Below are 72,089 nucleotides of genomic sequence, written 5' to 3' on the forward strand. Positions count from 1 at the left end.
GGAATCCAGCGACGTCTGGAAAATAACCACCAAGGCATCCACTATCACCTCCGCCATTTCTTTCAGAACCCTCGGATGCATTCCATCCGGTCCTGGGGACTTGTCCACAATCAGCCCCTCCAGTCTGTCGAGCACCACCTCTCTAGTAACAGTAATGTCATTAAGACCCTCCATTCCTACCACCTTTCCATCGCTAACACCCGGCAAATTATTCACGTCCTCCTCCGTGAAGACAGAAACAAAAAAGTTATTCAAGACCTTCGCCATATCCCCATCCCCTACCACTAGCTCCCCTTTCTCATCCTCTAAAGGACCAACGTTCACCCTAGCCAGCCTCTTCCTTTTTATATATTTATAAAAACTCTTGCTATCCTTTTTTATATTAAGTGCTAGCCCAGCCTCATAGCTTCTCCTACCCTCCTTTATCAACTTCTTTGTCAATCTTTGTTGACATTTAAACCTTTCCCAATCCTCATCTCGCCCACTGCTCTTAGCTACTCTAAATTCCTCCGCTTTTAATTTAACACTTTCCTTCACCTCCTTCGTTATCCACGGCTTATTACCTCTCTTCCTACTGTCCTTTTTAACCATCGGAATAAATTTCTGCTGAGCACCAAGAAAGATCTCCTTAAAGATCCTCCACTGCTCCTCAGCAGACCTACCTTCCAACACATTCCCCCAGTCCACATTCGCCAATTCTTCTCTCATCCTACCATACTCCCCTCTATTCAAACAAAGGACGCGTGTCCGGGAACCCACTTTCTCCTCCTCCATCTGCACCAGAAACTCCACCATACAATGATCACTCTCTCCAAGAGGATCCTTCACCGCAAGGTCCCTAATTCTACCCGCCTCATTACATAGCACCAGATCCAAGATAGCTCGCTCCCTCGTCGGCTCCAACACACACTGTTCAAGGAAATTATCCCGGCAGCATTCCAAGAACTCCTCCTCGAGCCCACCTCGTCCAACATGGGTCGACCAATCAATATGCAGATTGAAATCTCCCATAACTACTGCCGTCCCATTCCTGCACGCCGCACTTATTTGCGTGTTAACAGCCCGCCCCACCTCCAGATCATTATTCGGGGGCCTATAGACGACACCCACCAGCGTCTTCCTCCCTTTGCTGTTCCTAATCTCCACCCACAACGATTCCACGTTCTGCTCTTTGGCTCCGATATCATCCCTTGCTACCACCTTGATACTATCCTTAATCAGCAGAGCTACGCCACCCCCTCTTTCCTCCTGCCTATCCTTCCTAAACACTTGATAGCCCTGTACATTCATCTCCCAGTCCCTGTCACCTTGCAGCCACGTCTCTGTAATGGCCACCAGATCGTATCCATTTGTGTCGATCTGCGCCACCAGCTCATCCACTTTATTCCGAATGCTTCGTGCATTCAGATAAAGCGCTTTCATCCCAGCCTTCACCTGGACCCTATGAGGAAAATGTGAGAATGAAAACTGCTCAATTTTTATATACACCAAACTGGTTCACGAATGTCCCTCAGGGAGTGACCCACCTGAACCTACCCAAACATTTGGCATCTATGAGAGTTGAGAGAGAGTGAGCTAGCACTGGCAGGTATGAGGAAAACAGATTGCATACATCTACAGCACAACCAGAAATTTGACAGAACCTCCTGAACCCTCAACCTTCACCACCTAAAAGGTTTATGTGAACACCATTACCTCCAAGGCACACACCATCTCAACTTGTCTGACATTCAGCAGGGGGTCAGCAGAAAATTCCTCCATTCAAATACTGGGCAGACTGAAGCCATTGACACAGCTACAAACTCCACTCCCAAGATAGAGGGACAGACTCTCCCAAGAGAGAGTTACAGAACAAAGATCTAGGGGTACATGTTCATAGCTCCTTCAAAGTGGAGTCACAAGTGGACAGCGTGGCGAAGACAACATTCGGCATGCTTGGTTTCATCGGTCAGAACACTGAATACAGGAGTTGGGACGTCTTGAAGTTGTACAAGACATTGGTCAGGCCACACTTGGAATACTGTGTGCAATTCTGGTCACCCTACTATAGAAAGGATATTATTAAACTCGAAAAACAGTGCAGAAAAGATTTACTAGGATGCTACCAGGACTTGATGGATTGAGTTATAAAGAGAGGGTGGATAGACTGGGAGTTTTTTCTCTGGAGCGTAGGAGGCTGAGAGGTGATCTTACAGAGCTCTATAAAATAAAGAGGGCATAGACAAGGGAGATAGTCATTATCTTTTCCCAAAGGTAGGGAAGTCTAAAACTAGAGGGCATAGGTGTAAGGTGGGAGGGGAGAGATAGAAAAGGTATCCAGAGGGGCAATTTTTTCACACTGAGGGTGTTGACTGTCTGGAACAAGCTGCCAGAGGTAGTAGTAGAGGCAGGTGCAATTTTGTCTTTCTAAAAGCATTTAGATAGTTACATGCATCAATGGGTATAGAGGGATATGGGCCAAATGCAGGTAATTGGGATTAGCTTAGGGGTCTTAAAAAAAAAGGGTGGATTGGACAAGTTGGGCCAAAGGGCCTGTTTCCATGCTGTAAACCTCTATGACCCTATGACAGTGACACAATCTCTCTAACATGGAACCAAACAATCATATTTGATCCCAAGATGTGCTTCCATCCACCTATCGACATCATCACTAAGATGGCCAATTTCCACCTCAGGAACATTAACCGACTCAACCCCAGTCTCAGTTCAACTGCTGCTGAAACTCTCATCCATCCCTTTGTTACTTATAGACTTAAATTATCCTAACACACTCCTTACCGGCCTCCCACATTCAACCTCGCTGCAATCTTGAGGTCATCCTAAATGCTGCTGCCTGTGTGATTACTCACATCAAGTCTTGTTTACTGTCATCCCTGTGCACACCAACCTGCAATTTATTCTGGTTAACAACCACCAAAATCTTAAATATCACATCCTTCTTTTCAAATCCCTGTACAATCTCACTCCTTTATCGCTGTAATCTCTTCCAGCCACATACCCTCTGAGATCTCTACACTCATTTAATTCTTGAACATTGCTGATTTTAATCAGTCCGCCATTGGATCTTTCATTTCTCTTGCTCACAAGCTCAGCAGGATCCTTCAACTTGTCCTCCTTTAGTAATTTCCTTAAAACTTTCCTCCTTGACCAAGCTTTTGGTCACCTGCCTAATATCTCCTTATGTGGCTCAGTGAGAAATGTCACTCTCTCACATTTCTGTGAAATGATTTGTGAAGTTTTATGACGTTAAACGCACAATATGATAAATATGATAGTCACTACCTTGGACATACAGGGTTGTTTTGCCTCATCAATCAGATATTCTAACTCAAAATGTGAAACAAAAAACATTGCCCCCAATAAGTATGGCGGCCGCGCATGTGTAGTACGAAATCTTGCCCCTCAAAAAGATGGCCGTGACGCATGCGGCCTTCTGCTCATTGCTCGCTGCCGACATGGGGCCATTAACAGGCAGCAACGAAACTGGGAGAAATGAGCGGCGGCGCTCGGTGAAAACGGAAGACCTGGAAGTTTAGTTTAGGGTTTTCCGGTCCACACAAAACGTTTACGAAGCGTCTCCACCCACCTGCCGGATTAATTACTCCCTCTGACTCGACCTTTTTCCATTTAATCATTCCACATCCCAAGAAAACTTCTCTCCACCGCCATTATAGGGATGGCGCATGCTCCACTTCCAGCCCCCTCATTCACTCCGCCCCGCTCTTTCTATTGGTCAAAGCCGCCGTCAATCAGCTGGGTATTGTGACGTAGCGGGTGTTTCCAGGTCGGTTGTGGACCACAAAGATTCCCTACTCTGACCATGCGCCGCTTCTCTCCGGCCCCGACCTCAAAGAGAGCCGGAGACCCCGGGTATGCGGGGTCCAGCTACACAATAGGGATAGCTAGAGCACTTTCTGAGACGCATGGCATTGTGGGCATTCCGGCCGCCATTAGAGGTCCGTCTCAGTTATAGTTTCCCTCAATCTGGAGGATAGTGATTGAGTAGTTTTGGTCACCTGCCTAATATATCCTCATGTGTCTCAGTGTGAAATGTCAGTAGACAATGAAAAAACAAAACTCCTATCCTTTGCACCAGGTGACAATCGTTCTTGGCCAAGATGAAGGTAAGCATGCAGGTGCAATAAGCAGTAACAAAGGCACATGGTATCAAATCCCTATAGTGCAGAAGGAGGCCTTTGTGCCCATCGAGTCTGCACTGACTCTCGAACAGAGCGTTTTACCCAGGCCCACCACCTGCCCTATCCCCCTAACCTACACATCTTGAGATGCAAAGAGGCATGGCCAACCTACCTAACCTGCACAGGACTGTGGGAGACAGCCAGACCATCTGTTGCCCTTCATAGCAAAAGGATTTGAGTACAGAAGCAGGGATGCCTTGATGCAATTCTACAGGGCATTGTTGAAGCCATATCTGGGAATATTGTTTTCCGTTTTGGTCTCCCTATTTAAGCAAGGATGTTACACAAGAACATAACATAAGAACTAGGAGCAGGAGTAGTACATCTGGCCCCTCGAGCCTGCTCTGCCATTAAATAAGATCATGGCTGATCTTTTTGTGGACTCAGCTCCACTTACCCACCTGTTCACCTTAACCCATAATTCATTTACTGTTCAAAAAATTATCTATCATTGCCTTAGTGATATTCAGTGAAGTAGCCTCAACTGCTTCACTGGCCAGGGAATTCCACAGATTCACAACCCTTTGGGTGAAGAAGTTCCTCCTCAACTCAGTCCTAAATCTGCTCCTCCTTATTTTGAGGCCATACCTCCTAGTTCTAATTTCACCTGGTAGTGGAAACAACTTTCCTGCTTCTATCTTATCTTTTCCCTTCATAATCTTATGTGTCTATAAGATCTCCCCTCATTCTTCTGAATTCCAATGAGTATAGTCCCACTCTAGTCAGTCTCTCCTGGTAAACCAACCCCCTCAACTCCAGAATCAAAGAGCAAAGAACAACCCAGCACGGGAAACAGGCCCTTTGGCCCAACGAGCCCGCGCCGCCGCATCACCCTACACCTATTCTACCCTGCATGTCTATGAATGGAACCCCTAACTTAGCCAGATTCAGGGGAGAATAGTGTCAATTTGGTAAAACCAATCAGCCTAAGAGCACATCTTTGGGGTGTGGGAGGAAACTGGAGTGCCCGGAGGAAACCCACGCAACCACAGGGAGAATGCGCAAACTCCCACAGACACAGGCCCAAATCCATGTATCTGCACAGCTAGCAGTGCTAGTCACCGAGCTGTTGCGGCGCCCATCTACCGGTCCAGGATCAAGCACACACACCGACACGAAGTACTAGGCCACTCCCGGAACCTCCAAGAGCAGCCCACGCACGACCCACCGTGTGCATGCCCCTCGTTTGACACGAGGTGGACCTCCACCTGCGGAATAAAAAGACCTAGTGAATTTCCTCTGCGTTCCCTCCAGTGCCAGTATATGTATTGGCACAGTGGTTAGCCTCCTGCCTCACAGCGTGAGTTCAATTCCAGCCTCCGGTGACTATCTGTGTGGAGTTTACACATTCTCCACTTTTCTGTGTGGGTTTCCTCCCACCGTCAAAGAAGTGCATGTTATGAGGATAAGGCGAGTGTTATCACAGCAGATCACTCATGATCTCATTAAATGTGGCAACTTAAGCATGGCCAATGAACCTAACCCGCACATCTTTGGACTGTGGGAGGAAACTGGAGTACCCGGAGGAAACCCGCGCAGACACAGGGAGAATGTGCAATCTCCATACAGACAGTGACCCGAGCCAGGAATCAAACCCAGATCCCTAGAGCTGTGAAGCAGCAGTGCTAACCCACTGTGCTACCATGCCACCCAGTATGTGTAAGGTACTCGGTACTCTGAGGAAGCCACCTGATGTGGAAAGTATCAAGAGGGTCAGTGGACACCGCATGACCCCTCTCCAGGGGCAGCAGGGCATGGGCATGAACTCCGAGGAGAGGCTGGCAGGCAGGATGACTCATGCATTCGTCCCCTGTGCTCAGAATTTCTCCGCCCACCCCAACCCTAAGCCACATGTTCCCCACGGTCTGTCTCCATCAGCCGCACTGTGAGCATGCTCAGAGCACAGTTCAACATAGCGATGACAGATTGGGTTCCTGGAGTGATTGATGGAGCACAGTTTATCCCCTGGAGCATTCTGGGTAATCAATCCGCCATTACTCGTTGGATTCATGTGGCTGTTTACAGGGACAAATCTGTTCTCCTCCCATTGAGATTGGGTCGAATGGCCTCTGTTCAGCAAGAGTGAATTAATCCTCTTGTTCAGGGGCTGGATTCTTTATTAAATTCGGACCCCTCTGAAGCAACTCCTGTCCTGGCCACATTCTGAGCCTGACCCGAAGTGTTTGTCAACTCTTTGCCTTATTTGACTCTCTACAAAGTTGCTGACCACATATTCGCTCGGCAACATATTGCATTTATATAGCGCTGTTAAATTAGTAAATTATCCCCAGGAGCTTCACATGAACATTATCAGTTGTGGCACAGAGCTGCATCAGTCGATATTAGGACAGGTGGCAGAGCTCTGAGCAAAGCAGCAGATTGAAGGAGCTTATGAAAGGAGAAAGGAGAGCAGGGAAGGTGGAGACGAGGGAAAGGATTCCAGAGCTTGGCGGGAAGGCAGCGGGAGAAACAATCACCAAGATAAAGCTGGGATGCAGAAAGCTGGGAAGAGCTCAGAGATTGTGATAATAGTTGCCAGTGAGTATCCAGTACTTAATGATTTAAGATGAGAGGGGAGAAACAGTTTGACCGGTTATTTGAACATTTGTCATCGGGGAATTACTGGAGTCTATAATTAATGGTTGAGTCTACAATTAACATTCAAGCCTATAATTAATGGGAGCATCTATAATTAAGGACTGAGTGACTAAGCAGGTTGAAAAAAATCAGCTTCTCAGAGATCCAGCATGGATTTGTAAAGAGTGGGTCATCCTGGACAAACCTGATTGAATCTGTTGATGTGGTGACCAAAATAGTGAATGTTATTCATATGGACCTTCAGAAAGAATTTGACATAATTCCACCCTGTTAGCTGGACGTGAAATCACGGGATTGAAGGCAAACGATTGATCCGTTTAAGAAATTGGCTGAATGAAAGGACTCAGAGTGTGCTGATAATGTGCAGATATTCTAATTTACAGGAAGTAACTAATAAGAAGGATCAGTGTCCCGGGTCAAACTATTTATGAACAACTTAGGTTACTGACACAAAGTCATATTTTTAAATGTATTCACATGTGGGATGTAAGCATCACTGTCTAGGTTTTCTTGTGCATCCTGATTTTCCCTGATAACAAAGAACAAAGAACAAAAACAGCCCGGGAAACAGGCCCAACGATCCCGCGCCGCCATTTTAACATTACCAGTCCCCCCCCTCCACCCATGACCCTTATCTATGCTTATGGCATTCCACATTGAGGGAAACTAATTTAGGGACAATTTATTACCTCCAATCAGCCTAATAGCACATCTTTGGGGTGTGGGAGGAAACCGGAGCACCCGGAGAAAACCCACGCAAGCACGGGGAGAATGCGCAAACTCCCACAGACACCGGCCCAAATCCATGTGTCTGCACAGCAATCAGTGATAGTCACTGAGCTGTCGTGGTGCCCAGCATCTGGTCCAGTTTAAGCACACACTAACGACATGAAGCACTAGGCTTTTCTCGAACATCCAAGAGCAGCCCTAGTACGACCCATCGCGTGTATGCCCCTCGTTGGACAACAAGGCGGACCGACTTAAAACCTGTGAATTAAAAGAGAAAAACATTATTATCATACCACATCCTTTTACATTACCAGGGACGTCCCAATGCTAATGAACCTTACTTAAGGTGGTGGTGAGCTGCCGCCTTGAAACGCTGCAGTCCCCGAGGTGCAGATACACCCGGAGTGCTGTTAGGGATGGAATTTCTGGATTTTGACCCAGTGACATTGAAGGAACAGTGATATATTTCCAATTGTGGATGGTGGGTCATTTTCATAATCCTTGAGGCCTCAATCAAGTTGAAACTCACTCTCTATCTCGGAGAAAGTCATATTTGCCGTGTTCAATCTTTCTTTCTAAATATAACCTTCCAGTTCTAGCATTATTGCAGTAAATCTCCGTGCAGTAGAGGCAGCATCTGTTCTTCCACTACCTCCCTTCACATACTCCAGAGCCGCAGTGGTTAGCACTACTTTCTCGCAATGCCAGGGATTCAATGTTGGTGTTTCTGTGTGGAGTCTGCACGCATTGGTTTCCACCAATTTCCTCCAGCAGTCCAAAAAATGTCCAGATTAAATTGGCTGGCCATGCTAAATTGCAGTTGGAGGGACTGGCGAGGTAAATATGTGGGGTTACAGGGATAGGGTTTGTGTAAGATGCTGTGTCGGAGAATCAGTGCAGACTTAATGGACCAAGTAGTCTGGATCTGCACTGTAGGGATCCAAAACTACTTGATACAGGATATACTTGTACTTCTTATAATTTAATATTGTTTATTTGAAGCTTCCAGAGTGATCTTGAAACCAAGGGAACTTAATCCAGATTGGGCGACTGTTTTATGAAACATTGCCATTCAGTCTGCAACAGTGACCCTGATCTTCCAGTCATTTGTCTTTCTGGTTATCTATCACGGTCCAGTTTCTTTATAAGTTTATTTATTAGTGCCACAAGTAGGTGTACATTAACACCACAATGAAGTTTCTGTGAAAATCCCCTAGTCACCACACTCCCGTGTTCGGGTACACTGAGGGAAAATTTAGCATGGCCAATCCACCCTAACTTGCACATATTTGGACTGTGGAGGGAGGGGGGAGAGGAGGGAAGGGGACAGAAGGGAAGGAAGGACTGTGAGGGAGGGGAGGTGGAGGGGAGTGGGGAGTGAAGAGGGAGATGGGTGGAGTGGAAGGGGAGGGGGAGGAGATTGAGGAGAGGAGAGGGAGGAGAGGGGTGGAGTGGAAGGGGAGGGGGAGGAGATTGAGGAGGGGAGAGGGATGGAGTGGAAGGGAAGGGGGAGGAGATTGAGGAGGGGAGAGGGAGGAGAGGGAAGGGGGGAGGAGGAGGGGGGGAAGAGGAGGGGAGGGGAGGAGAAGGGAGGTGGGAGAGGAGGGAAGGGGAGGGGAGGGAGGGGGAGGGGATGAGGGGGGAAGTGCACCAGAGCACCCAGAGGAAACCCACGCAGACATGGGGAGAACGTGTAGACTCCGCACAGACAGCACCCCTATTTTTGGCGCACTTCTGCATGTTTGAGAATATTTGCTCTGTCCTTCTGCAAACAAGCAGGTAAATTAACCCTTTCTACTGACAGCATGGTGACAATTCAAAGTGAAACATTTGGTTTTTAAAGGTTTTCCTTTGTCCTGTTTGCTATGGTTGAAGCAAAAGTGCCCAAGGACAGAAGATATGGGAGTTACCTCCCAACTGATTGAAGTATGCAGACTTGTCTCTGATCTGCAAATACAATATTATGTGAATATTAAATTGGATAGTAAAGTTTCTCCAGCCTCCTGAATGGAATCGACTTGTAATGAACATGATGTTCCATTTAGAGTGAATGTTAGAGAAAATCACACCATGAATTAGAGACTTCAATAACTCATTCTAGTATTGTTCAACGCAATGGTTCAATCTGAAAGCTTTCTCTTGGGGATTTTGTATCCTTGCCCCTATTCTTAAGTATATATATTTAATAGTATTGCCACCATATTAGACTGGAATTGAACCCAAGTCCCTGGCAATGTGAAAAAAAATCAAACTGCTTCCCCCACATCCTGTATTAATACAGAAGCAGTTTGATTTCTTTTCAACTCATTCATGGGACATGGGCGTCATGTCTGGGTCAGCATTTATTGTGGAGATGCCAGCGTTGGACTGGGGTAAAACAGAAAGAAATCCCATAATGCCACTTTAAAGTCCAAACCTGTTGCTGTGGCTCTGGATTCACATGTAGGCCAGACAAAGTAAGAATGGCAGATTTCCTTCCGTAAAGGATAATAATGAACTTAGACGGGTTTTTTTCAACAATCAACAACGGTTTCACGGTCATCGCTTCTGAATTCACTCACTTCAGGAGCGGAGCTGAGCAGGAGTGAGCCGGAGAGCAAGTTGGGAAGGTAAAGGATTCTGATTCTCAATGTTTGGACTGGGGAGAGGGGGTGGGGGTCGCTGAAAAGCAATGCCACAGGATGGTTCTGATTTGACTGGCTATAGGGAATCTGATAAATTTGAATGAGTGTTAAATTTGACTCTATTTTACATTATTGGTTGTAAGTTGCGTTCAGATTGAGATAATAAGCAGAGATATAAAAAGTTAAATTTTAAAAATTCAATGCAAAACAAATTCAATGAAATAAGGATGGAGGGTCAGGAGATGTGATGTTCCTACATGACGTGGGAGCTATGACCTAATTGAGGCACACAAGATGATCAGAGGGTTAGATAGGGTGGATAGTGAGGGCCTTTTTCCTCGGATGGTGATGGCTAACACGAGGGGACATAGCTTTAAATTGAGGGGTGGTAATTATAGGACGGATGTCAGAGGTAGGTTCTTTACTCAGAGGGTAGTAAGGGCGTGGAATGCCCTGCCTGCAGCAGTTGTGGACTCGCCAACTTTAAGGGCGTTCAAATGGTCAGTGGATAGGCATATGGATAACATTGGAATAGTTTAGGTTAGAGGGTCATTAGATTGGTTCCACTGGTCGGCGCAACATCGAGGGCCGAAGGGCCTGTACTGCGCTGTAATGTTCTATGTTCTATGGTGGACCCCATTGTTGTTTCCAGTGACCACATCTGTAGTAAATGTTGGTTGCTCGAGGAACTCTGGCTCAGAGTTGATGAGCTAGATTCTGAGCTTCGGACACTGCGACACATCAGGGAGGGGGAGAGTTACCTGGTTACTGTGTTTCGGGGGCAGTCACACCCCTTAGACTAAGTAACTTGAATTCGGCCAGTGGTCGGGACAGGAGGGTGTGGCTGCGAGTGAAGGTTTCATACAGGAGAGTGCAGAATGTAGTGTTGCAGTCATAGCTCGGGTGTAGAGAAAGATCAACTTAATGCAAGGTAGGTCCATTCAAAAGTCTGACAGCAGCAGGGAAAAAGCTGTTCTTGAGTCAGTTGGTACGTGACCTCAGACTTTTGTATCTGTTTCCCAACGGAAGGAGGTGGAAGAGAGAATGTCTGGGGTGTGGGGGGTCCTTGATTATGCTGGCTGCTTTTCCGAGGCAGCAGGAAGTGTAGATGGAGTCAATGGATGGGAGGCTGGTTTGCGTGATGGATTGGGCTACATTCACGATTTGCTACATTCTGATTTGCTGTGAATGTTGGGTAAGATAGCCACCATTGAAACCTCACATGATTGAATAGAAAATTATATCTTGGAACCATGTGATTTGATTTTGATTTGATTTACTACTGTCACATATGTTAGCATACAGTGAAAAACATTGTTTCTTGCGTACTATACAAAGAAGGTGGAAGAGAATGTCTGGAGTACGTGGGGATCCTTAATTATGTCGGCTGTTTTTCCCGAGGCAGCAGGACTTGTGGACAGTCAATGGATGGAGGCTGGTTTGCATATTGGACTGGGCTACATTCACAATGTTTTGCAGTTTCTGGCAATCTTGGGCAGAGAATAAGCCATACCAAACTGTGGTACAACCAGAAAGAATGCTTTCTATGAGCAAGCGATAAAATTAATCAAACAACGGGAAAAGCAAACAAAATGCACAGGTATGATAATCCTATCCTGGATGTAATAAACAGCAGAAATAGAATAATAGAATACCTACAGTGCAAAAGGCTGCACTGACAACAATCCCATCCCCAACAGTTAAATACAAACTCCTCGGGGTCTCAGCTGATGTATTTAGCAAGTGTCTTTTTCCATCCACGGGAAAATGCTTCAGTGTAGGGATGATGGTGCAAAATGTGAGTGTGAATGGGGTAGAGAAGGAGAAACTGTTCCCATTGATGAGATCTGTAGAAGCAGCGGTGGCACAGTGGTTAGCACTGCTGCCTCATAATGCTCAGGGATCCAGATTCGATTCCTGTGTTAGGTGACTGTATGGAGTCTGCATGTTCTCACTGTGTCTGTATGGCTTCCTCCGGGTATTCCACTTTCCTCCCAGTCCAAAAAAACGTGGTTAGGTGCATTGGGCTGTTAAATTCTCCCTGTGTATCCGAACAAGTGCTGGAGTGTGGCAACTAGGGGATTTTCACAGTGAATTCATTAACGTAAGCCTACTTGTGACACTAATAAATAAACTATAAGTGAAATAGAACCCGAAGACTGGGATTGACAATAATTAAAGACAGATTTGCATTTATATAGCACCTTTCATGAATAACAAGAAACTTGACTCTGGTGAAGAAAAATAAGAGGAAAGGTTTCATGACAATCCCACATTATTTGGTACCTACTTGATTAGAATGAATAACAAATCCCTACAGTGCAAAAGGTGGCCATTCAGCCCACTGGGCCTGCACCGACAAGAATCCAACCAGGCCCTATTTCCGTAACCACACATATTTACCTTGTTAATCCCCCTGACACTAAAGAGTCAATCTAACATGGCCAATCAACCTAACCCGCACATCTTTGGAGTGGATGGGAAGTGCACATCACAGTATTTGAACTTTAGTTAGAAAATCATAATCCATCACCTTGGCCGTGAATACAGGTTTAATGTTTGCAAGTCTGTTGTTTATGTAGGCAGACTGCAATTCACCCACTCACACTGAGGCACTTCTCAAACAAGAAGACAGGAAATAGAAGCAAGAGTAGGCTGCCATGCCCTTCAAGCTTGCCCTGCCATTTAATATGATGGTGACTGATCAATGCAGGCCACAATTCCTTTTCTGTGCAATTTCACAGCCCTCTATTCCTCGATCTATCAAATATTTATCCATCTCTTCAAGATCCAGCCTCCAATACTCTTTGGGGTAGAGATTCACCACCCTCTGCAAGAAGAATTTTCTATGCAACTGTTTTAAATGACCAGCCCTTTATCTTGTAGCTATATCCCCTTGTTCCAGACTCTCCCACTAGTGAAAACATCTCACCATCTACCCTGTCAAGCCCCCTGAGGATCTTGCATGTTTGAATAAGGTCATCCTTCACTCTTCTAAACTCCAAGGAATACACAGCCAGACTATTTATTCTCTCTTGATAGGACAACCCTCTCATAGAATCCCTACAGTGCAGATGGAGGCCATTTGGCCCATCAAGCCTGCGCCAACAACATCCAGATCCCACCCCAGCAACCCCAAACATTTACCCTGCTAATCCCCCCTGACACTCAGGGGCAATTTAACATAGCCAATCCACCTAACCTGCACATCATTGACACTAAGGGGCAAATTCGCATGGCCAATCCACCTAACCTACACATCTTTGGACACTAAGGGACAATTTAGCATGGCCAATCCACCTAACCTGCGCATCTTTGATACTAAGGGGCAATTTAGCATGGCCAATCCACCTAACCTGCACATCTTTGATACTAAGGGGCAATTTAGCATGGCCAATCCACCTAACCCGCACATCTTTGACACTAAGGGGCAATTTAACATGGCCAATCCACCTAATCTGCACATCTTTGACACTAAGGGACAATTTAGCATGGCCAATCCACCTAACCTGCACATCTTTGACACTAAGGGACAATTTAGCATGGCCGATCCACCTAACCTACACATCTTTGATACTAAGGGGCAATTTAGCATGGCCAATCCACCTAACCTACACATCTTTGATACTAAGGGGCAATTTAGCATGGCCAATCCACCTAACCTACACATCTTTGACACTAAGGGGCAATTTAGCATGGCCGATCCACCTAACCCACACATCTTTGGAGAGTGGGAAGAAACCGGAGAACCTGGAGGAAACCCACGCAGACACAGGGAAAACATGCAGAATCTGCACAGATAGTGACCTGTGGCAGAAAAGAACCCGGGTCCCTGGCGCTGTGAGGCAGCAGTGCTAACCACTGCGCCATCGTGTCACCTCATCCCAGGAATTAGCCTGATGCGTCTCCTTTGGACTGCCTCCAGTGTTGCTGTATAATTTTTATTGTAAGGAGACCAAAATTGCATGGAGTATTCCAGGCAAGGCCTCAACAGCACAGCACAGCATTGCATTTGGTGCACCAAAATCTCCCTATTTTTAAAGTCCACTTCGTTTGCAATTGAGGCCAAAAATGCCATTTGCTTTCTTAATTACTTGTGGACCTGCCTGCTACCTTGTGATTCATGTACCAAAACACCGAGGTCCCTCTGTACGTCACCAACCTGCAGTCTCTCTCCACTGAGATAATAATGTGCCTTTTGATTCCTCCTACCAAAGTGCATGACGTTATAGTTCCCCACATCAAAGTCCATTTGCCAGGTTTATGCCCAGTCATCCAATCTATCCATATCCCGTTGCAGTCTTTCCCCCTACCTTCGTGTCGTCAGCAAATTTGGAAAGCTTACGTTCTGTTCGTTCCTGTAAATCGTGAATTGAGTGCCGAGGCAATGTCGCGAAAGCTTAACTTGAATAACTGATCAGACTTCTCTCAACTCCTTCAGTGGATCAAACCGAAAAGCCGAGGTGACAGTCCCAAAACGTGGATAACATGTTAACAGAAACAACTTATTGAAACCTTTATTTTATCTTTAAAGGATGTCATAAGCACTCCTTAAACAAGCTGTTGGAAATAACAAATCATTCTAAAATTTGTCAAGAATGAGCTAAGGGCTAACTCATTGATTTTAGATAATTATGCACATTTTCTAAACCTTAAAGCCACGCTGTCTCTGAGGTTAACTCAAGATAATAGCTAAAGTGTCAAACAATACTTGCTTAATATATCTGTCTACCGATTTATAATTGGTTCTTGACACCTGATAGCATCTCCTGATGTTTCAATGCACAGTCTTACTAAAAGATCAGATGGGTCAAATAAAGGTTTATTCATTATCCAACTGAATGTAGCTTGCCAAGGCCATAAAGGTTCCAGACCTACACTGTATCTTCCAGACGGGCTGCAAATACATCATTTTACAATTTGTATTATTTACGAACAGTGTGCTTAATTATAGGATAGAATACAGTGCAGAAAGATACCATTCAGCCTATCGAACCTGCACTGACAATAATCCTACCCAGGCTCTATCCCTATAACTCCACACATCTACCTTTCTAATCTCCCTAATACTAAGGGACAATCGAGCATGGCAACAAACTTGATACCCACATCTTCGGACTGTGGAAACCGGAGTATCTGGAGGACACGGGGAGAATGTGCAAACTCCACATAGCCGGTTACCCGAGGCCAGAATTGAATCCAGGTTAACCACTGTTAACCTGGTGTTAACCACAGTGTTAACCACTGTGCAACCATGCCATCTTATGCGTCATTATAAAACACAAAAGATTACGGATTTTGTTTGAAAGTTATATTACCTGTCTTACTAGTATATCTATTGATTAATTATTTAACATAAAAGATTACAGATTTTAATGTTGGAAATTATATTATTAATCTTGCTAATATATCTATCGATTAAATGTTGAATCTTTAAATGTTTCACAATTAAGGCTGTTTATTTAGCTAAATCGGCTGCTTACTGATAAGGCAGCAATGGGATTTGTTTTAAAATGTCTTCTAGTTTAGTTCAAAGTGGCTTGAGACCAAGTTAGTTTACTGTACAAAATAACAGATTCAGGTTACAAAATAGCCATCATAATAAAATTAGTGATTTGGAAACTATCGACATTCAGTAACTTGTGAACTCGCTGGTGTTTCAGCAATTGGGATGATTCAGTCAGTCGCTTCTCACACAGCGTAGGGGGCACAGCCTCTCTCCAGTGTGAAATCACTGGTGTTTCAGTTGAATGAGTGAATCAGAAACTCCCTTTATACACACAGTGCAGGAGAACGGTCTCTCCCCAATGTGAACCCGCTGTTTGTCCGCAACGTGGATAACTGAGTGAATCTCTTTGCACACTCGGATCAGGTGAACGCCTCTCCCCAGTGTGACTGTGCCGATGTATTTCCAGTGGGGATGGATAATTAAATCCTTTCCCAGTCTCCACATTTCCACTGTTTCTCCTCAGTGTGACCGCACTTCTGGTTGGACAGGTCAGATGATTAGCTGAATTCTCGTCTACACACCCAAGACGTATACACTGTCTCCTCACTGTCAACGGTGCTTTTTCCTTCCGTGTTCAAAATTTGATGATATTCAGGTTACAATAAATTTAGAAACCCCAGCAGATCCTGAGGTGATGATAGGTCTGAGCTTTCTGACTGCAAATCCTCCCTTTCAGATATCCTGTGAAATTGATTTAAAACAGAAAGAAGGAAGTCAGAAAGAACCCACAAAAGCACAAAGGCAGCTTGTGAAATTGAGCTGAATGAATCTGGTCATTTGTGGGATCTGTACAAGAACAAAGTGACCATTAAAGCTGCTGGACTGCTGTAAAAAACCGGCTGTGTCACTAATGTGCTCCAGAGAACCCGACAACTGGTTTAAAGATAGGAACAAGAGTAAACCATTCAGCCCACCGAGCCTGTTCCACCATTTAATACGATCGCAGCTGATCAGACACTTCAATGCTATTTACATGCATTAACCCCTTAAGCCTTTACATTATTGTTAATCAGAAATCGGTCAATCTCTGCTTTAAACATACTCAGTGACTGAGTTTCCACACCTCTCTGGCATAAAGAATTCCAAAGAGTCACTGCTGTCTGAGTAATGATAGTTCTCCTCATCTCCACCCTAAGTGGCTCCCCCCTTTTTTTGAAATTGTGTCCCTGCTTCTAGTCTTCCCAAGCAATGGAAATGTCTGCACCTACCCTGTTAACTCCTTTAAATATTTTGTCGGTTTCAATAAGATAGCCTCTCATTCTTCGTTTGTCCAATCTCCTTCCACCGACCTGCCATCTCCTGAACTTGGAAATACTACATTTGGTCCCCACATCCAAATCGTTGATATGTATTGTGAACATATGGTCCCAAGTCCTGATCTTTGTGGTACCCCACTAGTCACAGCTTGTAATGCAAGAATAACCTGTTTATTCCAACTCTCTGTTTTCTGCCAATTAACCAATCCACAATCTGTGACAATGTGTCGCCTCCGTTCCCATGTATTTTTATTTTGCTCATCAACTTCCTGCGGGGAACTTTGTCAAAAGCCTGCTGAAAGTCCAAACATACCACGTCCATTGATCCTCCTTTATCAGTTTTGTTAGCAGCACCTTCAATAAAGTCCAACAAGTTTGCCCAACATGATTTCTCATTTGTAAATCCATACTGACTCTGCCCAATCAGATCCAAGTGTCTATTTATCATACCCTTGATAGTAGATTCCAACATTTTCCCTGCCACTGATGTAAGGCTAACAGGTCGGTGTTTCCCTGTTTTCTCTCTCCCTCCCTTCTTAAATAGGGGTGTGACATTTGCTGCCTTCAGGAAGCATCCCAGAATCAATAGAATTTTGGAAGATGATCACCAAAATATACAGCAACCTCTTGCAACACTCCGGGATATAGAATATCAGGTCCCGAGGACTTTTTAGCTTTCAGTCCCATTAATTTCTCCAAAACAACCTTCTCACTTATAATAATTGCCTTCAATTTCACATTCCCCCTATTCCTTGGATTTCCACATCTGGGAGATTTCCTGTATCTTCCTTAGTGAAAACACACACAAAGTAATCATTTGGCTTTTCTGCCATTTCTCTATTCCCCATTCTGAATTCTCTGAACCCACTTTTGTCTTATCCAAACACTTTCTTTTTTACATACTTATAGAAACTTTACAGTCCGTGTTCATGGTTTTGCTAGATTGCATTCGTAGTCTATTCTCCCTCTCTTCATCAGTTTCTTGGCCTCCCTTGCTGATTTATAAAAACCTCCCAGCTTTCACGTTTATTTCTGGCAACTTTATAACTCTTTTCATCTGATATAATCCTTAACTTCCTTTCTCAGCCATGGCTGACTGTATTTTTGGGGGGGGTTTTGCACCCTGAGGGAATGTATAGATGCTGCATACTATGTAATTGTTCTTTTGCCTCTGCACAGTCATTCCTTTTGATGTACTTTCCCCAATCCACCTCAACCAATTTGTCCCTCATGTCTTCACAATTTCCTTTATTCAACTTTAACACCCTGGCTTCAGACTGAGCTTCCTCACTTTCAAACATAATGTAACATTCTATCATGTTGTGATCACTCTTTCCTAAAGGTTCTGTTCCAACTGGATTATTGATTAGCTCCTTTTCATTAGATAATACTAGTTCTACAATAGCCTGTTTTCTAGTTGGCTCCTGGGCAAACTGCTTGAGAAACCCATCATGGCACACTCCAGAAACTCGTCTTCCTCAGTGTTAGTGCTCACTCGGTTTAACCAGCCTCTGTGCAGATTGAAGTTATTTATGATCACTGTATTACCCATGCTATGTTTCCCTCATTTACACGTTGCCATTTCTATGTACGACTCTAACCAATGTGTGCTGCCCTTTGTTGTTTCTTAGCTCCATCCAAACAGATTCCACACATTGTTCTTCTGATCTGAGATCCTCCCTTACTGATCCCATTCCTTATTATCAGCACAGCTCCACCTCCTTTCCCTTCTTGTCTGTCCTTCTGAAACATAAAATATCCACGAATATTCAGATCCCAGACTTGGTCATCATGCAGCCATGTTTCTGTACTGAGAATTATATTAAACCCATTTACCTCTATTTGTGTCTTTAGATCGTCTACTTTGTTCTGAATGTTGCTCGCACCGCAGGTAGAATTCCCTTAATTTTATCTCTTTGACACCATTCCGCACTCGACACATACTCAATGCTTTGCTTTGTTCCTCCTGCCGTCTAGTCCCATTATCACTTCCTGTGACCAACATTACTTCCTTCCAATTCGGGGCACCCTTCAGATTCTCGTTCTAGTTCTAGATTCTAGTTTCAATCCACCCCTCTTCAACCTCTTAATATCTCTGGGAGAAGAGAGAGGCAAGGATGAAGATGTGGGACCTTATAGATTTACAAGTTAACAAGAGCACTGATAGAATCTTCCAAACCCTCAAACTTCACCACCTAAAAGGACCAGAGTAGCAGGTGTATGTGAACACTATCAACAAACAGTATTGGATCAACAGAAATTTCCATTTAAATATTGGAAAGATCTTCAGACCCCACTACAAACTCCACTCCCTAACCATCTATACCATCTTACATCTTACCAATACTCTCTTACAGCTTTGAGCTGAACCAGATTGTTCACAATCTTGGTGTCAGATTTCACCCCAGGCTGAGACTCTGACTACATATCACTCAGACCACCTATTTCCACCTCAGTAACTTTGTCTAACTTCACTCTTGCCTCATCTGCCACTGAAACCCATCCATTTCTTTGTTCCCTCAGAAACCCATTCTCAGCCACCCACATAAAGGTGAGATCATACAAAACTCAATATAAAGCTAATTTATGTTTTTTTAGACAGGATTTAACATTTAAAACAGTGCTGGAGATTTTTAACATCAGCAGAAACAGACCTTAATAAACATGACTCAATTCTGGAAGTGATTAGTATCCTAATCCAACCACCGTACTTACTTTTGTACTTGCTGATGTGTCTGCTGGATGGATGAGGTAGTGAATCCCTTCCCAAACTTGGGGGGAACGAACGGTCTCTCCCCAGTGTGAACTCGCTGGTGGTGGTTCACCAGGGCAGATGACTGAGTGAATCCCATCCCACATTTGGAGCAGATGTATGGTCTCTCCCCAGTGTGAGTTCGCCGGTGTACAGTGAGATCAGAGGATCGCTTGAACCCAGTCCCGCAGTCTGAGCACCTGAACGGTTTCTCATCAGTATGAACACGTTGATGTAACAGGAGTTGTCCGGAACTTTTAAAGCACTTCTCGCAGTCCGGGCATTTAAAAGATCTCTCGTCAGTGTGAATCCGCTGATGCCTCAGGCGAGCAGAGGTGGAAGCAAATTCCTTTCCACACTTGGAGCAGGTGTAGGGCTTCTCGCCCGTGTGAGTGCGCTGGTGTGTCACCAACCTGGATCGGACAATGAATCCCTTCCCACATGTGCAGCAGATGAATGGTTTCTCTCCTGTGTGAATTCGCTCGTGTATCAAACAGCTCGACAGCAGAGTGAATCCTTTCCCACACGTGGAGCAGGTGAACGGCCTCTCCCCAGTGTGAATCCGGTGGTGTATCAGCAGGTCAGATGACCGAGTGAATCCCTTCCCGCACTGAGAGCAGGTGAACGGTCGTTCCCCAGTGTGACACCATCGATGAATTTCCAGCGCAGATGGGGATCTGCATCCCTTCCCACAATCCCCGCATTCCCACGGTTTCTCCCTTTTGTGACTGTGTTCGTGTTTTGACAGGTCAGATGATTGGCTGAAACTTTGTCCGCACACAGAACACATGTACGGTTTCTCCCCACTGTGAACGGAGCTTTTTCCTTCCATGTTCCAAATCCAATGATATTCAGCTTGCAATAAATTGGGCGACTCTGTCAGATCCTGACGTGACGTTTAGTTTCTGTTTTCCGACTGCAAATCTTCCCCTTCTGATACCCTGTGAAATTGATTTAAAACAGAAAAAGGGAGGGAGAGAGCACCCACAAAAACACAAAAGAGTGAACTGAATGAATCTGTGGAGCCGGTTCAAGAAAAAGATGACCGTGAAAACTGCTGGATTGTTGTAAGATTACAACTGATCTGGACGGTCCACAAGACATTGGCTTTGATGGGAGGAGGCAGCTAACAGAGTTCAGAGCAGAATGGATAAACGAGATGGATTTTATATATCTAAAGCCCAGCCAGAAATTTGACAGAATCTCCCAAACACTCAACCTCCAGCAGCTGGAAGGATAAGGGTGACAAGTCTATGTGAACACCCTCACTTCCAATTTCCCCTCCAAGTCACACACTCTTCATGTGTCTAACATTCAGTACTGGATGAACAGAAATATCCTCCTTTTAAGGGCGGCACGGTAGCACAGTGGTTAGCACTGCTGCTTCACAGCTCCAGGGTCCTGGGTTCGATTCCCAGCTTGGGTCACTGTCTGTGTGGAGTTTGCACATTCTCCTCGTATCTGTGTGGGTTTGCTCCAGTTTCCTCCCACAGTCCAAAGATGTGCGGGTTGGGTTGGTTGGCCATGCTAAAAAATTGTCCTGAGATGCGTAAATTAGAGGGATTAGTGGGTAAATATGTAGGGATGTGGGAATAGGGCCTGGGTGGGACTGTGGTCGGTGCAGACTCGATGGGCTGAATGGCCTTTTCTGTACTGTAGGGTTTCTAAATACTGGGACGACTGAAGTCATTGTCTTCATAGAATCCCTACAGTGCAGAAGGAGGCTATTCAGCCCATCGAGTCTGCACCGGCAACAATTCCATCTAGGTCCTATCCCCACAATTCCACATATTTACCCTGCTAGACAGTGAGAGGCAATTTAGCATAGCCAATCAACCTAACTTGCACATCTTTGGAGTGTGGGAGGAAACCCGGACACCCCGAGGAGACCCACGCAGACAATATGAGAGTACGTGCAAACTCCACACAGATACTGACCCGAGGCTGGAACTGAACCCGGGTACCTGGCACTGCAAAGCAGCAGTGCTAATCGCTGTGCCACTCCAGTCCCTGTGACAAACCTCACTCCATCCCTCTCCCTGATAAATGTCTGAAACTGAACCAGGTGACACGCAACAATGATTTAAATACTGCACAAAGCTTCTGTCCACATACTTGTGTCATCTCCAGGAACCCAATACTATCTGATTTAAATGGCTTGACTTCACTCTGTTGCATCCTTTCTTTGGTTGCCTCTAGAATTGACAATTCCAACCCACTTCTAACCAGCCTCCCACATTGATAAATTCGTGTTTTTCCAAATCCCCGTCCCCTGCACTGAGTGCCATTCACTCACCCATCACTCTGTCTTCACTGACCTACACAGTTAAACAGCAACTCAATTTAAAAGTCTCATCCTTCTTTTCAAATCCCTCCATAATATTGCTCTTCCCTATTTCTAGTCACAGAGGTTTGATCTTTTTTTCCCCACAGACACACTTACATTCAGGTTCTGATGAATCCAGTGACTCTGAGAGGTTTTGATCTGATGTTTGGGTTGAGTTTCCCACTGTCAAATTCTGCTTTTCCCATATCCTGCAAACAAAATCATCACTGTCAGTCCGGGACAGAATTTGAGAAGAAACAAACATTTTATCTTGCTTTGAGTTTTGTGTGTGCAAATGCTCCCCTTCTATTTCCCTGTAAAAGGAGGTTCCAAAATCCTTCAGTATGAGTCCAGGATAGAAACTCACAACATTCTCTACTCCTGAGTTGGATTAGCCAGGTTAAATTGACCCCTAGTGTTCAAAGATGTGTAAGTTAGAGAATTAGCGGGAGAAATATGTGGAGTTACAGGGATCGGGTCTGAGTCAGTGCAGAGTCGATGAGCCGGATGGCCTGCTTCTGCACTCTCAAAATTCTGATACCTGTCTGCTGGCACAGCAACCTGATCAGTTACACATCATATAAAATGCAATCAGAACTATGAGAGAATCTCCAAAATCCTCAACTTCCACTAACTAGAGGACCAGTCAGACATGGACGGCATAGTGGTTAGCACTGCTGCCTCACATCACCAGGGACCCAGGTTTGATTCCTAGCTTGCTCACTGTCTGTGTGCAGTTTGCACGTTCGCCCCATGTCTGTGTCGGTTTCCTCTGGGTGCTCCAGTTTCCTCCCACAGTCCAAAGATGTGTCAGTTAGGTGGATTGGCCATGATAAATTGCCCCTCGGTGCTAGTAGGGGACTTCCTAGGGTAAATGCGTGGCGTTATGAGGATAGGGCCTGGGTAGGATTGTCGTTGGAATAGACTCTACGGGTCGAATAGCCTTCTTCTGCACTAAAGGATTCTATGAACTGACTTGTCTCGTATCCAGAACTAGGTGAGCAGAAATGTATTAAATTTCAATTTTGGGAAGCCTGAGGTCTTCAGTTCCCATGCAAACTCCACTCCCTGACCGTTGCCTCCATCCCTCCCCCTGACAACTGTCCAAGGCGGAACCAGCCTATTCACATATTGATGAAGCAGTTTGATTGACAGGTGGTTCCCATTGAAGATGTCAACTTTCCCCTGACAAACATGGCGGCCATGCATGCACCGAATCGCATATTGCCCTGCACAAAGATGGCAGCGATACATGCTCTCTGTCGCGCGTTGCATTCCGGAAAAATGGTGGACGAGAACTCGGGTTCGTGTGAAAAAACTGCGGCTCCACTCCGGGCAATCGGCGACGGAGAACTGGAGTTTCTGTAGCTTACACAATATGTTTATGAACCCGTTCCTGTCTAACCTCCGGATTCGTAGCTTCTGCTCACAGCCATTTATTTCCTGCACCTGGAGCATATCCCCGAACCAAACATCGCAAATTGCCATTACTCACACTGCGCATGCTCCATTCCCAGCCCCGCCCCCTCTCTTCCCATTGGCCTGGAGCTGCTGTCAATCAGCCGGGCATTGTGAGGTGTCAGTGTGAGATGGGTTCAGAGAGTGCAGGCAGAGTGAGATGGACAATTTACCTGAATCACATTCACATTGCATTAAATTTATGACTCTGAGAAGAGCTGCTTCAATGCTGTCACAGGGACACAAATCATATTGCAGGATTCAAACATGGATTTCCAGGAAAGATGGAAAGCTTCAAGTTTTTAGGTGTCTACATCACCAACCTGTCCTGGTCCCCCCATGCCAATACTATAGTTAAGAAAGCCCCACCAACTTTCTCAGAAGACTAAGGAAATTTGGCATGTCCGTGGCGACTCTCACCAACTTTTACAGATGCACCATAGAAAGCATTTTTCCTGGTTGTATCACAGCTTGGTATGGGCTCCTGCTCTGTCCAAGACCGCAAGAAACTACAAAAGGTTGTGAATGTAGCCCAATTCATCATGCAAACCAGCCTCCCATTCATTGACTTTGTCAATGCCTATACAGATAGCAAAGCAGCCAGCATAATCAAGGACTCCACGCACACTGGACATTCTCTCTTCCACCTTCTCCCGTCAAGAAAAAGATACAAAAGTCTGAGGTCACGTACCAACCAACTTAAAGAACAGCTTCTTCCCTGCTGCCATCAGACTTTTGAATGGACCTACCTTGCATTAAGTTGATCTTTCTCTACACCCTAGCTATAACTGTAACACTACATTCTGCACTCTCCCCTTTCCTTCTCTATTAATGGTGTGCTCTACCTGTATAGCACGCAAGAAACAATACTTTTCACTGCATGCTAACACGTGACAATAATAAATCAAATCAAAATATGGACTAGAAGATGACCAGGGCATGGGAGAGAAAAACGAGACTGGAGATTGGCCAGGGGGTTCACAAGGACATCAGTCAAGGAATTTTTTTATTTTTGAGGAGGTGGTGATAGCAGATCATCAATGAGAGATTTGAAAGTGAGTAGAACGATAGCCGAACGTAGAGAACCATTAAAAATGTCAGTAGACATGGTGACATTTTACAGGAAAAAGTTGATGGTGCAGGAAATGGGTCCTGTGGACAGAGAATGAAGAGGGGAGGTAAAAATAAAGAAATATGTGGGTTCAGGACTCAGAGAAGGGGTGTTTTAAAAGACTTTTTGTCCAGGGGACTAGTGAAAGGATAGAAACATAGAGACTAGAAGCAGGAGGCCATTCGGCCTGTCAAGCTTGCTGCACCATTCATTTTGATCATAGCTGATCATCAAATTCCAATTTCCCCCCCTTTTGCCCACCCCAACAGGAGAGGCAGCTGATCAGATTGTCTCAATCTTAGTGACAAAGAAGTTCCATGAGCTCCTCGTACTTGTTGTTGAAGGTGAGAATGGAGGAGGCAAGAGGGACAGCCCTTTAAAATGAACAAACTTGGTTCAGACATATTAAAAAGACTTGACACACATGGTAGTTTACACAAAGCTGATTTATTTGAATTTTATTCAGAATATTAACACCTATAATTGAGCTGGACTTGATGGCCATCAGCAGAAACTGACCCCAAGGAACATGGACCTGACCTAAATATGAAAAACAGCAAAACTGAATCCCTGTAGTTAGTTGTGAACTCGCTTGTGTCTCACCAGGGCAGATGACTGAGTGAATCCCTTCCCACAGTCTGAGCAGGTGTATGGTCTCTCCCCAGTGTGAACACGCTGGTGTACTATGAGATCGGATGATGTCCTGAACTTAGACCCACAGTGAGAGCACTTGAATGGTTTCTCATCAGTGTGAACACGTTGATGGGTCAGCAGATTCCCGGAAATTTTGAAACACTTCCCACAGTCTGGGCATTTAAAGGGTTTCTCATCAGTGTGAACTCGCTGGTGTCTCACCAGGGTGGATGTCTGACTGAATCCTTTACCACACTGGGAGCAGATGAACGGTTTCTCCCCAGTGTGAACTCGCTGGTGCACAGTAAGCTTTGATGATGTCTTGAACCCAGAACCACAGTGAGAGCACCTGAATGGTTTCTTGTCTGTGTGAACATGTTGATGGGAAACTAGATTTCCAGATCTTTTAAAACATTTCCCACACTCTGTGCATTTAAAAGGTTTCTCCCTGGTGTGAACACGTTGGTGTGCAGCGAGATTTGATGATGTCTTGAACCCAATCCCACAATGAGCACAACTGAATGGTTTCTCATCAGTGTGAACACGTTGATGGGACATCAGTTCCCCAGAACGTTTAAAGCACTTCCCACAGTCTGGACATTTGAACGGTTTCCCCCCTGTGTGAACCCGCTGGTGTGCAGTGAGATTAGAAGATGTCTTGAACCCAGTCCCACAATGAGAGCATCTGAACGGTCTCTCGTCAGTGTGAACAAGTTGATGGGACATCAGTTCACTGGAACTTTTATAACACTTCCCACAGTCTGGACATTTAAATGGTCTCTCCCCAGTGTGAATTCTATGGTGTATGTACAGGGCTGATAACTGAGTGAATCCCCTCCCACAGTCAGAGCAAGTGAAGGGCTTCTCTCCAGTGTGAATTTGCTGGTGTTTGATGAGTTCAGATGATGTCTTGAACGCAGACCCACAGTGAGAGCAGCTGAACGGTCTCTGATCGGTGTGAACATGCTGATGGGATGCCAGTTCCCTGGAACTTTTAAAGCACTTCCCACATTCTGGGCATGTAAAAGGTTTCTTGTCAGTGTGAACTTGATGGTGTGCCAGCAGCTGGGATGACTGATTGAATCCCTTCCCACACTGGGAGCAGGAGAAAGGCCTCTCTCCAGTGTGAACTTGCTGGTGTCTCAGTAGATGGGATGACTGAGTGAATCCCTTCCCACATGTGGGGCAGGTGAAAGGTCTCTCCCCCGTGTGACTGCGTTGATGATTTTTCAGGTCACTCGGGTATTTGAAACCCTTCCCGCAGTCTCCACATTTGCGCAGCTTCTCCCCAGCGTGACTGCATTTGTGTTGTGACAGATCAGCAGATCGTCTGAATTCTCGTCCACACACAGAACATGTGCAAGGTTTCTCCCCACTGCAAACGGTGCTTTTTCCTTCCATTTTCAATATGCAATGATATTCTGCTTACGATAAATTGGGCAACTCTTTCAAATCCTAATGTGATATTTGGTTTCAGTTTCCTGACTGCAAATCCTCCTCTTCTAATACCCTGTGAAATTGGTTTAAAGTAAAAAAAAAAGTGAGAGAACACCCACAGAAACACAAAGGCAGGTGGTAACATTGAACTGAATGTAACTGGTAATTTGTAAGGCTGGGAGGTAGGAAAAACCATAAAAGGTTTTTGTAAAAACCCAACTGGTTCACTAATGTCTTTCACAGAAGGAAACCTGGCAGAAAATCTGGGATTGCACAAGGCCCACAAGAGATGAGAGGGAGAAAAAGACAGACAGAGAGAAGTGGGAGAACAAGGAAAAATATTGCATTTCTCTACATCTTGACCAGAACCCTGACAGAATCTCACAAATCCCCCACCACCGAGAAGGGCCAGGGTAGCAGGTGTATCTGGACTCCATCACTTCCAAGTTACACAGTATGATATAGTTCCAAATTAAGATGCTATGTGACAAAGATATAAACCTTCAGGGTTTAAACTAATATGGAGGAGGAGGAGGAGGAGGAGGAGGAGGAGGAGGAGGAGGGGGGGGGGGGGGGGGGGGGGGGGCACGAGACCGATAGCTCAGTAGGCACTGGGATTGGGAGCGAGTTGGGTGACAGGGTAAGTTTGGATGAGAGGAAAATCATCCGGGAGGAGGAGGATCCGAGTGGGCCTGGAGGTCTGGAGTGCATCTGTTTTAATGCAAGGAGTGTAACGGGTAAAACAGATGAACTTAAGGCCTTAATGTTCACAAGGAATTTAGATGTGGTTGCAGTGACAGAGACGTGGTTAAAGGAAGGGCAGCACTGGCAGCTAAATATTCCTGGGTATAACTGTTTTAGGTGTGACAGAGGAGGGTTGAAAAGAGGAGGGGGAGTGGCGTTGTTAGTTAGGGAGCACATCATGGCAGTGCAGAGGGAGGATAATATAGAGGAGATAGGAATTGAGTCACTGTGGGTGGAGTTGAGGAATAGGAAGGAAGCAATTACTATGCTAGGGGTGTACTATAGACCACCCAACAGCCCGCGGGCAGTGGAAGAAGGTATACGTAAATACATTTTGGATAGGTGCAGAAAGAATAGGGTTGTTGGAGTGGGAGATTTTAATCTCCCTGGGGTGGCCTAGAGCTGGGGGTTCGGACGGGGAGGAATTTGTAAAATGTGTACTGGAAGGGTCCTTGGAGCAGTATGTAGCTAGCCCGACTAGAGAGGGGGCTATACTGGATTTAGTTCTGGGAAATGAGCCTGGTCAGGTGGTTGAGGTTGCAGTAGGTGAACATGTGGCTAATAGTGACCACAATTCAGTCTACTTCAGGATACTAATGGAAAAAGATGAGAGCTGTCCGAAGGGGAGGGTGCTAAATTGGGGAAAGGCTAGCTACAGCCAGATTAGGCAGGAACTTATAGATACTGACTGGGAAAGGCTGTTTGAGGGTAAGTCCACGTTCGGCATGTGGGAGTCTTTCAAGGGAAAGCTGAAAAGGTTGCAGGAAAGACATGTGCCAGTTAAGAGGAAGGATGGGAAAGGTAGGATTAGAGAGCCGTGGATTACTAGAGATATTGAGGACTTGGTCAGGAAGAAAAGAGAGGCGTATGTTAGGTCTAAGCAACTGGGAAGGGAGAGAGCATTGGAGGAATACAGAGAGAGTAGGAGGGAGTTCAAACGGGGAGTTAGAAGGGCAAAAAGGGGGCATGAAATGATTTTGGTGGACAGGATTAAGGAAAATCCAAAGGCATTTTACTCCTACGTTAGGAACTAAAGGGTGGTTAAAGGGAAAAAAAAAAATCGGTCCTCTTAGGGACAGAGGAGGGGAACTGTGCTTAGAGTCCGACGGAATGGGGGAAGATCCTGAATGAATACTTTGCGTCAGTATTCATGAAGGAGAGGGGCTTGATGTCCGGTACTGTCTTGGAGGGAGCTGTAGACCAGTTGAAGGAAATATCCATTACGAGGGAGGAAGTGTTAGGGTTTTTAGGTAGCATTAAAACTGATAAATCTCTGGGGCCTGATGGCATTTATCCTAGGCTGCTTAGGGAGGTGAGAGATAAAATTGCTGGACCTCTGACGCAAATCATTGTCTCTTCTTTGGACACAGGTGAGGTCCCAGAGGACTGGAGGATAGCGAACATGGTACCGTTGTTTAAAAAGGGTAGGAGGGATAACTCTAGTAATTATAGGCCGGTGAGTTTGACGTCAGTGGTAGGGAAGTTGTTGGAGAGGATTCTTAGAAATAGGATGTATACGCATTTAGAGCATTGCGATCTGATTAGGGATACGCAGCATGGGTTTGTTAAGGGGAGGTCGTGCCTTACGAATCTGGTAGAATTTTTTGAGGAGGTGACAAAAACAGTCAACAAAGGACGAGCCGTTGATGTTGTCTACATGGATTTCAGTAAGGCGTTTGACAAAGTCCCTCATGGTAGGTTGGTTGAAAAGGTTAAGGCTCATGGAATACAAGGACAGGTATCTAGATGGATTGATAACTGGCTCGGTAATAGGAGACAGAGAGTAGTAGTGGAAGGGTCCTTTTCTGGCTGGAGGTCTGTGACTAGTGGTGTGCCGCAGGGCTCAGTGCTGGGACCTCTTCTATTTGTAATATATATAAATGACTTGGAAGAGGGAGTAACTGGTGTGATCAGCAAGTTTGCAGATGACACGAAGATGGCTAGACTTGCGGACAGTGAGGAGCAGTGTCAGGCAATACAGCAGGATATAGATAGGCTGGTATATTGGGCAGATAAATGGCAGATGGAATTTAATCCTGATAAATGTGAGGTGATGCATTTTGGAAGAAATTATGTAGCGGGGGAGTTATATGATAAAGGGTAGACCTATTAAGAGTATAGAAATGCAGAGGGACCTGGGGGTGCAAGTGCACAAGTCTTTGAAGGTGGCAGTTATAGGTGGAGAAAGTTGCAAAGAAAGCTTATGGTATGCTTGCCTTTATAGGAAGGAGTATAGAGTACAAGAGCTGGCATCTAATGTTGCAGTTGTATAGACCGCATTTGGAGTACTGCGTCCAGTTCTGGTCGCCTTACTACCGGAAAGACATGGAGACCCTGGAGAGAGTGCAGAGGAGGTTTACCAGGATGCTGCCTGATATGGAAGGATTGGGTTATGAGGAAAGATTGGGCAAATTGGGGCTGTTTTCCTTAGAAAGACAGAGAATGAGGGGAGACCTAATAGAGGTGTATAAGATTATGAAGGGTATAGATAAACAGTGATAAGCTTTTTCCTAGATTGGAAACAAATATTACGAGGGGCCATGGGCTTAGGGTGAGGGGGTCGAGGTATAATTCGGATGTTAGACGGAGGTTTTTCCACACAGAGGGTCGTGGGGGTATGGAATGCACTGCCAAGTAAGGTGGTGGAGGCAGGCACGCTGGAGTTGTTTAAGGGGTACTTAGATAGGCACATGAGTGGGATGGAGATGGAGGGATATCAGGATATAGGAGACTGTTTTAAATAAGGATCAAGAGCCTTGGGACGTTCCTGGGAATCAATTGATTCCTGTGGACCTTCCAACATATTTTCTGGCTCACTTGTTTTACTTTTGAGCTTCTGGGTATTCCCTTGAATGTTTGTGTAAGGATGTGCATGTTATTGATGTTTTTCTCTTTTAATCCACAGGTGCGTCGGTCCACCTTGTTGTCCAACAAGGGGCACACACGGTGGGTCGTGCGAGGGCTGCTCTTGGATGTTTCGAGAGTAGCCTAGTGCTTCACGTCGTTAGTGTACGCTTAAACTGGACTAGCTGACGGGCAACACGACAGCTCAGTGACTATCGCTGTTTGCTGTGCAGATACATGGATTTGGGCCAGTGTCTGTGGGAGTTTGCACATTCTCCCCGTGCTTGTGTGGGTTTTCTTTGGGTGCTCCGGTTTCCTCCCACACCTCTTAGGCTGATTGGCGTAACAAATTGTCCCTAAATTAGTCTCCCCTCAATCTGGTTTCCAGTGTGGAATGCCATAAGCTTAGACAAAGGTCACAAGTGGAAGAGGGAACTCACAATGTTAAAATGGCGGCGCGGGCTCGTTGGGCTGAAGGGCCTGTTTCCCGCGCTGTGTTGTTCTTGTTCTTTGTCCTTCTTGGGTATAAAGGTTGCGGGCTTCAAAGGTGCAGCAAAAGGAATCTTGGTGCATTATGCAGTGCATCTTGCAGATGGCACACACTGCTGCCACTGTGGTCAGGGAAACTGGGGTTGTTCTGCTTGCAGCAGAATAGATTAAAGGGAAACACAAACAAGTGACTGCACCTTCTGGAACCTGAAACAAAAGCAGAAAATGCTGGAAAATCTCAGTCGGTCTGACAGCTTCTGGGGAGAGAGAACAACACTCAGCATGGAGGGACCAGGATGGTTTGTTTCTCGTCGAGGCGCCTGGAGGCGTGAAGCTCTTGACCGCTTGTGCTTTGTCCCCATTGGTGTTGGAGGCGTGCCCTCTGCTGTGCTACCTGGGGTCAATGGCTGTCTCTCTCGAGGTGGGGCAAGGGGAGAATTGTTGCCAGTTTGCCGGGTTCTCTGTCTCTTTTTTGCGCTACGTCTCATCATCGTTTGGGACCTGACCCAAAGAGAATGGTGTGAATTTCTATCCTGGACTTACACTGATGCTTTTGGAAAATCCTTTTACAGGGGATTAGAAGGGGAGCATTTACACACACAAAACTCAAACCAAGTGGAATCTTTGTATTTTCTCAGTTTATATCCTGGACTGATGCTTTCTTTTTAAAGCACGGTATTTAATGAAGAAACTTAGGCAAGGAGTAAGGAGGGCTAAAGGGGTCACGAAAAGTCATTAGCCATCAGGATTAAGGAAAATTCCCAGGCTTTTTATACTTCTATAAAGAGCAAGAGGTAGCCAGGGAGACGGCTGGCCCACTGAAGGACAGGGAAGGGAATCTATGCATGGAGCCAAAGGAAATGGGAGAGGTATTAAATGAGTACTTTGCATCAATATTCACCAAAGAGAATGACTTGGTGGATTATGAGTCTTGAAAAGGGTGTGTAGATAGTTTGGGTCATGACGAGATCAAAAAGGTGGTGATATTGGGGTTTTTTGAAAACATCAAGGTGGACAAGTCCCTGGAGCCTGATGGGATATACCCCAGTATACTGAGAGAGGCAAGGGAGGAAATTGCTAGGGCCTCGAGAGAAATTTTTGTATCCTTAATGGCTACAGGGGAGGTCCCAGAGGATCAGAGAATAGCCAATGTTGTTCCTTTGTTTAAGAAGGGTAGCAAGAATAATCCAGGTAATTACAGGTTGGTGAGCCTTACAACAGTGGTAGCAAAATTATTGGAGAAGACTTTTCGTGAGAATTTATTCCTACTTGGACATAAGTGGCCGTATTAGTGAGAGGCAATATGGTTTTGAAGGGGAGGTCGTGTCTTGATCAAGTTTTTCGAGGAAGTGATGAAGATGATTGCTGAGGGTAGGGCAGTGGATGTTGTCTACATGGACTTCAGTAAGGCCTTTGACAAGGTCCTCATGGCAGACTGGTACAGAAGGTGAAGTCGCATGCAATCAGAGGTGAGCTGGCAAGGTGGATACAGAACTGGCTCGGTCATAGAAGACTGGGGGTAACAGTGGAAGGGGTGCATTTCTGAATGGAGGGCTATAACAAGTGGCATTCCTCAGGGATCATTGCTGGAACTTTGCTGTTTTCAATATATGTAAATGATTTGGAGAAAAATGTAACTGGTTTGATTAGTAAGTTTGCGGATGACACAAAGGTTGGTGGAATTGCAGATAGTGACGAGGACCATCAGAGGATACAAATCAGATGGAGACTTGGGCAGAGAGATGGCAGATGGAGTTTAATCCAGACAAACGTGAGGTAATGCATTTTGGAAGGTTTAATACACATGGGAAAGATACAGTAAATGGCAGAACCATTAAGAGTATTGATACGCAGAGGTATCTGGGCATATAGGTACACAAGTCACTGAAAGTGGCAATACCAGTACAGAAGGTAGTCAGAAAGGTATACAGCATGCTTGCCTTCATCGGCCGGGGCATCGAGTTTTAAAATTGGCAAGTCACATTGCAGCTTTATAGAATCTTAGTTAGGCTGCACTTGGAATATTGCCACACTACCAGAAAGATGTGGAGGCTTTAGAGAGTGTACAGAAAAGATTTACCAGGACGTTGTCTGGTATGGAGGGCATTAGCTATGGGGAGAGGTTGGAGAAACTTGATTTGTTCTCACTGGAACGACAGAGGTTGAGGGGCGACCTGATAGAAGTCTACAAGATTATGAGGGGAATGACAGAGTGGATAGTCAGAAGCTTTTCCCCAGGGTGGAAGAGTCAATTACTAGAGAGCATAGGTTGAAAGGAGATGTTTTTTTACATACAGAGGGCGGTGGGTGCCTGGAACTCGCTGCAGGGGGAGGTAGTGGGAGCAGATATGATAATGACTTTTCAGGGGCGTCTGGACAAATGCATGAATAGGATGGGAATGGAGGGATATGGTCCCCGGGAGGGTAAGGGGTTTTAGTTCAGTTGGGCAGCATGGTCAGTGCTGGCTTGGGGGGGCCCAAGGGCCTGTTCCTACACTGTAATTTTCTTTGTTCAAATCTTGATGACTCTTCATCAGATTGAATGGAAATATGATAGAGGTGTAAAAGTTAATGATCGGTGTACATGAGGTACACGAAGAAAAGGAATTTGCAATAACTGATTATAAAAGGACTACAAGACACATATGCATCAATTGGTGCAAGAGATGCAGGAGTGTGCGAGGAAGAAATTTCTCAGTAGCTGAGTGGTAATGACCTGGAACGCAATACTTACACACAAAAGCTGATAATATCCAGGCCCTGCTGAATCGAATGATTTTGTCCACCTTTAATGTGATGTTTGAATTGAGTTTCTCCTCTGAAATTCCAATTTTAATATTCTGCAAGAAGAAAGTCTGTACTTAATCTCAACAATATAAATTCAGGAGAGAGAAACATGAGTTTGGAGTAGGTGAATGCTCCCCTCCTAATCTCCTGTAAAAAGAGTTCCCAAAAGCCAGTGTGTGTCCAGCATAGAGAAACTCACTTCTACACCCTAGCTATGACTGTAAGATTACATTCTGCCCTGCCTCCTACCTTTCTCTATGAACGTATACTTTGTATAGCATGCAAGAAACAATACTTTTCCCTGTATACTAATACACGTGACAATAAATCAAATCAAAACATTCTCCCCTCCAGATGCCTGAAGCAGGATGAGCACGCATACACCCTGCTGCCCACTACTCCTTTAAAGATGGTGGCCATTAACTCAGGCCTCCAACTCAGACAGTTGCTGCTGTGGCACAATTGGTGCAAACGCAGCACCGAGCGCTTCTTATTCAGGTTTTGAATACTCCTTCCACCACCCCCCTCATCCCATCCCTCACTGTATCATACTGCACAGAAACAAGCCCAGCATATCTACACCGACCTTTAAAGTTTATTTATTACTCACAAGTAAGGCTTATATTAACACTGCAAATGAAATTACTGCGAAATTCCCCAAGTCGCCACAGTCCGGCGCCTGTTCGGGTCAATGTACCTAACCAGCACGTCTTTCAGACTGTGGGAGGAAACCGGAGCACCCGGAGGAAACCCGACAGACATGGGGAGAACGTGCAGACTCCACACGGACAGTGACCCAAGCTGGGAATCAAACCCGAGTCCCTGGCACTGTGAAGCAGCAGTGCCACCCAATAAATACCATTAAATCTATACTAATCCAATCTACTTGAATTGGATTATCGTCTACTGTACCTCAGCGATATAAGTGCTTGTGCAGATGCTTCTGAAATATTGAGAGAGTTCCTGCCTCTACCACCGACTCAGGCAGCACATTTCATCACTCTCCAATTGAAAATTCTTTCCTCACATCCCCTCTAAAACACTCCTCACCGTAGACCTTTGATCTACCATAGGGAAAATATTCTTACGATCTACCCTATCTCAGAGTCTCAAGGGATTACAGCATGGGAGCAGGTCCTTTGGCCCAATTTGTCCATGCCCCCCTTTATTTTTAACCGCTAAGCTAGTCCCGTTGCCTGCGTTTGGCCCATACCCTGCTATAGCCATCATACCCATACAACTGTCTAAACGCTTTTTAAAAAAACAAAATTGTACCTGCCTCTACTACTATCTCTGGCAGCTTGTTCCAAATACTCGTACCCTGTGTGAAAAAATTGTCCCTTTGGACCCTTTTGTATCTCTCCTCTTGAACCTACATTCCCTGGTGGTCTTAGTGATTAGGATTTGGCACTTCCACTGCCGCGGCCCAGGTTCAATTCCCGTTCAGGAATTTTTTGGGTGGCACAGTGGTTAGTACTGCTTCTTCACAGCTCCAGGGACCCAGGTTCGATTCCTGGCTTGGGTCATTGTGTGTGCAACTTGCACGTTCTCCCTGTGCTTGCGTGGGTTTCCTCTGGGTGCTCCGGTTTCCTCCCACAGTCCAAAGATGTGTGGATTAGGTTGATTGTCCATGCTAAATTTCCCCTTAGTGTCCCAGGATGCATAGGTTGGAGAGGTTAAAGGGATTAGCCAGTAAAATATGTAGGGAATAAGGCCTGGGTGGGATTGTGGTCGATGCAGACTCGATGCACTGATTTCTACGCCCTCTAGTTTTAGAGCCTATTTATTTTGTCCGTCTCGATTAGATTCCCCCCTTGGCCTCCTCTGCTCCATGGGAAAGAAACCCAGATTATCCAGTTCCCAAAATTGAAAAACATTACCCCCAACAAACGCGGAAACTGAACATGCGCTGTCCTCACATTGCCCCCAACAAACATGGGCACTGGACAGGCACCGTCCTTGCATTGCTCCTCACAAAGATGGCGATAACGCAAGCGTACAACTGCACATTGGACGCGGGCGACATGGCGGCCGTGAACTCGGGTCAGAAACGAGGGAGTAAAAACTAGGCTCCGCTCCATGCAAACGGGAAATTATTTTTCTGGGTTTGCGGTTTACACAACATGTATATGAAGCCTCTTTCCCCACCCGCCGAATCCATCGCTCCCTCCAAGCCACCATTTCACCCACTTACCGACTGGATATCAGACCACCTGCTCCCCATCGCCATTAATACTGCGCATGCTCCAGTGCCAGCCCCGCCTCTCAGTCACTCCGATTGGTTGGAAGACCACCCGCTCCCGCTCGGTCCTCCAGCCCCGCCCCCCCCTCCAATTGGTCTGGAGCTGCTGTCTATCAGCCGGGTATTGTGACGGTTTCAGATGGTGGGCGGGGCCACAGCCTCAGGCTGAGTTGCTGATTATTGGCAGCATTTTGTGTTTGGGGATTAGAGCTAGAGATGGATGGTCAGTTCCCCTGGGACTGGGGGATTCACACATTACCATCGCAACTTTACAGGAGAAAGTCCCTGCTTCAATCCCCACTGCAAATCTGGTGTTTCAAATTTATCCAAACTGGAAGAATTTAGATATTAAATAGGCAGCAGTATGTCAGAAAAATAATACAAAAAAGTATGAGATGATGCAATTCATAGGTTAGAATAAAGTTTAAAAGTAAAAGTTCATTTATTTGTCACAAGTAGGCTGTGACATTAACACAGCAATGAAGTTACTGTGAAATTCCCCTAACTGCCACAGTCCAGCATTCGTTCAGGTCAATGCACCTAACCAACATGTCTTTCAGGATGTGGGAGGAAACTGGAGCATCTGGAAGAAACCCATGCAGACACAGGGAGAATGTGCAAATTCACCCAAGCCAGGAATCGAACCCAGATCCCTGCCACTGTGAAGCAGCAGTGCTAACCACTGTGCTACCATTCCGCCCAGAATAGTTTAAATCCAGATTAAATGGTGAAGGCTTATATGTTGCAGAGGAACAAAAGAGGAAAGAGATGGAAAATTCTAGTTAATACCTTATTGATCAGCAGGATCAACACTCCAGTCTCAAACTTTATTAAGAAATATGTTTTAAAAATTCATTTGTGGGGTATGGGCATCACTGGCCATACCTAGTTGCAGTTAAGAGTCAACCACATTGCTGTGGATCTGGAGTCACATGTAGGCCAGACCAGGTATGGACGGCAGATTTCCTTCCCTAAAGGACATTAGTGAACCAAATGGTTTTTTCCAACAATCCACAATGCTTTCATGGTCATCAGTAGATTCTTAATTCCAGATTTTTTTTAAATTGAATACAAATACCACCATCTGCCATTGCGAGATCTGAATCCGGGTCTCCAAAACATTAGCTGAGTTTCTGGATTAATAGTCTAGCGATAATACCACTAGGCCATCACCTCTCCACATATAAACTGAGCAGGGTGGAAGGTTACTAGGCACAGCAGTGCTGTCAGTAAGCAGCGTCATTCAACCCAGCTGATCCCCTCCCTGTGTGTTTACCCACACCAAGTTTTGTTCAGCCCTCACCCCTGTGCTCACTGACTTACAAAGGCTTCAGGTTAAAAAGCAATACAATTTTAAATTTTCTGATCCTTGTTTCCAAATGCCTCACTGAGCTCACCCCTCCCTATCTCTATCATCTCCTCCAGCCTACAATCCCCTGCTCCTTAAATTCCAGTCGCTTTACCAAATTGTATTTAAATCGCTCAATTCTGTCAGATTCCAAGGCTCTAACCTCTGGAATCTCCATAAACCTCTCCACCTCTCTCCCTCACTTTTCTCTAAGATTTTCTCTCTCTTTGACCAAGCTTTTGGCCTCTTAAGGTCAAGCCAAATAAAATGAACTCAAGTTAAATCAGGACAAAGTAAAAGGGGCAGCTCCCCAAAAGGAAGAGAGTGAGAGAGTGCAGAGGACATTTAACAGAATGATTTTAATTGTTAGGTGATGTTGGGGTTGCTCTGCCTGAAGCAAAGGAGATTGAGCAGATATTTGGTAGAGGTATACAAGTTGATGACAGTAAGGCAGATTAAAAAAGCTGTTCCAATTAGCTGTTCATAAAAGGATTAAAGGAAATAGACATGATTTTCGACAAGATGTACAGCAGAACGTAGGGAATAAATTTTACATGATTGTAAATAAACTGGAATTCGATACTTACACTCAGAGACTAATAATATTGTGGGCCTGATGAATTGAGTGACTCTGTTAGATGTGATGTTTGGTTTGAGTTTCCAGTTTGCAAATGGTCATGTAATATCCTGTAAAAAGTCAATTCCAAAATGTCATAGAATTCTTACAGTGCAGAAGGAGGCCATTCGGCACAGCCTCTCCAACAGAGCACTCCAGGCCCTATCCCCACAATCCTATTTATCCCCTAATTTACATTTCAGCATGGCCAATACCCCTAACCTGCACATCTTTGGACACTAAGGGGCAATTTAGCATGGCCAATGCACCTAAGCTGCACATCTTTGGACTACGGGAGGGAAACAGAGCACCCAGAGGAAACCCACACAGACACGGGGAAAACGTGCAAACTCCACACAGGTAGTCACCCAAGACTGTAATTGAACCTGAGACCTGACGCTGAGAGGCAGCAGTGCTAACCACTGTGCCACCTATAGTCTATCACTATCAGTCCAGAATAGAAACTAAGAGACAAATAGTTCTCTCGTTTTGAGTTTTCTGTATGTAAATACTGCCCTTCTAATCCCCTGTAAAAGGAGTTTCCCAAACCCATCAATGAGGCCAGGACAGAAACTCACAACATTCTCTCCTCCTGCTGCCTGGAGCAGGATGAGCGCGCATGCGCCCTGCTACATAGCCCCTCCCCGGGCCGTCGCCGGTCTGTTCGCTGCAAACGCGGGGCTGCGAGTTTCTAATACCGGGCCTGCGGCCTGCACCAAGTGCTTATGAACCCTCCCTGCCCACTCCATCGGCTCCATTTCTCCCGCTCAACCGCTAAGTGTCCTTCCGCTGCAGCCGCCAATTTCTCACCCGCTTTCCACAGCTCCGGAGCACTGCGCATGCCCAAAGCACACTCCCGTAATGCGCATGTGCAATTCTGCTTTGGCTACATTCTGCCTCGCTGTGAATGCTGGGTCAGGGATCCCCCATTGGAAACCTACACTGTTAGGGCTGTTATTATATCTTATACTGATTGCAGCCGTAGGGAAAAATATAAAATTAAGAATTCAATTAATATAACAAGGTGCACGTGTCTCTACCAGTTTGTCCAGGGTTGAAGCAGGAACAAAATAGTCCACATTGTTAGATTTGAATTCATGGTAACTTAGCAGGTAAAGTGAAGTTAGTTTCTCCTTCTGTACACAGACGTCCTAAACTGTGTCGTGTCAGTAAGAACATGGGATTAAATCCTTTAACCATTTAAAGCTGGACTGATAGCAGGTGATCAAACTGAGTCCCTTCGCAAACATGAAATATCTGTTTTTTTTCCCTGTCATTTCGAGTATTGTGTTCAGTTTTGGTCACCTAATTATAGGAACGATATTCATAAGGTTGAAAGAGTGCAGAGAAGGTTTACAAGGATGTTGCCGGGACTTGAGAAACTGGAGTTACAGAGAAAGGTTGAATAGGTTAGGACTTTATTCCCTGGAGCGTAGAAGAATGAGGGGTGATTTGATAGAGGTGTAGAAAATTATGATGGGTATAGATAGAGTGAATGCAAGCAGGCTTTTTCCACTGAGGCTAGGGGAGAAAAAAAAAACTAGAGGACATGGGTTATGGGTGAAGGGGGAAAAGTTTAAAGGGAATATTAGGGGTCTTCACACAGAGAGTGGTGGAAGTGTGGAATGAGCTGCCAAATGAAGTGGTAAATGTGGGTTCACTTTTAACATTTAAGAAAAACTTGGACAGGTACATGGATGAGAGGGGTGTGGAGGGATATGGTCCAGGTGTAGGTCAGTGGGACTAGGCAGAAAAATGGTTCAGCACAAACAAGAAGGGCCAAAGGGCCTCTTTCTGTGCTGTAGTGTTCTATATGACTGGTGTTGTGTCAACCATTCATGTGACCGAGTGAATCTGTTGGCACATTCAGCTGGTGAATGATCTTTTCAGAGTGTGATTTCACTATGGAGGGTTCAGCTCAGTCTTGGATCTCTAAAACTTCTGGTAGACAGTTCAACGTTCTCAGCCAAAGACAACATAAATCGACCGGAATGTGCATGTTTGGGAGAAGCTTTCTGAACCATTAGAGCTGGAAACGAGAGTAAGTGAATTGTGTTGGATTTGAGTATGTTCAGAACTGCTGAGGGAAGGGGGAACATAAGAAATAGCAGCAGGAGTGGGCCATCCAGCCCTTCGAGCCTGCCCCGCCATTCAATAAGATCATGGCTGATCTGAAGTGGATCAGTTCCACTTTCCTGCTTTCTCCCCATAACCCTTAATTCCCCTGTCTATCAGAAATCTATTTACCCGTGACTTAAATATATTCAATGAGGTAGCCTCCACCACTTGAATGAGTAGAGAATTCCAGAGATTCACCACCCTTTGAGTGAAGAAGTTCCTCCTCAATTCTGTTCTAAAGTGCCCCCACCCCCTTATTTTGAGACAGTGCCCTCTAGTTCTGTTTTCCTTTCTAAGCGGGAAGAATCTCTTGACCTCTACCCTATCTAACCCCTTCATTATCTTATATGTCTCTATAAGATCCCCCCTCAGCCTTCTAAACTCTAACGAGTACAGACCCAGTCTATTCAAGCTCTCCTCATAAGCTAACCCCCTCATCTCCGGTATCAGCCTGGTGAACCTTCTCTGTACTCCCTCCAAGGCCAATATATCCTTTCACAAATAAGGGGACCAAAACTGCACACAGTACTCCAGTTGCGGCCTCACCAGTGCCCTGTACAGTTGCAGCAAGACTTCCCTGCTTTTATATTCTATCCCTCTCGCTATAAAGGCCAACATTCCATTCGCCTTCTTGATCTCCTGCTGCACCTGCAGACTGGGTTTTTGCGACTCATACACAAGGACGCCCAGGTCCCTCTGCACCGTAGCATGCTGCAGCTTTTCACCCTTTAAATAGTAATCCCTCCTACTATTATTTCTGCCAAAGTGGATAACCTCACATTTGCTAACATTATACTCCATCTGCCAGGTCCTCGCCCACTCGCTCAGCCTATCTAGATCCCTCTGCAGACTTTCCACACCCTCCACGCAATTTGCTTTTCCACTCATCTTCGTGTCATCAGCAAATTTTGTTACCAAAATGTAACAGTGTAAGACACTGTATTCAGTTAATATTCAACAACAAAGGTGTATTACTTATCCCTTCTCAGACTAAAACTGCATACAAGTGTTTCTAAGACAGTGAACAAAGAATAATACAGCACAGGAAACAGGCCCTTCGGCCCTCCAAGCCTGTGCTGCTCATTGGTCCAACTAGACCATTCGTTTGTATCCCTCCATTCCCAGTCTGCTCATGTGACTATCCAGATAAGTCTTAAACGATCCCAGCGTGTCCGCCTCCACCACCCTGCTTGGCCGTGCATTCCAGGCCCCCACCACCCTCTGTGTAAAATACGTCCCTCTGATATCTGAGTTAAACCTCGCCCCCCTCACCTTGAACCTGTGACCCCTCGTGGTTGTCACCTGCGACCTGGGAAAAAGCTTCCCCCTATCTATGCCCTTCATAATTTTATACACCTCTATTAGGCCTCCCCTCATCCTCTGTCTTTCCAGGGAGAACAACCCCAGTTTACCCAATCTCTCCTCATAGCCAAGACCCTCCATACCAGGCAACATCCTGGTAAACCTTTTCTGTACTCTCTCCAAAGCCCATTTCTGGTAGCGTGGCAACCAGAACTGGACGCAGTACTCCAAATGTGGCCTAACCAACGTTCTGTAACATCAGATGCTGGAAAATCTCAGCAATTCTGACAGGATCTGTGGGGAGTGAATAGAGTCAATATTTCCAGTCCGTGTGACTTTTCAGATTCGAATCGTGGGTTCTATTCTCTCTCCACAGATGCTGTCAGATCTGGTGAGATTTTCCAGCGTTGAATCTGTATTTCAGATTCCAACAGTATTTTGCCTTTATTTTAGTAAAAATGTCTCTTGTCTGGTTTCAGTTGATGTGAGCAGGTTGCGGGTTCAAAATAGGGCAGCAACATCATCAAAACTCAATGTTCTGAAGTCCCCCCCCAATTCAGGTTTATTATTGTCATCTGCTCTTCACCATCTGAGAAAAGACACTCAGCAAAATCTCAAACGCTTTCTGCTGGTAGCAGGCGTTTGGAGATTGTGGGACTGGAAATATCGCTGCTATTTCCTGTCTCGCCCACTGTAGAGTTGATGAAAAGAGACTTAAAAATCATACCTTTACAATAGGCTCAGCAACCATCATCCCAGTACCAAAGAAAAGTCAGGCAATTATTGTCTGGTGGCTCTGGCATCCATCACTGTAAAGTGCTTTGGAAGGTTAGTCATGGCACGATTGAGCAGATGAAACCAAAGGAAGGTCCAACGGTCAAGAAGGCAGTCTCTGCAAGCGTCGTGGAACGCGAAGAACAGGACAAGACGCAGGTCTTGCTGCAGCTGTATAGGGCATTGGTGAGGCCGCAGCTGGAGTACTGTGTGCAGTTTTGGGCGCCGCACCTGCGCAAGGATATTTTGGCCTTGGAGGGAGTGCAGAGGAGGTTTACTAGGCTGATACCGGAGTTGAGGGGGTTGAGCTATGAGGAGAGGCTGAATAAACTAGGCTTGTACTCGTTAGAGTTTAGAAGAATGAGGGGAGATCTCATTGAGACGTATAAGATGATGAATGGGATGGATAGGATAGAGGTGGAAAGACTCTTCCCGCTCAAAAAAGACAGTAGGACTAGGGGGCACAGCCTCAAGATAAAGGGGGGGCGGTTCAGAACGGAGTTGAGGAGGAACTTCTTCACTCAAAGGGTGGTGAATCTCTGGAATTCTCTGCCCGTTGAAGTGGTGGAGGCTGCCTCGCTAAATATTTTTAAGAAGCGGGTTGATGGGTTTTTGATAAGAGAGGGGATTAAGGGTTATGGGGAGAGGGCGGGAAAGTGGAACTGAGCCACGACAGATCAGCCACGACAGATCAGCCATGATCTTATTGAATGGCGGGGCAGGCTCGAAGGGCCAGATGGCCTACTCCTGCTCCTATTTCTTATGTTCTTATGTTATTAAGACGTCCTGGTCATGCACGGCGCTGAGTCCCGTCTCCACTCTTGTCTTGCCGCTGGATCCAGGTGGGAAGAGAGAGCGAGGCTGACGCTGCACGACTCTCCCTCGCTTTAATCCAACTCAAGCGCTGGTTTCGACACCCATCATCAGTTCCCAGCTAGAGAAACACACCTTCAGGCCTGGAAACATTGCTGCTCAGATGGAATCCTACTCCAGCATTGCCTTCTAAATCCACAACCACCCTCTGGTAACCACAGCGACGAGGCCTGGAGCTTCAGTGGAGGCTTTGCTAAACCAATTGCCTCTGGCAATATTTTCTTTCGAGGCTTCAAGCGGGGATTTGCAGCTTTTAGAACATTACAGCGCAGTACAGGCCCTTCGGCCCTCGATGTTGCGCCGACCAGTGGAACCAATCTAATGACCCTCTAACCTAAACTATTCCAATGTTATCCATATGCCTATCCACTGATCATTTGAACGCCCTTAAAGTTGGCGAGTCCACAACTGCTGCAGGCAGGGCATTCCACGCCCTTACTACCCTCTGAGTAAAGAACCTACCTCTGACATCCATCCTATAATTATCACCCCTTAATTTAAAGCTATGTCCCCTCGTGTTAGCCGTCACCATCCGAGGAAAAAGGCTCTCACTGTCCACCCTATCTAACCCTATGATCATCTTGTATGCCTCAATTAGATCACCTCTTAACCTTCTTCTCTCTAATGAAAATAACCTCATAAGACCATCCCACCATACCAGGCAACATCCTGGTAAACCTCCTCTGCACCTTTCCAATGCCTCCACATCCTTCTTATAATGCGGCGACCAGAACTGTACGCAGTACTCCAAGTGCGGCCGCACCAGAGTTTTGTACAGTTGCAACATGATCTCACGGCTCCGAAATTCAGTCCCTCTACCAATAAAAGCTAACACACCATACACCTTCTTAACAATCTTATCAACCTGGGTGCCAACTTTCAGGGAGCTATGCACATGTACACCGAGATCTCTCTGCTCATCGACACTACCAAGAGTCCTTCCATTAGCCCTATATTCTGTACTCATGTTACTCTTACCAAAGTGAATCACCTCACACTTTTCTGCATTAAACTCCATTTGCCACCTCTCAGCCCAGCTCTGCAGCTTATCTATGTCCCTCTGCAAACTGTGACATCCATCCTCACTGTCTACAACTCCTCCAACTTTGGTGTTGTCAGCAAATTTACTAACTCATCCTTCTACACCCTCATCTAGGTCATTTATAAAAATGACAAACAGCAGTGGCCCCAAAACAGATCCCTGAGGTACACCACTTGTAACTGAACTCCAGGTTGAATATTTCCCATCAACCACCACCCTCTGTCTTCTATCGGCTAGCCAATTCCTGATCCAAACTGCTAAATCACCCTCAATCCCATGCATCTGCATTTTCTGCAGTAGCCTACCATGGGGAACCGTATCAAACGCTTTGCTAAAATCCATATACACCACGTCAACTGCCTTACCCTTATCCACCTCTTTGGTCACCTTTTCAAAGAACTCGAAAAGGTTTGTGAGGCACAACCTACCCTTCACAAAACCGTGTTGACTATCCCTAATCAAATTATTTCTCTCTAGATAATTATAAATCCTATCCCTTATAATTCTTTCCAAAACTTTGCCCACAACAGAAGTAAGGCTCACTGGTCTATAATTCCCAGGATGGTCTCTACTCCCCTTCTTGAACAAGGGGACAACATTTGCTATCCTCCAGTCTTCCGCCACTATACCTGTAGCCAATGACGACATGAAGATCAAAGCCAAAGGCTCTGCAATCTCCTCCCTAGCCTCCCATAGAATCCTAGGGTAAATCCCATCTGGCCCAGGGGACTTATCTATTTTCATACTCTCAAGAATTGCTAACACCTCCTCCTTATGTACCTCAATCCCGTCTAGTCTAAAAGCCTGTATCTCAGTATTCTCCTCAACTACATTGACTTTTTCCTGCGTGAATACTGACGAAAAATATTCATTTAGTGCCTCTCCTATCTCTTCAGGCTCCACGCACAACTTCCCACTACTGTCTCTGACTGGCCCTAATCTTGCCCGAACCAATTTTTTATTCTTGACATACCTATAGAAAGCTTTAGGGTTCTCCTTGATCCTACCCGCCAAAATCTTCTCGTGTCCTCTTCTAGCTCTTCTTAACTCTCTCTTTAGCTCCTTCATGGCTAATGTGTAAGTCTCCAGTGCCCTAACTGAGCCTTCACGTCTCATTTTTACATAAGCCTCCTTCTTCCTCTTCACCAGAGATTCAACTTCTTTAGTACAACACGGTTCCCTCGCTCGACCACTTCCTCCCTGCCTGACAGGTACATATTTATCAAGGACTCGCAGTAGCTGCTCCTTGAATAAGCTCCACATTTCAGTTGTTCCCAGCCCCTGCGGTTTCCTACTCCAACCTACGTATCCTAAATCTCAGCCTAATAGCCTCATAATTACCTTTCCCCCAGCTATAACTTCTGCCCTTCGGTATATACCTATCCCTTTCCATCACTAAGGTAAACGTAACTGAATTGTGGTCGCTATCACCAAAGTGCTCACCTACCTCCAAGTCTAACACCTGGCCTGGTTCATTACCCAGTACCAAATCCAATATGGCCTCACCTCTTGTTGGCCTATCTACATACTGTGTCAGGAAACCTTCCTGCACACATTGGACAAAAACTGACCCCTCTAACGTGCTTGAACTATAGCTTTTCCAATCGATATTTGAAAAGTTAAAGTCCCCCATAACAACTACCCTGTTACTTTCACTCCTATCGAGGATCATTTTTGCAATCCTTTCCTCTACATCTCTGGAACTTTTTGGAGGCCTATAAAAAACTCCCAGCGGTGTGACCTCTCCTTTCCTGTTTCTAATCTCAGCCCATACTACCTCAATAGACAGGTCCACATCAAACGTCCACGGACATCACTAGAGAACGACGACCAAAGAACATTGAAATTCTGCAGAACTTCAGCACCCCCCACCTTTGGTGTGCTAGCCTTCATTAATCGCGGGATTGAGTTTCGGAGTCGGGAGATAATGCTGCAGCTTTATAAGACCCTTGTCAGACCCCACTTGGAGTACTGTGCACAGTTCTGGTCGCCTCATTACAAGAAGGATGTGGAAGCTATTGAAAGGGTGCAGAGGAGATTTACAAGGATGTTGCCTGGATTGGGTGGCATGCCTTATGAGGATAGGTTGAGGGAGCTGTCTTTTCTTCCTGGAGAGACGAAGGATGAGAGACGACCTAACAGAGGTTTATAAGATGTTGAGAGGTATAGATAGGGTGGATTCTCAGAGGCTATTTCCCAGGGCTGAAATGGTCGCTACGAGAGGACACAGGTTTAAGGTGCTGGGGAGTAGGTACAGAGGAGATGTCAGGGGTAAGTTTTTCACTCAGAGGGTGGTGAGTGAGTGGAATCGGCTGCCGTCGGTGGTGGTGGAGGCAAACTCATTGGGGTCTTTTAAGAGACTTCTGGATGAGTACATGGGATTTAATGGGATTGAAGGTTATAGATAGGCCTAGCAGATAGGGATATGATCGGTGCAACTTGTGGGCCGAAGGGCCTGTTTGTGCTGTCGTTTTCTATGTTCTAAAACCCAGATTAAAGGAGGAGGAGGTAAGAGTGTATTATTTCTCCCAAGCCCTTAATTGTTCCAATCTCTAATATTATCCATTTTACATTAGTTTCCTTCAGTTTGTGTCCATGTGCAGTGTGTTCAATTGGATCCTGATTGTTTTGAACTCAGTTTCTCTCTGGAGTGTGTGTCAGTGCCTTGATGGCGTCACAATGTTGTCTCATTCCCGTGTCCACATTAACCATCTCGAGTAGCTGTGTGTGTTTGGGACCCGCTCTTCACTCCATCTCACCATGAGTTCAGGCTTGCTATTTTTCACATGTAACAAATCACATCTACACACTCAATCCTGTATCCCAAAATCATGTCACACATTCTTAACTCTCAAATGTGCTGATGAAAAGATCAAAGTGAGTGTCTGTCTTTCTTATCTGCCTCTGTTTTGGTGCTGATATTTCATGTAGGAACAGGCTTTCAAATTTGGAGTTCTTTAAAACAAATTTCATGCACGAGGACATAAATATTTCCCAAGAGAAAGCAATCAACTTACACATCCCATTAACACATTCCAGACTTTTGCTAGAAGGTGGGTGGATAGTAGATTGATATATTTCATTCAACCACATCCAAGGGGAGTTATTCCAATTATTTATTGTCCTATGGTGTGGTATTTCTTCCAACTAACCACAGGAGATCCAGAAACAGGTTAAAGTAGTTTATTCATGATTCAAGTCTGGAGGGGTCTACCCCAGAGGAACCTCTGGAGGAGCACCCTCCTGTGATACAGTTCTCACAGCACAAAGTCACACTCTGACATAGCTCTCTAACACAGTAATCACAGAGACAGCATTCTAATACAACTCTCAGCTCCAAGTCATAGATATAGATAGCTTACACAGTTAGTTATTCAATACACAGTTTAGTTAGTTTACTCATTAATGTCACAAGTAGGCTTACATTAACATTGCAATGATGTTACTGTGAAAATCCCCTAGGCGCCACACTCCAGCACCTGTTCAGATACACTGAGGGAGAACTTTGCATGGCCAATGCACCTAACCAGCATGTCTTTCAGACTGTGGGAGGAAACCGGAGCAGCCGGAGGAAATCCATACAGACACGGGGAGAACATGGAGACTCCGCACAGACCCAAGCTGGGAATTGAACCCGGGTCCCTAGCGCTGTGAGGCAGCAGTGCTAACCACTGTGCCACCCCAGAACATTGGTTTCAAATTCCAATCTTATCTACGTAGGTTTGTAATTAAACCTTCACTCAAAAGCTTGTTAGAAAATGTTCTGTTCTTCTAGAAAGTAAACAACCCTGCTGGCAAGTCCTGCTAAAGTCCGCACCTTGAGGTGTCAGCATTTGACCAGCTTGTGATTTTACTCTAATGAAGGGGGGGGGGCTGGGGGTGTTAAATCTACCCCCCTGCCCCCACCCATTTACCAATCCATTAATTCACTCTTACAGTCCAAGTCTTTAAATTAAACATTCCCATTTGATTTGAGGTATTAACGTATTTGTTAGTTTGTTCTTTATTGTCAATATTAGGCTGGGGTTTCGCGCTGTGGGGCAAAGCTGACGGGAGATTTGATCGAGGCGGACAAGGTTTTGACAGGTTTAGGTAAGATGGACAAAGAAAAGCAGTTCCCATTACCTGATGGAACGAGGATGAGGGGGACACAGATTTTGGGCAGGTGATGCTGGGAACGTGAATATTTTACACAGCGAGTGGGAATAATCTGGAACTCGTTGTCTGCGAAGGGGTTGGATGTTCATACAACGAAGGGTTACCAAAGGAAATTTCGGGAAACTAAACTTGCAAAGGTTTGGGATTAGAATGGGGTATTGGGACTGACTGATTTGCTCTCAAGAGTGTCAGGGAATGGATGGACAGCAGAATCTGAACCCTGTAACCGAGCGTGAACTCGCTGGTGTGTCTGCAGGTTGCCTGACTGAGTGAATCCTTTCCCACACACAGAGCAGGTGAATGGCCTTTCCCCAGTGTGAACTCTCTTGTGTGTAAGCAGGCTGGATGACTGGGTGAATCCCTTCCCACACTGAGAGCAAAGGAACGGCCTCTCGCCGGTGTGAACTCGCTGGTGTTTGAGCAGGGTGGATACATCCCTGAACCCCTTCCCGCACTGAGAGCAGACGCATGGTTTCTCCTCGCTGTGAACCCGCTGGTGAGAGAGCAGGGTAGACGACTGCGTGAATCCCTTCCCACACACAGAGCAGGTGAACGGCCTCGTCCCAGTGTGAACTCGCTGGTGTATCAGCAACTTGGATAACTGAGCAAAGCCCTTCCCGCAGTCAGGGCAGGTGAACGGCTTCACCCCAGTGTGAACTGGCTGGTGTGTGAGCAAGTGGGATAACTGAGTGAATCCTTTCCCGCACAGAGAACAGGTGAACGGCCTCTCCCCGGTGTGAATCCGCTGGTGTTTCTGTAGATTGGACGAATTTGTGAATCCCTTCCCGCACTGGGAGCAGGTGAAGGGCTTCTCCCCGCTGTGAACTCGCTGGTGTATCTGCAAATGGGATAACAGAGTGAAAGCCTTCCCACATTCAGAGCAGTTGAAGGGCTTCTCCCCGGTGTGAACTCGCTGGTGAGTCTGCAGGTTGGATAACCGACTGAATCCCTTCCCGCACTGAGAGCAGGTGAATGGCTTCTCCCCGGTGTGAATTCGCTGATGCATCAGCAGGTTGGATGAATCACTGAATCCCTTCCCACAGTTGGGGCAAGTAAATGGCCTCTCCCCCGTGTGACTGCGCCGATGAATCTCCAGCTCCGATGGGGCTTTGTATCCCTTCCCACAGTCCCCACATTTCCACGGTTTCTCCATGGTGCGGGTGTCCTCGTGACTATCCAGGTTCAATGATCAGTTAAAAGCTCATCCACACACAGCTACGCTCTCTCCTTGCTGTGAATGCTGCGGTGAGATATTAGGCTGTGTAACTGGTTAAAGTTCTTTCCACACTCACTCGGGGTGTGTGTGTGTGTGTGTGTGTGTGTGTGTGTGTGTGTGTGTGTGTGTGTGTGTGTGTGTGTCTGTTTGTCTGTTTGTCTGTCTCTCGGTCTTTTTCTAGTCACACCAATGTTTAAAATCTTTTGAAGCAAACACCCCAGACAAACATTTCTCCTTCTAGATTCAAAAAGCTGATAGCGTTCAAGTCCCAAATTATCAACAGATTGTGACAGATCTTGAAGTGAAAATTGTTTTGTCTCTTCACTTTTGATACCCTGAAAAAGGAATTTACAGAAATCATCATAGCAAGCACAGGATAGAAATTCAGAACAGACAATTCTAGTTTCTGTAGGACATTCTTTCCTCTCTCATTCCCCAAAAGCTGTAAATCGCCATCCCACACACTCTGCCTCCATTCTCACTCTGCTGTATCTAATATTCACCCTCCCAATTCTCCACAAGATACCAGTCCAAGCTGGTTGAAAGATCCCTACTTCTGTTGTCCTGTTCCGAAAAAAACCTTCAGACATGCTAGTAACCTAAACATCCACATCTATACATAGGCAGGCAGACTGGACGTGAGGTGAAACTTTAGTTACATGGTGAGTGTTTCTGGTCTGGAACTCACTAGCGGAAGCAGCAATATCAGATAAGTTTGGGGTGAGCAGTCGAAGGAAATAAAGGTGCAGGGGAGCAGTGATATGTCAACGAAATGGGGCTGACTTGATTGTTCTAGATTCACCTGAAGAAGAGGGAATCCCCTCGAAAGCTAGTGAGTTTACTATCAAATAAATCGGTTGGACTAAAACCTGGTGTTGTCAGACTTTTTACTGCGTTTACCCCAGTCCAACGCCGGCATATCCACATCTTGATTGTTCTAGACAGTTGGCATGGACTCCAATGACCCAATGTACCCCGTGTTGTTTTCATTCAGTGACTGGAAATGTATAACATAGCTACAGTAATATATAACAGAACTAGAAATAATAAAAGTACTTTATTACAGAACCGTAAATAATACCAAATCTGTACCATATAGCAATACCAGACACTCTGTTCCCCCTAAATGTCAGCCATCTCCTGAGGAACAGGAGATGGCTTTAATTCTGAACATTGGGAAAGAGACCATCCTTTTAGCCAGACAAATAAATGTGTTAAGCTGAGGGAGCAAAGGATGTCAATGTCTTTGAGAGACCTGGGCCAACCTCCCAGAGTCTGCACCAACCTCCCAGAGTCTGCACCCTCCCTGGATTCACTTCTTTTCCCTTCAGTTGCTGCAGGTCCCCAGTTTCCCCCAGAATGAGAAAAGAAATGGAAAGGAAGAGAAAAAAAAAGGGTTTTACTCACAAATGTTGCAGACAGGAAGTGTGAGTCTCTCTGTAGCTCAATCGTCAGTCACACAAAGCCCGCGCTCTGATTGGCTGGAGGACCAGAGTCCTTCCGGTCCTCCAACTGTTCCCATTGGTTGCAGCCAGCGAGACCCTGAGTCGCATTGCGCGTGGAATGCGCATGTGTAGAATTTCTGGTGGAATGCGCATGTGCGGCGGATCCCGGGACAAAGCCAGCGCGCCAACCATTGTCTGTCCTGCTCTTTTCTATTGGACAACAGCTCAGCGCGGCTTGAGGGCAAAGTCCCGCCCATCCCCACGTGGGGCTCCGCCCCTCATTGTCCGTCTGCGGAGGATTAACCAATGGGAACTCTAGACGACCGGAAGGATTCTGCTCCTCCAGCCAATCAGAACTTCCCATTGTCTGAATGCGGAACTTAGACAATGAGCTTGCTCCCCTGTTCATTCCTGCCCAGCAAAGCTACTCCTTCTCTCGCTCTGAATGAAGATGGAGCTGCAGACAGTCTCAAACTTCCATGAGTAAAACACTTTCTTTTTTCCCCCTTTCCATTCCGGAGTTAAATTTTTAACTTCCAGGTCACCACTCGCTGCCTAAATAAAAATCCTTCTCACATGTTTCATGTACCTCTAACCAGCTAATACAGTGTATTATATACATGATTAGTCCAATCATTTATGTCCAAATGTAAAACTTTCTAGGGAAATTGGGGACTTACAGGAACTGATGACAAGAAATGGATGTAGGAGTGGCCACTAAGCCCTTCAAGCTTGCTGCGCCATTCGGTCCGATCATGGCAGTTCAATGCCGGCCTCAGCTCCTGTGCCATTTCCTCACAGCCCTCTATTCCTCAATTTATCAAATATTTATCCACCTCCACTTTATATATTTCTAATGGGCCAACCTCCAACACCCTGTGGAGCAGAGAATTCCAGCGATTCACAATCCTCTGCGCACTTCAGTTTTAAATGATGGGTTCTTTATCTTGTTTGAGCTTCTTCATTAGTGAAAATATCTCACCATCTACCCTGTCAAGTTCCCTCAGGATCTTATATGTTTAAATAAGGTCATCCATTGCTCTTCTAAACTCCAAGAAATAAAGGCCAGACTATTTCCTCCTCTTACACCACAGGGTTTCTATGATTCTATTTTGTCACTCAATAGGACAACTGTCTCATCCAAGGAATTAGCCTGGTGAATCTCCTTTGGACTGACTCCAATGTTCCTATACCCTTGTTTAGGTAAGGGGATCAAAACTGAATGCAATATTCCAGGTGAGGGGCCTCACCATCACCCTGTACAGTTGCAACAAAACCTCCTTATTTTTAAACTGCAACCCCTTTGCAATGAAGGTCAAAATGCCATTTTCCTTCTTAATGCCTTATCGGATCAGCCTGCTAACTTTTTGTGATTCATGCACTAGAACACCACGATCCCTCTGGATTTCACTCACCTGCAGTCTCTCCATTTAGATAAGAACGTAAGAAATAGGAGCAGGAGTAGGCCATCTAGCCCTTCGAGCCTGCCCTGCCATTCAATAAGATCATGGCTGATCTGAAGTGGATCAGTTCCACTTTCCCCCCCATAGCCCTTAATTCCCTTGTCTATCAGAAATCTATCTACCCATGACTTAAATATATTCAATGAGGTAGCCTCCACCACTTCAATGGGCAGAGAATTCCAGAGATTCACCACCTTTTGACTGAAGAAGTTCCTCTTCAACTCTGTTCTAAACTGTCCCCCCCCTTATTTTGAGGCTGTGCCCTCTAGTTCTGTTTTCCTTTCTAAGCGGAAAGAATCTCTCTACCTCTACCCTATCTAGCCCCTTTGTTATCTTATATGTCTCTATAACATCCCCCCCCCTCAGCCTTCTAAACTGAGTACAGGCCCAGTCTATTCAATCTCTCTTCATAGGCTAACCCCCTCATCTCCGGTATCAGCCTGGTGAACCTTCTCTGTACTCCCTCCAAGGCCAATATATCCTTTCACAAATAAGGGGACCAAAACTGCACACAGTACTCCAGTCATGGCCTCACCAGTGCCCTGTACAGTTGCAGCAAGACCTCCCTGCTTTTATATTCTATCCCCCTTGCTATAAAGGCCAACATTCCATTCGCCTTCTTGATCACCTGCTGCACCTGCAAACTGAGTTTTTGCGACTCATGCACAATGACCCCCAAGTCCCTCTGCACCATAGCATGCTGCAGCTTTTCGCCCTTTAAATAGTAATCCCTCCTACTATTATTTCTGCCAAGATAGTGTGACATGAACCCAAGATCCAGGTTGAGGTCGTCCTCATGTGTGCAGAACTTGGTTATCAGTCTCTGCTCAACGACTCTGATGCAAGGTGCAGGGCTGAGAGGAGATTTTGGAAAATATTATCAGGTGGGGAAGATGGAGAATGAACCAAACCAGAAAGTCCAGTTTCCAGCTTTGTAAATCTTTAGAAACTCCTTGGGAACCAGAATCAGAGGAGAATGAAGAATGAACTGTCTTGACTGAGCAGAAACACTGGGAGTGCCCTGTTCTCACTGCAGGAGCTCCTGGCGCAGGCGCAGTACCCGGCTGTGAGTGGAGCATGCGTGTTACGAGCAGTCGCGAGCTGCGAGGAGCGGACCAGAAACAATGGAGAGCGGTCGAGTAAAGGAGCCGGTGAGTGGGGGAGCGGGAGAACAGGGCCAGTAGAGTGGGCGGGAAAGTTTCATAAACATCCCGTGGACATTTCTAAACCGGGATAACAAAACTACCGATTCCCACTTTAGCAGTAAAAGGGGAATGAGCTTCGGAGCCCGCCCCTCAGGTCACCAGGAATAGGCCCAATTAACGGCCGCCATCTTTGTAAGGCGCAATGAGCCAGAGAGCGCATGTGCGGTAGCCATCTTTGTGTTTCCAATGGGCAATGTTCAACAGAGTGCATGCGCAGCCGCCATGTTTATTGGGGGCAAAGTGCTTCAATCTTTTCAATGACAAAATGAAATAATTTGTCCGTTAAACTGTTTCACATTGAGTTACAATGACTTATTGATAAGGCACAATATTGATATTTTCAAGTCAGTGACAGTAATTTATATTGTAATAATACTTTCCAAATAATTTCTCACAACTTTTACAAAGTAACATTCGACAGAGACATAAGGAGACATTAGGACAGTTGACCAAAAGCTTGGTCAAAGAGGGAGGTTTCAAGGAGAATCTTAAAGGATGAAAATGAGCTGGAGAGGATTTAAGAAATAAATTCCTGAGTTTGTGGTCCAGGCAAATGAAAGAACAGTCACCAATGGAGAAGAGTTCCATATCAGGAATGTTCAAGAGGCTGGAATTAAGTAAGTGTAGAGATTTCAGGTGGGTGTGTGGCTAGTGGAGTTTTCAGAGATAAGGATGGTCACAACCAACTAAGGATGAGAATTTTAAAAGTTGGGTGACTCTTAACCAGGAACCTTTGTGGATCAGTAAGCACAAGGGTGAGAGGTGAACAAGATTTGGTGTGAACAAGCATATGGGCAGCAAAGTTTTGGATGACTTCAAGATGACAAGGAGATTGAATATAGGAGGCTGGGCAGGAGTGGTTTGGATGATCAAATCTAGAGGAAACAAAGGAATGGATAGAGCTGAGAGTCGGGTGATGTGACTGAGGTTGAATTGGATGGATTTGGTGATGATGTGGATATTTGGATGGAAACTGATCTCAGGGTCAAATGTGACCCCATCAGTTCAAACATTCAGGTCCAGCCTTAGGCAGGGATCAGGGGTAGAATGGGTGGGTGTCTGGCGAGTGGAGTTTGGTCTGGGGACTGAATACAAGGAGAACTTGAAGCTGATGATGTTCATGTACAACTGTTACCCTGTTGTTTTTTGGCTGTGTAATGAGAGGTTTTTGGAAATTCTGTCAATGTTTTGTTTTGTTGTAGAGATTTAGAATCCAACACCCTCTACCTCTCCCAGCCCTCCCTCCCTCCCTCCTGCTCTCCCTCCCTCCCTCCCTCCTGCTCTCCCTCCCTCCCTCCCTCCTGCTCTCCCTCCCTCCCTCCTGCTCTCTCCCCCGCCCCCCCCTTCAGTCGAGGCCAGAATCTTGTTCCAGTCCAGACAAGATAACAGTTCCTTTCCTGAAGGTCATGAGTGAACCATTTCACTTCTTACAACAACCCTTACCTGGATCTGGAAAACAAAATATTGATTTTGCTTTTGATTTCCATACCTCTGTCATCTTCACATCGTCCATCTCCAACACTTCCCTTCGTTTACCTCTCTGTCTCCATTTCCAGTGGCAGACTGACCACTAACGTTCGTTTCAAACCCACCAATGCCCACAACTAACTCAGTGACAGCTCACCCGCCTACCTCCCACTCCCTGTAATCACTTCATCCAATTCTCGCAGATTTGCCACCTCTGTCAAATCTGTTGTGATGATGCCAACTTTGAAAATGGCACCTCCGACGTGTCTGCATTTTCCCTTAACTATGATTCCACTCCCATCCCCTCTGGTTGACAGGGTATTCTACTGGGTCCGACCTATTTTCCACAATTCTGCCCTCACCCTTTCCTCCTTTCCAGTAGCAGGATAGGGTTCCCCCTTGTCCTCATTTGCCACACCACTAGCCTCTGCATTCAACGGATCATTCTTCTCCATTTCCACTGACTCCAGCATGATACCACCACTAAACACATCTTCCCCTCGCTCCCCCTGTCAGCATTCTGCAGGATCCACACTCTCTGTGACACCTTGGTGCACTCCACTGTCACACCCAAATCCCCATCACCTTCCCATGGAATGACAGAAGGTGTAACACCTACTGCTTTATCTCCTTCCTCTTCACATTTCAATGCCCCAAATGCACCTTTCAGGTTAAGCAGCATTTCACTTTGCACATCATCTTCATTCAGTCCACAAACATGAACCCAGACTTCCTTTTACTTGTCATTTTAACTCAGTACCTTGGTCTCATGCCCATTTGTCCATCTTGGGCCAGTGAAGCCCAATGCAAACTGGAGGAGTAGCATCACATCTTCTGATTGGGCATGTGACAGCTCTCAGGAATTAACATTAAGTTCAACAACTCCAGACAGTGACATTTCTCCTCCATCTTAAATCTTTATTTTATATCCCATATATTCATTGTCAAAACACAAAATATTTCCCTTCCCCTGCTCCTCCCACACTGGGCCATCTGTCTCCTCTCTCTGCAGACTCTGCCAGATCTGTTTCCAGCATTCTCTGTTTTTGTGACTGTTGGAACAATCTGGCAGTTTGCATGGACGATTTTCTGTCATGCTGCTCCCACAATATACCAAAGTCATTCAGGTCAATTTCATAATGAGAGCAGGACAGTCTGTGACTTGAAGTAGAACTTGGAGTTGATACAGTTGACATCTGCTCCTTCTTGGGGTGGAGGTTGAGAGTTTCAGAGATTATGTCAAATGGTGGCACAGTGGTGAGCACTGCTGCCTGACAGCGCGAAGGACCCAGATTCAATTTTGGCCTTGATAACTGTCTGTGTGGAGTTTGCCTGTCCTCCCCATGTCTGCATGGGTTTCCTCCGGGTGCTCCGGTTTCCTCCCACAGTCCAAAGATGCCCCTTAGCATTTCAAGGTGTGTCGGTTAGGGGGATTTGCAGGGTAAATACATGGGATTACAGGAAAGGGCCTGGATGGGATGGTCTATTGGTGGGTCAGTGCAGACTCAGTGGGCTGAATGGCCTCCTTCTGCACTGTAAGGATTCTATGATTCTGGCTGAGATGTAGATCCCTCTCCTCCAACCCCTGCCACTCCCTCAGCACACTCTAGTTCTCCCAGAGAGGCCAGGGTCTTGTGTTGGTCCAGAGTGGGTGACAGTGAGTGTCAACCCCACAAATTATAGATTCACTCAACTCAGTTTCATAACTGCCTTTTTTGTTGTGGGTTCACTCTCACTCCTTTTTTTTCCTGTTTTAAATCAAATTCACAGGGTATTAGAAGGGAGGATCTGCAGTCAGGAAACTGAAATCAATGATCACATCAGGATCTGACAGAGCCGCCCCATTTATCGTAATCTGCTTGTCACCGGATTTTGAACATGGAAGGAAAAAGCACCGTTCACAGTGAGGAGAAAGCGTACACGTGTTCCATATGTGGACAAGGATTCAGCCGATCATCTGGCCTGTCAAAACACAAATACAGTCACACTGAGGAGAAACCGTGTAAATGTAAGGACTGTGGGAAGGGATTCAAATATCCATTTGAGCTGGAAGCTCATCGGCGCAGTCACACTGGGGAGAAACCTTTCACCTGCTCCACGTGTGGGAGAGGATTCACTAAGTCATCCCACCTGCAAACGCATCAGCGAGTCCACACTGATGAGAGACCTTTTAAATGTTCAGACTGTGGGAAGTGTTATAAAAGTTCCGGGGAACTGATGCTCCATCAACGTATTCACACTGATGAGAGACCATTCAGATGCTCTGTCTGCGGGACTGGGTTCAGATGGTCATCTGACCTCAGTGTACATCAGCGCACTCACACAGGGGAGAGACCGCTCACCTGCTTCAAGTGTGGGAAGAGATTCAGTCATTCATCTAGCCTGCGGAAACACCAGCGAGTTCACAGTGATGAAAGACCTTTTAAATGCCTAAACTGTGGGAAGTGTTTTAAAAGTTCTGGGAACTTAATATCCCATCAATTAGTTCACACAGACGAGAGACCGTTCAGGTGCTCTCGCTGCGGGAATGGGTTCAAAACATCATCAGACCTCATTGTACACCAGCGAATTCACACTGTGGAGTGACCCTTCACCTGTTCCGAGTCTGGGAAGGGATTCAGTCACCCACCACGTCTACTGAGACACCAGCGAGTTCACATTTAACTACAATAATTGGATTTTGCAGTGAATCACACCCAGCACAGAACCATGTTTATTGGTCAGCCTCTTGTTGACGTAAATACATTCCAGCCTAAATAGGCTTTAATGTTCTGGATAAATTAAATAAATCAGATGTTGGCTAAATACAGTGTGTTGAATTTTTAAAATATCGCATGATGGCACAGTGGTTAGCACAGCAGCCTCACAGCACCAGACACCTGGATTCGATTCCTGGCTTGGGTCACTGTCTGTATGCAGTTTGCACATTCTCCCTGTGCCTGCTTGGGTTTCCTCTGGGTGCTCTGGTTTCCTCCCACAGACTGAAAGACGTACTGATTAGGTGCATTGACCCGAACAGGCACTGGAGTGTGGTGACTAGGGGAATTTCACAGTAACTTCATTGCACTGTTAATGTAAGGTTTACTTGTGGCTAATAAATAAACTTTAACTTTATCTCTAACACAAGTTAGTTTCTTTTGAAGGTCTCTCCCTTGCCTCCTCCATCCTTACCTCTAACAAGTGTGAGGAGCTCTTGGAGCTTCTTTCTCACTAAGAATGAGGCAATCCGATCAGTTGCTTCTGGCTGATTGACGGCAGCTGCGGGCCAATAGGAACAGAGGAGGCGGGGCTGGAAGGCGGAGCTCGGCGGCTGGCCCTCCAACCGGAATGAATGAGGATCGGGGCGGGTCTGGGAGTGGAGCATGCGTAGTATAAACAATAGCCATGCTGCTGCTTCGGATTGCTGATGCGCGAATGCAAAAAAAAGGAGAGAGCTATGGATCTGGCGGGTGGGAGGAGAGGCTTCGTGAACATGTTGTGAAAACAGCTAACCCCGAAAAAAGACTCCCCGGTCCTTCATTTGCCCCGAATCGGGTCGCAGTTTGCCCCGACTTAAACTCGAGTTAACGGCAGCCATTTTTATGAGGGGAATATGTTGCGGGGCTAATGCGTGGCAGCCATCTTTGTGAAGGGCATTGTACAGTGTAACGCGTGCGCGGTCGCCATATTTATTGGTGGCAATCGTAGCAACCCGACAGCACAGAAGACCATTCGGCCCATCGAGTCTGTACCGACCACAATCCCAGGACCTATTCCTGTAACCCGACATATTTACCCTGCTAATCACCCTGCCATTAGGATCAATTTAGCATAGCCAATCAACTTGCACATCAAAGTGCACATCTTTGGACTGTGGGAGGAAACCAGAGCACCCGCAGGAAACCCACGCAGACACGGGGAGAATGTGCAGCCTCTACACAGACAGTGACCCGAGCCGGGAGTCGGACCCGGGTCCCTGGTGCTGTGAGGCAGCAGTGCTAACCACTGGGCCACCGTGCCGCCCAATATTCTTCAATCTTTTCAAACTCCACACAGTCACCTGAGGCTGGAATTGAACCTGAGTCCCTGGTGTTGTTAGACAGTCATGCTAATCACAGTCCCACCATGCCACATTCTAAGGCAGTTAACAGAAATGTGATGAAGTAACGTTTGTCACTGAGCCACATAAGGAGACATGAGGGCAGGTGACCAAAAGCTTGGTCGAAGAGGGAGGTATTATGGACAATCTGGAAGATGAATAAGTGAGAGAGACAGAGAGGTCGAAGGAAGGAATTACAGAGCTTTTGGCTTGGGCAGCTAAACGCATGGTCACAAACATTGGACAAATTAAAATCAGAGAGCATCAATCGGCCAGCATTTGATGAGCTCAAGTATCTGGGGGGAATGTAGATTGGAAGAAATTATAGAGGTAGTGAGGGGAGAGGTGACCGTAGGATTTGGAAACAAGCATAATAATTTTGACATTGAGTTGCTGCTTAACCAGGAGCCTGTGGAGGCCAGTGAGCACAGGGCTGTTGGATGAATGAGAAAGGCACAGGAAGCAGAGTTTTGAATGATCCCATCTGGAGGAGGGAATGAATGAATTGAGTCTTCAGAGACCGTGCAGAACTTCAACAAAAACGGCTTTATTCAACGTGCATCAAGAACTCGTGGCTGTAACTACAGCTTGTTCTGAGCTACTCTACTGAGCATTGAGTCTTACACATTCTTAATACCCCTTTTCTTTACATTACAACGCGTTACATTTCAATTAGGTCATCAGATTGTTACTTTGAATTGGTTACAGTTCTGTTTTTGATTACATTCTGTGGTTCCATTGTTTTGGGGGTGATTCAGCTTTAATCGCTTTGTGGGCATCTCCTGTCCACAATATCAAAGTGTTGTGTTTGTCATACTGATTTTGATGCAGTGTTAATTGTCCCATCTCCAAGATAGGTTTTCAGAGGCGCAATGGTTCCCTCAGTCCTTTTGGAGCCTTGATAATTGATATCAATTCTCTAATGGTTGCTGTAACCTTGGAGCGATACCACCTGGTGTGTGACTATTTTAATGCCATTTGAGATGTAGTTACTTGTGTTTTGTCTTGTCTGCCTGCTGTGAGTGTGGATACCACAGTGCTGTCTGTTTAACCCTTTCCATTCATCCCTCTTTTGCTGCAGCCCACACTCCCTCAGTTAGCCCGACTACACCATCTTTACGTGGGCAGCTGTGAATGTTCCAGTTGCAAGGGAACAAAGTTTCAGCAACAGATGAGCTGATGCTGGAGTGAAGTTAGACAAAGGTGGAAATAGTTGGTCTTTGTGATATGTAGTCAGAACCTCAGCTTGGGGTGAAATATGACTTACATTAGATGGATGCCACAGTGGCATAGTGGTTAGCACTGCTGCCTCACAGTGCTAGGGATCTGGGTTCGATTCCTGGCTTGGGTCACTGTCTGTGTGGTTGTCTGCATGTTCTCCCTGTGTCTGTCTGGGCTTCCTCCAGGTGCTCCGGTTTCCTCCCACAGTGAAAGACGTGCTAGTTAGGTGCATTGACCCAAACAGGCGTCAGATTGTGGCGACTCAGGGAATTTCACAGTAAGTTCATTGCTGTGCTAATGTAAGCCTTACTTGTGACTAATAAATAAACTTTTTACTTAAAAATATGACACCAAGACAATGAACAGCTTGGTTCAGCCTTAAATTTGTAAGAGAGATGGGTGATGTTGATGGTTAGAGAGAGGAGTTTGTAGTGGGATTGAAGACAATCATTTCAGCCTTCCCGATTTTTAAATAAAGGAAATTTCTGTTCGTCCACTGCTGGATGTCAGACAAGTCAGGATTGTGTGTGACTCATAAGGATATATCCAGGCAGGTTGGTCAAAGAGGGAGGTTTGAAGGAGAATCTTAAAAGGAGGAAAATGAAGTGGAAAGACTTAAGGAGGAAATTCCAGAGCTCGTGCCCCAGGCGAATGAAAACATTCACCAATGGTAGGGTGATTAAAATCAGGAATGTTGTAGGATTAGATGAGTGCAGAGATCTCGGAGGGTGTGTGTCTGCAGGAGTTTCCAAGATAGAGCTGGTTAGGACAGTGGATGAAATAGATGGGAATTTTAATGTTTTGATGTGTCTTTGTAGGTCAGAGATGATGGGTGTACTAGACTTGGTGTGAGTAAGCACACAGACAGCAGAGTTTTGGATACCCTCAAGATGACAGGAAGGTTGAATGTAGCAGGCCGGCCAGGAGGGTATGAGGATAGGTAAATCTAGAGGTAACAATAGAATGGATTAGAGTTTCGGCAGCAGGTGATCCGAGACTACAGGGCAGAGATGATGTTGAGACGGGAGGGTGGCATTTTCATGATGATGTGGATGTAGGATTTTAAAAGTTGTGAATAGCATGTTTGCACAACAGAAATTTCCTGCACAGAGGGCTGGAGTCGGTGGCTAGGGAGCTGAGTTTGTCGTGGGCACTGAAGGCAATGGGTTCAGTCTTCCTAATATTAAATACAGGAAATGTCTGCTTCTTCATCACTTAATTTCAAACATGTTAAGACTGCTCGCTTGGTCCTGGGTGGTGAAGACTGGGGGGGGATGTTTGGGAGATTCTACCAAAGATTTTATTGAGTTTTAAATACATGAAATCTTTGTCCTTCGCTAATCTCTATCTATGTTTCTCTGGTTCGGGCTAGTGTGGCAGACACCAGAATCTCATGTAGGCTCAGACCAGGTGGTAGCTTCCCTTCCCTGAAGGACATTAGTGACCCAGTTGGGTTTTTACAACAGTCCAGCAGCTTTCATTGTCACTTTTACCTCGTGCCGGCCTCACAAATTATCAGATTCATTCAGTTCAACTTCACAACCTGCCTTTGTGGTTTCTCTCACTCGTTTTTTTTGTCTCAAACCAGTTTCATAGGGTATTGCAGTCAGGAAACTGGGACCAAACATCACATCAGGAACTGAAAGGTTTGCCCAATTTATCGTAAACTAAATACCATCAGGTTTTGAACATGGAAGGAAAAAGCACCATTCACAGTGGGGAGAAACTGTACCCCTGTTCTGCGTGTGGACGAGATTTCAGCTGAACATCTGACCTGTCAGAATGTGAACAGGGAGAAACCGATGAAATGTGAACACTGTGGGGAAGGGGTTCAATTATTCATTTGAACTGGAAGCTTATTGATATAGCCACACTGGAGAGAGGCCATTCACCTGCTCCACATGTAGGAAAGGATTTATTACCTCACACAGCCTGGTGAAATACCAGCGATGTCACACTGACATGATGATCCATCACCGTGGTCACACTGACAAGAAACGATTCAAGTGCTCCTTGCCTGGGTTCCGGCAGTCATCAGACCTCATTAAACACCAGCTCACTCGCACTGGAGAGAGACCATTCAGGTGAACTCACTGTGGGGCTGGGTCCAGATGATCATCACAACTCACTGCACATTTGCCAGTTCACACTGGGGAGTGACCATTCAGCTATTCCAAGTGTGGGAACAGATTCACTGAGTTATCCCAACTGGTGACACATTCACACCAGGGAGAAACCTTTTCAATGCCCAGACTGCAGGGAGTGCTTTAAATGTTCTCAGGGATTAAAACGCCATCAATGTATTCACAATGAAGAGAAACTATTCAGGTGCTCTCACTGTGGGTCGAGCTTCAAGATATCATTTGAGCTCATTGTACACCAGTGAGTTCATACAGGGGAGAGACCGTTCAAATGCTCCGAGATTGGGAAAGCATTCCCTCAGTCAGCTCACTTACTGATACAGAGAGAGACTTCACCTGATGCAAGTGTGGGAAAGCATTCATAGAATCATCAAACCCGACAGTACAGTAGGAGACCATTCAGCCCATTGAATCTGCACCGACCACTATCTCACCCCGGCCCTATCTCCATAACCCTAAGGATTTATCCTAGCTAGTCCCCCTGACACTAAAGGATAATTTCACATCCACCCAACCTTTGGACTGTGGAAGAAAACTAGAGCATCCAGAGGAAACCCATGCACACACAGGGAGAATGTGCAGACTCCGCACAGTGACCCAAGCTGAGAATTGAACCCAGGTCCCTGGCGCTGAGAGAAAGCAGTGCTAACCACTGTGCCACAGTGTTTCACTCAGTCATCTCACTTGCTGATATACCAGCAAGTTCACACCAGGGAGAGACCGTTCACCTGCTCCAAGTGTGGGGTGGCATTTACTCAGTCATCCGTGCTGGTACGTTCACACTGATAAGAAACCTTTCAAATGCCCAGACTGTGAGAAGTGTTTTAAACATTCTGGTAGCCTGATGGCCTACAAATACGTTCACACTAAAGACGGGCATGTTCTCCTCTACACTTCCTGAAGTCAATGACAGTCTCCCTCATTTTGTTGACATGGAGGGTGAGATTATTGTCACCGCACCAGTTCACCAGATTCTCTATCTCATTCCTGTACTGTCTTATCAGAGTTTGAAGTCCAACTTACTACGGTGGTGTCGTCAGCAAATTTGAAAATTGAGTTGGTGAGGAATTTGGCCACACAGTGACTTAGGTCAAAGTCACATAAATCAGCTTTGTGTTAAATATAGTGTCTGATCTCTTTAATATCTCAGTCAGTTCCTCGGTCTCTCCATCCCCTCCGTCTCCTCCAACAAGTATGAGGAGCTCATAGAGCTTCTTTGTCAATAAGATTAAGACAATCCCATCAACTGCCTCTGTTGCTTCCTTCTCTTCCATTAGCCCACTGGGAAACTGTCTCTAATGTTCTCCTGTTTTAGGCCAGAAACTCGCATCTATTTTCAGTTACTCTGTTGTCTTCCTTTGGGCAGGTTTCCCCAGAGTAGAAGATAAATCGAAGCACACAACACAGAACCCAGACTGAGACTAGGTAAGTTCTGGGATCGCTGAGGATGTAAGAGTTTTAAGGATCAAGAGGGGTTAAGAATTGTGAGGGGGTTGGAGGTGCAGAGTTGTGACAGCCAGAATAAGGGAGGTGGGGTCATTGCTCACTAACCTATACAAAGGAGTCAGTGATGAGGCCCCAAATCCCTTGTACATGGGATTTAATGGGATTGAGGGTTATAGATAGGCCTGGTGGGTAGGGATACGATCGGTGCAACTTGTGGGTCGAAGGGCCTGTTTGTGCTGTAGTGTTCTATGTTCAAATCTCATCCTCTCGACTCCCAAACCATCAAAAAGAAAATAAACACGGCTCGGAGCCTCTAACCCGGTGGCAGGACTGTCCCAGCTGGGACTCTGCTTGAAATCTGTTGCTGTCTTGAAGCTCACCATCCCAATTCCTCGGGAATGGAGCAGTGGGTCTAGCAGAAAAGTGCTAGGAGTGTGGAAGCCATTCCCAGGTCAGTTTGAGATCTGTGTTTGGCCTAAAACTGCAGAGTTAAACTCACACAGCAAACAGATTATTGACCAGCTACATCTCCAAACCCTTCATTTCTGGGGCCTGTAAAAGTTTATGAACATAATTACAGCCCATAATACGAATTGTAATTTGCATGGAATTTATTTTATCTTTTTCTAAAACTGGTCATGCCCCATTCCACACATTCTCCCATTTCCTGCGCTAATTTCCAAACCCATCACAACAGCTCCAAGATTTATTTCCTGCAATCAAAGCTTTCTCCCTCCATCGACCTGACCAAACCCGGAATGTGATGGACAGCCTAGTGGGGCCAATAGGAAGGAGGGAATGGGGACCCGGCTGGTCCTCCAACCAATCGGAGTGGAAGAGGGGCGGGCCTTAGTCGTGATTGGCTTCACCGGTTGCGCATGCGCTGTACCACACACAGCCCGCTCTCAAAATGGCGCAGGTGAAGCTACGCCGAGAAAGGCGAGAAAATGGCGTCGCTTCCAGCGCCGGCTTGGTCGGTGTTTGCGAGTTGGGGACTCCGTAGGGTGTTTATGAAGCCTCCAATTCACTCGCTCGACTTCTCCCATCCCAATCAGTTCTCCCGGGTCTATCTCCCTTTCGCTGAGGAACAGCACTGCGCATGCCGATGTTCACAATGGTCCGGTGATTGACGGCAGCTCCAGACCAATAGGAAGCGGGAGCGAGGCAGGAGGACTGTGTGAGCGCGGCTGGTCCTCCAGCCAATCGGAGTGAATGAGGGGCGGGGTTGAGCCTGGATGGTTCAAGTCTCTCCCAAGGCAGGCTGCTGTTCCCAACCACTCCCGGACTTCATAGAATCCCTACAGTGCAGAAGGAGGCCATTCGGTTAATGGACTCTGCACCAACTGTTAACCAGGTTTACCCCCTTATACAGATGTATTCACCTCGCAAATCCCCCTCATCTACACATCTTGGGGCAAGTTTTAAGTTTATGTATTTTTTGTCACAAGTAGGCTTACATTAACACTGCAATGAAGATACTGTGAAACTGACCTGGTCGTCACATTCGTGGTACACCCAGGGAGAATTTAGCACAGCCGGTGCACCTAACCAACACATCTTTGAAACTATGGGAGGAAACCCGGTGGAAATTCACGGGGAGAATGTGCAGACTCTGCACAAACAGTGACCCAAGCCAGGAATGGACCCTGGGTTCCTTAAACTGCTACAAGGAAGTAGTGCTAAACGCTGTGCCAAATCTGGAGACTCTAGGCATTGATTAGTCTGCAGGACATTGCTGTATGCAACCCTGTAGAAAGGGGCATGAAAAAAGGTTGTTTCATTGTTATTTTCCTCAACCAATGAGAGCAAAAGACTGAATTCTGGGGAAATAATGTTCCACAGAAATGATAATTGTTCTGAATTCAGATCTGTCCTTAGTGAGATTGTTTTCGATTTGTTTTACAGGATATTAGAATGGGAGAATTTACAGACAGGAAAATCAAATCAAACATCACATCAAGATCTGACACTAAAAACAATCTCCAGGATATCATCGTCCTTTGACTGTGTTAGGGAAAATATTTGCCTGCGGGAAACAATTTAAATATCAGTGTGATTGGGACAGCGCTGAGACAGACACACTGAGTTGGAAACTGGTGCGAGGCCGTTCACCAGCTCCTCCTGTTGGAGGGATTGACTGCCGATAAACATGCTGACACGCCAGCGAGCTTGCAATAGCAACAGGCCATTCACCTGCTCTGTGTGTGGGGAGGGGTTCAGTGAGTCAGAGCATCTCGCTGAGCACCAGAGAGTTCACACCAAGGACAAGCCATGCAGCAGCTCACCATGTGGGAAGAGATTCACGCAGTCCTCCCAGTACACTGACCCCCAACTAATTCACTCAGATAAGAGACATTTTAAATGCATCAAATGTGAGAAGGCCTTTAAAAGAAGCAGTGACCTATTGAGGCACCAGTACACTCACACAAGGGAGAGGCCGTTCCCGTGCACTGAGTGTGGGAAGAGATTCATTCTTTCAATCCACCTTCTTACACACAAGCGCATTCACACCGGGAAGAGACCATTCACCTGCTCCATGTGTAGCAAGGCTTTCATTTGTTCATCCGATCTTCTGAAACACCAGCGAATTCACACTGGGGAGAGGCCATTTATCTGCTCAGAGTGTGGGAAGGGATTCACTCTGTCATCCCACCTGCTGACACACCGACAGGTTCACACTGGGGAGAGGCCATTCATCTGTTCCGAGTGTGGGAAGACGTTCTCTCGGTCGTGCAACCTTTTGATTCATAGGCGTCTTCACACCGGGGAGAAACCATACATTTGCCCCACGTGTGGGAAGGGATTTACTTGTCCACATCACCTGCAGGTACACCGGTCTGTTCACACTGGGGAGAAGGCATTCACCTGCTCTGAGTGTGGGAAAAGTTTCACTCAGTCATCCGACCTCAAGAAACACCAACGCACCCACACTGGGGAGAGGCCGTTCACCTGCTATGTGTGCGGCAAGGGATTCAGTCAATCCTCCCAGTGCACTGAACACCAACGTGTTCACTCTGATTGGAGACCCTTTCAATGCTCTGAATGTGAGAAGACCTTTAAGAGAAGATATGATCTGGTGAGACACCAGCGCACTCACACTGGAGAGAGGCCATTCCCCTGCACAGAGTGTGGGAAAAGATTCACCCATTCATCTGATCTGCTGAAACACCAGCACATTCACACAGGGGTGAGGCCATTCCCCTGTTCTGAGTGTGGGAAGAGATTCACCCACTCATTCGATTTGGTGAGACACCAGAGCACTCACACTGGGGAGTGACCGTTCACCTGCTGCATGTGTGAGAAGAGATTTACTTGTCCACATCACCTGCTGAGACACCAGTGAAGTCACGCTGTACCGGAAAACATAGATTCAATTGCTGCTGAAAACCATATTCAGGACTGAATCTTTTCTAAAGTAACGTTTATTTATTAGTCACAAGTAGGCTTACATTTGCACTGCAATGAAGTTACTGTGAAAATCCCCTAGTCGCCACGTTCCAGCGCCTGTTTGGGTACACTGAATGAGAATTTAGCATGGCCAGTGCACCTAAGCTGCACATCTTTGGATTGTGGGGGGAAACCAGAGCACTGGAGGAAACCCACACAGACACAGGGAGAACGTGCAAACTTCACACAGTGTCCCAAGCAAGCCAGGAATCGAACTTGGGTCCCTGATGCTATGAGGCAGCAGTGTTAACCATTGTGCCACCCCTATCTCCTTCCTAACTCTAGATTATTTCCTTTTTCATATCTTCAGTTACTCTGATGAACAATTTCAACTCTCCCCATATTCCAGAATGGCGCTCTAAGCCTTGGGACCCAGGGAAAGTATCGGGAATACGGCTGGGATCACTAAACCCAGCCTGTTCATCGCTCTCAGCTGCTGGACTCAGTGTCCATCCCACAGCATTTCTCATCCTCAATGTATGAACTGAACATCACAGCTGTAAACCTGGTTCAATTTGGAATCCATTCAATAAATGTTTGTAATGAAACGCTGCAATTGATGAGAGTGTCAGTGTGGTAGAATGCTACTGTGAGTCATGCATTAGTAAGGAGCTGTCACCACTGACCCAGAAGATTGTGAGTTCAAGTCCCACATCAGCCACTTAACACAAAAAAGCAAGGTTGACTCTCCATCATAATATCAATGTAGTTCTGAATGTGTCAGTTGTTTTAAAATTGCCATGTGATCATAAGGTATAGGATCAGAATTAAGTTACTCAGCCCATCGAATCTCGTCCGCCATTCAATCGTGGCTGATACAGTTTTCAACCCCATTCTCCTCCCTTTTCCCCATAACCTTTGATCCCTTTACCAGTCAAAAATCTCTGTCTTAAATACACTCAATGATCCAGCCCTCCACAGCCTTCTGTGGCAATGAATTCCATAGATTCACCATCCTCTGGCTGAAGAAATTCCTCCTCATCTCGGTTCTTTCGGCGATGAACATTTGCCCTGTGTTACGTTGCACGTTTCAGAGGAACCACAGTGATTAGTTTGATGGGACTATTTCAGCTCACTGTTAATTTAATGTTCCAGCTGAAGAAGTAAGTTGTGTTCCATCTACACATAACGTTTTGTGGGAGATATTATTCTCCGGCGGAAAATGTCTGAATTGAAAGAAAAGAGAGAGTCACAAGCATCTTGGATAAGCCAGGATAAGAAGCTCACATACAGCTCCCATAGTGGTGTAGTGGTTAGATTTTGGTGTTTTCACTGCCATGGTCCGTTCCATTCCGAGGTCATGGAATGAAGACTTGTGGCTCTTCTGCATCCTGTTGAAACAAACTTAAATTACATCCCGATCCAATTCAGAAAACAGACTTATCAGAATCAATGGAATGAGATTAGTGGTTTCACATGAAAATGTCACATCTGTAACAGGTCAGGAACAAATAGAGGCAGAATGAGATAGGCTGCAAAGAGAGATGGTGGGGGGTAAGGTAATATATTGGTGTTAATAGCTCAGTTATTACACCATCTAGACAGCTTTGGAAATCTGCTGTCCTTTACCGGTGTAGCCTATCTGGGACTCCAGCCTCACAGCAATTTGATTAACTCTCAACTGCTCTCTCAAATGATCTAGCAAGCTACTCAATTCAAGGTCAAATTGGGATGGTTAACAAATGATGGTTTGAAATTGATACCCACATTGCATGAAAGAATATATTAAGAACATAAGAATTAGGAGCAGGAGTAGGCCATCTAGCTCTTTGAGCCTGCCCCGCCATTCAATAAGATCATGGCTGATCTGAAGTGGATCAGTTCCACTTATCCTCCTGTTCCCCATAACCCTTAATTCCCTTATTGATCAGAAATCTATCTACCCGTGACTTAAATATATTCAACGAGGTAGCCTCCACCACTTCAATGGGCAGAGATTCACCACCCTTTGAGTGAAGAAGTTCCTCCTCAACTCCGATCTAAGCAAAAGACACATCCTGAGGAGGAATAAATGGTAACAATGGAAGCATTACCAGCACCAACTGTTTGAACAAAATGAGACCAGTGGTTACGATCTGAAATTAGTGAAATGTTGAAATCATAAAATGCTTACTCCACAAATGAGATGCTGTTCCATTGGTTTCCAATGAAGTTTGTTGGAACAAAGCAGAATTTCAAGAATAGAGGGGTCAGACTGAGACGGGGCCATATAAATCGAAAAGACAAATGACTTAGGATCTTGTCTGAAGACTGGATGTTTTGTGGAACATAACCAGTCACCCAATGTAAATTTATTCTCCTGTGTAGAAACAACATTGTACCGTGTCGTCTGGAAAGTGCGTTTGGGGCACTGGAATGTGCAAAGTAAGGAAATGAAAGAGAAGGTGCTGTATCTGTTGTGTCTGAATGGAGATTTACTAAAATGATGCCAGAATTGGAATTATATTTTTATAAAGAAAGATTGGATGTGCCAAATATGTTTCCTCTGAAAAGAAAAAAGTGAACATTAATTTGATTGAGGGCTTAAAGATTAGGAAAGGGTTTGACAGGAGGATCAATGAGATACTTACATTTGCGTGGATGGACAAGAATAAATACGGCGTAGTCACAGAGACGTTTTGAATAGAATCACTAGTGCATAAAGAGGCCATTGGGTCCATCAAGCCTGCACCAACAACAGTCCTATCCTCACGTTTAATATGCATTTCAGGAGCAACTTCATTAACTGAAGGTAAAAATCTAAAAAAAATGTTTAAAATACTCAGCATATCTGGCAATATCAGTGTATTACCTCACAGCTAGTCTGTGCACTCCCAAAATTTTTTGTTTTAATTTCAGATATACTTTAGAGGGTATTTTGCTCCCATTTACCTGGAGAATGTGGAACTCATTACCAGGAGCATCCAAGATTCCTGTCTGAGCTGGAAACCCAGGAGTAAATCCCATCTTGAAAACACCATTCATTGCTGAAAGTGCAAAAGGAATCACTGGGTTGTCCAAAGTACTGAAACAGTGGCACAATCATACTAGAGGAAGACAATTCAGATTCTACACGTGTGCAAAGCCAATTCCTCAGTTTTGCCCATGTGTTAAAAATCAAATTTTTAAAAAAAGTTCAAAGGATTTGATTTACAATCAGCACTTTCTTACTGGCAAATCATGGTTTAAGCGTTTGGTATATGGGGGGGGGGAAGTCACTAGTTCACGCTCACTGCTGCGACTGCATTAAATTCACATTTTACTGTAGGTACAAAAGCAGAGAATGTTGGAAGATCTCAGCAAGTCTGACAGCAACTGGTGGAGAGGTAGTGGAGCAAATGTTTCAAGCCTCTCTCCACAGATGCTGTCAGACCTGCTAAGGGTTTCCAGCATCTTCTGTTTTTGTTTCAGAATCCAGCATCTGCAATATTTGACCTTTATAGAAACATAGGAGGAGGAGGACATTCGACCCTCCAAGCCTGCTCCACCATTTATCATGATCATGGTTAATCCTCCAACAGCCTAATCCTGCTTTTTCCCCATAACCTTTGATCCCATTTGCCCCAACTGCTACATCCAGCCGCCTCTTGAATACATTCAATGTTTTGGCATCAACTATTTCCTGTGGTAATGAATTTCACAGGCTCACCAGTCTTTGGGTGAAGAAATGTCTCCTCATCTCTGTCTTAAATGGTCTACCTTGTATCTTCAGATTGTGACCCCTGGGTCTGGGCATCCCCACCATCGGGATCATCCTTCCTACATCTACCCTGTCTAGTCCTGTTTGAAATTTATAAATCTCTATGAGATTTCTCCCTCATTCATCTGAAGTCAAGAGAAAACAATCCTAACCTAGTCAATCCCTCCTCATACATCAGTCCCGCCATCCCCAGAATCAGCCTGGTAAACCTTCACTGCACTCCCTCGAGAGCAAGAACATCCCTCTTCAGAAAAGGAGACCAAAACTGCACACACTATTCTAGGTGTTGCCTCACCAAGGCCCTGCATAGTTGCAGCAACACATCCCTGCTCCTGTATGTTTTTGCAACTCATGCAAAAGGACCCCGAGGTCCCTCTGCACCGTCGCCTGCTGCAGTTTTTCGCCACGTAAGTAACAGTCCTTCCTACCATTATTCCTACCAAAGTGGACCACCTCGCACTTGCCAACATTAAATTCCATTTGCCAGTTCCTGGCCCATTCGCCCAGCCTATCTAGATCCTTCTGCAGACTCTCCACACCCTCCGCGCAATTTGCCGTTCCACCAATCTTGGTGTCATCAGCAAATTTCGACACCGTACACTCGGTTCCCTCCTCCAGATCATCTATATAAATGGTGAATAGCTGAGGCCCCAGCACCGACCCCTGGGGCACTCCACTAGTCACCAACCGCCATTAATTATCAGGTACTCACATGGTGAAGCCTTCCATTGTTTGCTGGAGCAGACGAGTGAGGGAGCAGAGAGTCAGATAAGAAATTACCTGTGAAAAACCTGTTTAAATAAGTTTAAAGCACTTTTGTGGTAAGAACTTACCTTGTAGAACTGTTTAAATCATTTAAAAGCATTTTTGCGGGCTTTTTGTATTTACCGCTTTAAGAATTCTGAGGGAGTGGTTAGCAGGGATTTGTGGGTGAGCAGGCTTTAATTATCATGTACTCACATGGTGAAGCTTTCCATTGTTTGCTGGAGCAGAGAGTTAGATAAGAAATTACCTGTGAAAAACCTGTTTAAATAAGTTTAAAGCACTTTCGTGGTAAGAACTTACCTTGTAGAACTGTTTAAATCATTTAAAAGCATTTTTACGGGCTTTTTGTATTTACCGCTTTAAGAATTCTAAGGGAGTGGATAGCAGGAATTTGTGGGTGAGCAGGCTTTAAAACAGCGCCAGCTTTAAAAGGAGGCCTGGTGTAGACAGCGGGTAGCGTCGGAGCGGGCAGCGGAGTGAGAGGGAAGCAGAGTGAGCTATTAGGGCTTAGGATCAAAGGGCTGGGGAGAAAAAGGGCCAGGTAAGT

At 45.7% G+C, this 72,089-nt stretch overlaps 4 protein-coding genes across 4 annotated transcripts in view; 2 read left to right on the forward strand and 2 right to left on the reverse strand.

Annotated features, from left to right (window-relative positions):
• The window catches only part of LOC145361919 (uncharacterized), a 6,234-nt gene extending 2,542 nt beyond the window's left edge, over positions 1–3,692 (reverse strand). Inside the window, exon 1 of the mRNA XM_080217904.1 lies at positions 3,587–3,692. The gene's annotated coding sequence lies outside the window, so the exon portion shown is untranslated. The remainder of the gene's footprint in view (positions 1–3,586) is intronic.
• Positions 3,693–14,954: 11,262 nt separating this feature from the next.
• On the reverse strand, positions 14,955–49,261 carry LOC145361921 (uncharacterized). The gene is made up of 4 exons (XM_080217906.1): positions 48,121–49,261; positions 25,142–26,620; positions 19,631–20,553; positions 14,955–16,340 (listed from the first exon to the last, which is right to left on the reverse strand). Exons 1-4 carry the CDS (start codon positions 49,120–49,122, stop codon positions 16,256–16,258), a joined length of 3,489 nt encoding a protein of 1,162 aa, XP_080074032.1. The 5' UTR covers positions 49,123–49,261; the 3' UTR covers positions 14,955–16,255.
• A 3,922-nt stretch (positions 49,262–53,183) lies between these two features.
• On the forward strand, positions 53,184–57,558 carry LOC145361869 (uncharacterized). The gene is made up of 2 exons (XM_080217854.1): positions 53,184–53,244; positions 56,536–57,558. The coding sequence occupies exon 2, from the start codon at positions 56,644–56,646 to the stop codon at positions 57,349–57,351; it is 708 nt and encodes a 235-aa protein (XP_080073980.1). The 5' UTR covers positions 53,184–53,244; positions 56,536–56,643; the 3' UTR covers positions 57,352–57,558.
• A 6,998-nt stretch (positions 57,559–64,556) lies between these two features.
• Positions 64,557–72,089, forward strand: part of LOC145361870 (uncharacterized) — a 15,469-nt gene continuing 7,936 nt past the window's right edge. Inside the window, exon 1 of the mRNA XM_080217855.1 lies at positions 64,557–66,924. Coding sequence (XP_080073981.1) covers positions 65,801–66,924 — 1,124 coding nt within the window. The 5' untranslated portion in view covers positions 64,557–65,800. The remainder of the gene's footprint in view (positions 66,925–72,089) is intronic.

Source organism: Carcharhinus amblyrhynchos, chromosome X (genome assembly GCF_965287045.1).
Source record: "Carcharhinus amblyrhynchos chromosome X, sCarAmb.v2.hapA, whole genome shotgun sequence".
In the NCBI taxonomy this organism is placed as follows: domain Eukaryota; kingdom Metazoa; phylum Chordata; class Chondrichthyes; order Carcharhiniformes; family Carcharhinidae; genus Carcharhinus; species Carcharhinus amblyrhynchos.

Excerpts from the sequence above, each read along its gene's own strand:
- LOC145361869 (XM_080217854.1), top strand. The coding sequence starts at position 56,644 with ATGGAAGGAAAAAGCACCGTTCACAGTGAGGAGAAAGCGTACACGTGT.
- LOC145361921 (XM_080217906.1), bottom strand. The coding sequence starts at position 49,122 with ATGGAGAAACCGTGGAAATGTGGGGACTGTGGGAAGGGATACAAAGCC. Across the intron at positions 26,621-48,120 it reads CAGTCAGTCCCAATACCCCA|GCAGAATATCATTGCATATT; the intron begins TTCTAATCCCAA and ends AATTTATCGTAA. Across the intron at positions 16,341-19,630 it reads ACACATCAGCAAGTACAAAA|GATATCTGAAAGGGAGGATT; the intron begins GTAAGTACGGTG and ends TCAATTTCACAG.